The 72,089-nt window shown below is 35.3% G+C and overlaps 1 pseudogene; it reads right to left on the bottom strand.

Annotated features, from left to right (window-relative positions):
- Positions 1-52,993: 52,993 nt before the first annotated feature.
- LOC122476139 lies at positions 52,994-53,699 on the bottom strand (annotated as a pseudogene).
- Positions 53,700-72,089: the final 18,390 nt, after the last annotated feature.

A 72,089-nucleotide genomic window follows, 5' to 3' on the forward strand; every position in this document is an offset into this window, starting at 1 on the left:
CTAGAAATTGAAGTTCAATCTATAAAAAGCTACCAAAATTATAATGTAATGGATTATAGAAATCTGTCTTTCTCCATATATATTATGAAATCTATCTATCTATATGTCTAGATAGATAGATTTCATAATATATAGATACATAGAGAGATATAGATATAGATATAAATATAGATAGATAGATTTCATAATATATATGGAGCATTTCCTAGTTTTATATTACCTTTAAATAACAAAAATATATTTATTTCATGAAATATGCCATGATTGACACCTTATGTTTTAAATTACTTTTTTATTTATGTTTCACACAGAGTAGTGATTAGCTCCATTTGACCATTTTACAAGACTCCAATATTCATTACATATACATGATGCATGCATTTGTGTTTGTGCATATATTGTGTGTGTGTGTATATATGCATATATATATACACATACATGTATATATATATGTATATATATATATATGTATACATACACACACATATAGCCATATATATGGCTGTTCCTACAGCTTAACAGATTTTTATGAGTGTGTATATATGTGAGTCTAAACTGGTTTAGGGAGATTTGGACATAAAGTAGAGTCATTGATATTCATTCTCTGCTTCCAGTCCAGTCTAACTCAATGAAGACATCTGGTGTTTAACATTTGGCAGCTGCTCAAGAGGCTACAACATCTGAAATAGTTTGGCGGTCTGACTTCACTTTTCATTGAATCATTGACAGGTCATGATTAGCAGCCTATGTGGAACTTGGCAAACAGTAAGGGATGTTCCATGTTGGAATTCTTTTCTATCCACACACACTCTGTTTTTAATATCAGCAGTAAAGTATATTGGCAGGAAATTCTGTCTATGTCACCCTTTCCCGCTGTTCAAAAAATAGAAGATTTTAACTGCCAGTGCAGATTATACATTTCAAGATATTCAAGTACTTGACGTATAAAAACTAATTATATAGTGCTAAGAATATATAAAATCACAAGAGACATTTTAGAAATGATTAATAACATCATTTCTCTATTTTCATAAAAAAGAAAAAATATTTTCCTAGACTAAACACCTACAATCTTAAGGCACTTAGTAAATATTTACTGCTGGTTGACTGGTTGTTAACGGTTAACTGGATTCAAATATTTTTCTATTTTCATAAAAGTAATTATACCCATTGTGCATGCAGTCAAAGCTTTAGTGGTGTAGTGGAACACTTCAAATGCTTTCCCTCCAGCTTTAAGATACAGCTGACATATAACAGTGTGCAGCTTAAAGGTGTGCAACATGATGAGTTGATACACTTACCTATTGCAAAATGATTACCACAGTAAGGTTAGTTGATATCTTTATCATCTCACCTAATTACCATTTTTCGTCTCTATGGTGAGACCATTTAGCATCTATGATCTCAGAGCAACTTTCAAATATGTAAGGCTGTAGGGGCGCCTGGGTGGCGCAGTCGGTTAAGCGTCCGACTTCAGCCAGGTCACGATCTCGCGCTCCGTGAGTTCGAGCCCCGCGTCAGGCTCTGGGCTGATGGCTCGGAGCCTGGAGCCTGTTTCCGATTCTGTGTCTACCTCTCTCTCTGCCCCTCCCCCGTTCATGCTCTGTCTCTCTCTGTCCCAAAAATAAATAAACGTTGAAAAAAAATTTTAAAAAAAAATATGTAAGGCTGTATTACTGACTATAGTGGCCTTACGTTACACTAGATCTCCGCAACTTACTCATCTCACAACTGGAAGTTTGTCCCTTTTAACCAATATCTTCCTATTTCCCCTACCGCCCCCCGGCCCCCCAACCACCAGCAACCACCATTCTACTCTCTATTTCTAGGAGTTCAGCTTTTTAAAGATTCCACTTCTAGTGAGGTCATGCAAATTTCACTTAGCATAATGCCCTCAAGGTCCATCCATGTTTCTGTGAATGGCAGGATTTCCTTCCTTTATGGAAGAATAATATTCCAGTGTGTGTGTGTGTGTGTGTGTGTGTGTGCATGCGTGTGTGTGTATGACATTTTCTTTATCTATTTTTTCTGTTGATGGACACTTAAATTGTTTTCATATCTTGGATATTGTGGCAAATGCTACAGTGAACACGAGGATGCAGGATCAAAATAATTGCGAATATACATATATACATGCTGGAAAGTGTACTCAATACATATGGAAATCTAAGTTCAAAGCATATTTTTGTAAACTAGTGTCTGATCTAAAGCAAGCTAACTATAGTGTTTTTGAGTTTTCTTTTTTTCAGCAACAATATCATAAATATTTCTGTGAAATAATATTGCATTACACCTGGTACATAAATGTTTAGACGTACTTCTTGATCAAATAATTATTAACTTTATTAATAAATTAAATTAAATTAAGTTAAATTAATGTTAAATTTTTATTGACTTTATGCTTTATGCTTTAAACTGCTGTTTTTTGCAGTTGATCCAAGAAATGGGGTACTGGGCACTTTCCCTCAGGAAGCTAAAGTCAAAATCAGTGGTCCCTGTGGTGGAAAATATTCTTTGCCAAGTAGTTTGAAAGACTGTCTCTTGGGGCGCCCAGGCAGGGGCACCTGGGTGGCTTTGTTGGTTAAGCACCCTACTCTTGATTTCAGCTCAGGTCATGATCACATGGTCGTAGGTTGGTCATAACGTTTAGCCCTGTGTCTGGCTCCACACAGGGCATGGAGCCTCCTTGAAATTCTCTGTCTCCCTCTCCCTCTGTCCCTCACCCACCCCTGCTTTCTCTCATTTTCAAAAATAAAAAATAAAAACACCATTAATCCCAATGAGCTTGAGATAATAGATAATGGTAGCATTAAGCCATCATTAGCAAGACACTTAAAAATTGTGTCCAACATTATGAAGAACAAATGTCACAATCACTTTTCAACAAATCAGTGTATGTTAACACAGTATTCTGTAAAAATACCTTTACTGGTAAAGATCTAGATAGTTCTTTTGAATTTTCTTATTTAAAAGTGAAATCCTAATACTCCATACCATCAAAGTAACACTTGTTCTTCTTGCCATGGTAAAATAGCTTGAATAAAACATACAAAACAATGTGAAGTTGAAATAAAGTGCATTCTGTTGTCAGAAATACTGTCAGAGGATGCTTGGAAAACATTGCTGAAGATCTGAAAACAAACATGCTTTATGACATTTCAAAGTAGGGGAAGATTGCTACAGAACTGAATGAAAATACAGAAGTCTCTACTGTGACTTATATTGTGGTTTTCCCAACATTCTCTTTCAAAAAAGAAATGTATGAAAAAGTTCTACTTTTGAACCAGTGAAGAAAGATATACTGGCCAGATTTAATCTTTAATTAATATCTTTTTAAAACCATATTTTATTTTTAAAAGTATATAATTTTAACCACTAATGGAGTAGCCAGTTTGCTTAAAACTTCTGAGAAAAGTTTATGGAATTAGCAGAACACTTAAATTAATTGATTCTTCATGCAATAATTGACTTTCTGCCTTCTATGTATCACCTTTCAAGGAACCATAAGCCTGGAGATACAGCAAAAACCAAGGGAGACAGAATGTCCTACCTTCACGGGACTTACTTTTGGTAATGGGAGATAGAGGATATGCCAAGTACAGAGTATGTCAAAGATTACATCAAGTATGTCGTATGTCAGAGATTACTGAACGCCATGGAGAAAACCAAGTAGTAACAAGGGACAGGGAGCACCAGTGGGGATGAGGACGGATATATATGATTTTTTTAACAGTCGTTTTTAAATCTACTTTGAGAACGTGACACTTGTGCAAAGACCAAAAAGACGTGAGGAGACGAATCTGGCATACATGTCTCTTTTCCTGGAAAAAGGAACAGCAAGCTGTAGCCCTGAGGCTGTCCTGTGCGGAGCATGTTTGAATCACAGCAAAGAGACCAGTACAGCTTTAGAAAAACTGCTGGATAAAAGAGACACCATGGGAGGGGTTGTAGGGATCCAGAATACGCAATGCCTTCAGACCCTTCAACAAGCTTTGATTTTATCTAACGCAGTCATTTGAAGGGTTCTTTTGAGCAGAAGAATTATCAGATTCAATATTTCAAAGGATCTTTATGGTGGTAAGAACAGATTTGGGATTTGGGGGTGGGGAAGATGGGAATAAAGAGACTGTTACAAATAATCCACTTGAGACATAAAGTTAGTTGGCCCACAGAAACAGTGGCTAAAACAGTAAAATTTTAGAGTACAAATATGTTTTTGCAGAATTTTCTTGCTGATTGCAGCTTATAAAACAATAAAAGGAGTCAAGAATGAATCTATGCAAGTTTCTTTTTTTGAAGAAGAATCTAGGCAAGCTACTGTAAGAAAGAAGCACCCAGACCATTAATAAGTATAAGGTGGTTAATTTTATAAAAGGAAAATTTTCAACAGTAAAATATTATCTACTTTTTTATAGAAATATGGAGTTTGTGCCTATATATATTTTTATTTTTTTAATGTTTATTTAATTCTGAGACAGAGACAGAGCATGAGTGGGGGAGGGGCAGAGAGAGAGAGGGAGACACAGAATCTGAAGCAGGATCCAGGCTCTGAGCAATCAGCACAGAGCCCGAAGCGGGGCTTGAACTCACAAACTGTGAGATCATGACCTGAGCCGAAGTCAGTCGCTCAACCGACTGAGCCACCCAGGCACCCCTGTGCACATATTTTTTAACATTAAGTTTACTGGCTATATTACGGAAAACAAGAGAGGGGATCAAATGAAAATTAATTATGCATGTGTTGCATGTGTCTTTTAGAAAATGTCTTTTAGACAACAGATCCAAACATTTCTGAAAATATGTCCGTGATTTGTATACTACACAATTACTTCTGGAAAAAAAATCATACATTTAGTCTGCCCCCTTCAAAGTTAAATGCTTTCAGAATTAATGAAAACACAACTGCCTTTGTCAAGGACATTTTAAAACTAGTGTTTCAAATAGTTCCACCATTATGTAACTTTGCTGTTGGAATCAATATTTCTGTATCACTTATTAAAACTCTTCCTACATTAAGAAAAAAAATGAAGGGGTGCCTGGTTGGCTCAGTCGGTTTTGCTTCCGACTTCAGTCCAGGTCATGATTCCCCGCTTCGTGGGTGCAAGCCCCATGTCAGGCTCTATGCTGACAGCCCAGAGCCCGGAGCCTGCTTTGGATTTCGTGTCCCCCTCTCTCTCTGCACCACCATTGCTTGTGCTCTGTCTCTCTCTGTTTTTCAAAAATGAATAAACATTAATTTTTTTTAAATTTTTTAAAAGAAAAGAATGAAAATATATATGTATGTATATAAATGTGCACATATGTGTACCTATGAAACACATTTTCATTGATGTACGAGAACAAATGATTAGTATCACAGAATATAAAAATTCACTTGTGTAATTAGAAGAAAATTTTCACCTGTTTGATACAACTGGAAAATAAGATTCATGTGTTGTTTTTTTTTTTTTAAACAGAACCAAGGATGCACCTTTTTAACTTAGAGGAGTACCTTTTTTTTTTATGTGTGATAGACACTAAAATCAAAAACCAAATACCAAAATACAATGTTCAGCTCTCACTCTGCATGAAGATAGTATAAAAATCTGATGTGCCCCGGGGCCTGCACACTTCAAGGTGGCTACCTAGTCAGCACGTCTAATTGGTCCTGTGTCCAACTTTGAACTTAGGGAATTCCCACTGTCTACATGATGCTTCTAGAATATTGTCATGTTTGCCTTAAGGTCAAGTTCAAATAAGTTGCAGTCAGAACACCTGAAAGAACAAAGAGTTCAAATTTTTGTAAGCTTTCTGTGACTTCTTCCTAATAAATATTGTGATGTGTCAGAAAAAAAATGCAGTGCTCTGTAACCAGACATTCATAAGGTGGAATATCACATGATGTGAAATCAAGATTTAAAAAAGCAATAAATTACAGAGTTATTTGCTAATGTTGATAAATCAGACAAAAATCCAAATAGTGTATATGTGTGTGTTGTGTGTGTGTGTGTTTTGTTTCTGTTTATCATGATTATAAAGTATTATTACAGTAGCACATGTATATATATTTTGTTTACCATAAATGGACATATTGGAAATACACGAAGAATTTTTAATGGTGGGATACATAATCAGTTTGAAGAGCACTAATCTAGAGGCCCATGAAAATGAGTAAATATATTAGGGACACTGGCACAGGTGAGTTTGTGTGAGTGTTTGGTGCGACAATGTGTTGAGATGTTCAAAAGATGTTTTCTAAAATTACTTGTTAGATGTGCAAAGGAAACAAAACAAAAATTGTGGTTAGCAAAATTTAATTCTACAACCCCCAATTCCATGTGTATCAAGATTCTACTTTATGATTGGCATTGGCTTAAATGTTGTTTTGCCTCATAACCAAATGTTCTTAATCAGGGAGTAAACACTAATGTAATCTGTCTTTGCCTATGTGATTGCCCAGATTTCCACATCAGTCTTATTGTTAAATTCTAAGGTCTTTTCAATTTTGCTCACATTCCTTAAGTCTCATTCACGTAACGGATTGTAATGCAGGGAAGAGGCAGTGACTATGGTATTAGTAATAGTAATAACAAAAGAAATAAGAAAGCATGCTTCTGTGTGCTGCTATGTGCCTATCACTGTTTCAATGGTGCATATATTGACTTGTTTCTTTCCACAACTCTTAAGTGAAGTGTAATTGTTATCCTATTTTAGAGGAAACTGAAGCACAGAGAAATCAATTTACTTGCCTAAAGTCACACTGCACAAAGGAGGAAGAGCCAATATTTGAACTCGGGAATGCTGTTAAGTGTACATTTCTGTGTATATTTCACTTTGCAAAAATCCGTATTTCCCCTGTGAGTTTTTATGCCTCCTACAATACCTTAAATATCTCGGATACAAATATTTCTTTTCAATGTGTCTAGGTTAGGTTTTCATAATTCTCTTTAATTTTGTTTTGCTTTAATACTTTAAATTCTCAAGATGTATTCAATTTCCACTTGCAATTTTGATGAGGTGTAACCGTAGCCTTGAGGTATTCCTTCTTTCCCCCCCTGTTGTTTCCAAGTTTAACTACTCTAGAAGTACCGATGTTGGCTTTGAGCTGTGCTTCCATGGTGTTAATGACTGGTATAATTGCTTTTTAAAGAAACATCGCTACTGGAATAATTGCAAAGAGTACCTTAGAGATAGAATTTGCAGAATGAGAAGGTTGGTGAATGGCTATTATGCACAAACTCATTTCCCAAAACCTCAAGCTTTGATCTAATATTAATCCCTAAAGCTAATTGTCCTGATGGATATTTTTAGTAGAGGTTAAGGATTCCTTCAGTAACTTTTATTGAAAAGTAGATACTATGCTTTTAGTCAGTTAGCTACACCAAGCCATTCAATTAAAATAATGGCATTCTGTGTTTTATCTATATCGACTATACTCAACAAAAAGGCATATACAAATTATTAAATTTTATTTCTTAAAAGAATCAAAGTCCATCCACATCCAAAAGTAATTTCCTAAATCATTGACAGCAGAAATGTAGGTGTTTTCTCCATGACTCCAAAGAAAGGCATTGCATAATGATAAGATTAATTTATATTACTAAATTTCTACTTATTTATATAAGTATAAATTTCTATTCAGAAACAAAAATGACTTTGTATTTCCAAAAGTACCCCACCTTGTATTTTCTGGGCTATATAAATTTGTCTGAGAGGGCCAGATTCATTAACAATATATATTGATTATGTTATAACACATCTTGTTCATGCAGGACCAGGTGTATTTTGCAAAAAGTAATGTGCTAGGAATTATGTCCAGATGCCAACCAGACACTTTATTATTCTAACACAACATGATTAACTTATTAATATAATTTTCCCAAAATTCTAACACAAGTGTGGCCAGCTCCATTCTAGCACTATTTTCACAGATTCTTAAATTTGAATACAGTGAGAATATTTTTTTTCCCATGAGCTAGGCAATAGCAGTAATGACTTCTGACATCACAATACTGCTGTATGGATTAATGTTTTCAAGTATATTTGTTTCTGTCAGATTGCTAATGAATTCAAGGTTGCGGGACCCTCTTTTGAACTGTATTCTGTACTTCTTTTTGGTTCTATAACTTCTTTAATACTATGAAAATAACATATGTTTACTGAACATACAAATAGTTAAAATGTATCTTCTGTGTCTACTGTGGGGAAAAAATAACTCTACCAATATAACTGTTTCTTTAAGATAAATACACAGGCTTCCAAATATTAAGTTACAATATATTTGAATAATTTCTTATCCTCTGTTTCCTATTAAATACCATTATGTAACAAATCTTATTTCTATACCTTTATACACTTCAGTAAGTATATTTATACAATAAAATGTTAGAAAGCAAGTTTCTAAAATCAAAAATTTTGGAAATTTTATTTGCACCTCTGGCCAAATTGCCCTCCAAATCTTTGACCAATTCATAACCATATAGGTGAGAATATTACATTTTTTGATATTTTGATTTTCTCTATAATGAGTGCATAAGCCCATTTTCATATATTTCTAAGCAATTTGTATTTCTGAAAGTTCATACATTTTGCTATTTTTTTTTCTATTTGGCTTTTAGTATTTCCATCTAGTTCTTACAACATGTGGAAGACAATTAGCCTTGTGTGTAATAACATAATATATCTTTAAATTGTATGACTTTCTTTTTAACTGTAGGTGACTTACAACAAAATTTTTACTGCTGTGTGTTATGTTTTATATTATGTTTTCTGAGGTTGTGCCTGCCTAGTAATGGTTTCCTCACTCTTTTAATTAAAATCTCACACCTTCTTATAATGAGGTTATTTTCTTTTAATATTTAAATTTTCAGAAAAATCAACTATCCATGTGTTAACAAAATGGCTAGTCTCTTATAATTACAAAATATACTGAATGTTTTATCTCATATTAAATCATTATAATGTTAGCATTTATTTAACATGTTCTATAATATTACATTGATCTGTTAATGAATTATTATGTCTAAATCCATAGTATATTTCAGTATCTTGTAATATGACTAATTCATCTAGCATCATCATTTCAGAAATTCCTGCCAACTGTTGAATGCTTAACTTCCATATGAATATTCATACTATATAACTACCTTTTCTTTACCATAAATATATATTCTGTAAAATAAATAAATAAAAGCCTACAATCACATACTTTTTTTTCTGATTGGGATAACCTTCCATTTAACATTGTATATTTAGTGAGAGAAAAAGAGAGAGGAAGAAATGATATAGGCAAATTCACTATTTTGATTTTCTCTGTAAGTAAGATATGTTTTTGTTTTTGTTTTTGTTTTTTCATTTCTTCAACATTACTTTTAGGCATCTCAGAAGATGTATTGCATATTTATACATATAAGACCACTTCTTGATATATTTTGCTTTTTCTTCATATTTTGTTTTTTAAGTGGCCAAAGGAACCAGAGCCTCCATCACTGGTCCCAGGTAATTAGGGCAAATTTACTAAGCTCAGCCTTAGAATTTGAAACTTGGTGCAATAAGAACAATACTGCAAAGATGTCTGTGAAGGAATGACTAAGATATCTGTGAAGGAATGACTTTACTAAGCTCAGCCTTAGAATTTGAAACTTGGTGCAATAAGAACAATACTGCTAAGATGTCTGTGAAGGAATGACTTCAGAGTTAATGCCCAGCATGTTGTTGGTATCTTGTAGCAGTGGGCGCGTCGTATGGCAGGCTATCTACTTCCTGGCTCTCCAAAGTCACTGGCACTGCTTCTTGGTCCTCCAAAATAGCTTAGTTCCTTCCTGTTATCCAAGCTTGGCAGTTCAGTCTCCTGTCAAGACACGAGCACTTCCTGTAACCTCTCCTTTTTTGGCTGGTGATGGTCAATGGCAGTTCCTGCAACCATCTATCTGCCTTTGTGCCAGAAATTCTAGGCCTCAGGGATAGATAAGGGAAAGAGAATAGTGAATGGTGTCCTCTGAATGGTGACCAGTCAGAAAAGTATGCTCCAAGGGGCTATATATCATCAGGGACCTGAGAGTATGTGAGAGATCTAGGCATGAAATATGGAAGAGAGCCACCTGGCCAGCTGAGAGGCAAGCTCTTTGCAGGATGAGATTTAGGCCTTCAGGTTATAATGTGGAATTTGAGCCAGAAACAACTATATGGAGCTGTTCCTCCATGGAAAAAAGTACTGTTGCATATTAACCAAGATCTAGAAATAGAATGGCACCTTTCAAGATGGATACTCGGGCTGTTGGGGAAAAAATGTTTTTATGAGTGCGGTTCTAGGCCCTGCACATTTAGTATCTTTTCAACCTAAGAAAACGAATTGTTCCATAAGATTATAAGCTGAATCTACTACCAGACCACTCGAGGTTCTTTATTTTAATCGGTAAACAGGCAAAATGGGATGATATTTTGGTGGAAATGAGAGTTCCTGAGAATCAAGTAGATAAACCTGGGTACTGTGGAGGGAGCCCTCCTACTATCAATATGTCCACTGATAACTATTAAGGTGACACAAGGATACTCCAAAGACGCATTACCATCAACAACACACATCCTCAGAAATAAAAGTGTGGCTCAGTCTAATGGATGAAGAGCTTTTACCAGTCATTACAAGGTTGCACACTAAATGGATGGGAAGTAGAAGAAGATAATCATAAAGATAAATTTGCCATTTACCAATTGCAGAATAAGATTTTATTTAGTGTGATTTCAACTTTTATTTCTCTTTATTCCCTCTCTCTGACAACTGTATATTGAAAGTGGCTGTAGTGGTTAACTTTGACATTGGACCATTTGGGGAACACGGAGAGGAACATAACAAAATTAGAAGTGCAGTAGATTGACCCCAGAGATGATGGTCCTGGGCCACATGTAACAATGAAGGGATTTAGGGTTTTACTCCTTTGGGAAAGTGGGGACTCCCTTGTATTTTGTTTGCTTGCTTTTTCCTTTTTTATGTTTCATTGAAAAAGGAACACTGCATTTTGTAAGAAGAAAAAATTTTGCCAGTGTTACTATAGAAAGAATGAGTGTCTTTGTTAGGAAACCAACAGCGTTCTCAGTATGTTTTGGCTCTTCATCATGCAACTTCTACTTTCTAATTTGTGGAGGTGACCAGTTGCATATAGCCTGGTGTGAGGCATTGCTCTACCTTTCGTTATGGAAGAAGAGTATGCTGGATATTTCTCTTTCAGCTTCCCAGCAAAGGGAGCACCTGCACCTTGTCCAGACATAAACTGTTGCCTTATATTTTACACTTGTGTTAGCAATGCAGCTGGAAAAAGTGAAAATTTGCTTTTGCAATTGTTGCAGTAAAGGTATCCAGTGGCAGCAACCACCTTATCCAACCGAAGCAGCTGTGATGTCTAGTGCTGGCCTCGATGCCCTTTCCTGAGGATTTATACTAAAGATCCCATGTGCATTTTATTCTTTGTTCCAACAGGACTGTCTTCAATTCTAAATTTTTTCCTAGGCAAAAACTTCCAACCTTAAATAAAATCTATAAGACCCTGGCATCGGTCCAATGAATTTCCTTTCTATTTAACTTTGACAGAATACATTTATCTCCCTTGAAACCGAGATCCCTGAGTACTCTGGTATTTAAGAAAAAAAAAACCCTAAAGTTATTCTCATGTGGTACTATGTATTATGTTGGAGTTTCTTCTCTTTTTCTTTTTGAACCTTTAGGTTGCCCTTTTAAAAGAGGTATATTTTTTCCATTCAAAGATCTAATTGCTGATTTTATATGTAGAATCTAATTATTTATTTATTCCTTTTGTCTATTTTGTCTACTTCTTTTTGTAACAACTCACCACAAAAAAATCATCTTATTATTTTAAATTTTCAAGCATATTTTCTGAAGGGTTTTAGGTATACGATAATATTGTCTAAAACAATGATAATTAGGGGGTGCCTGGGCAGTTCAGTCAGTTAAGCATCCAACTTTTGATTTTCGTTTTGGTCATGACCCCAGGGTCCTGGGATTAAGCCCTGCGTGGAGCCCTGTGTGGAGCTCTGCACTGAGGGTGGATCCCACTTGAGATTCTCTCTCTCTCTCTCTCTCTCTCTCTCCCTCTGTCTCTCTCCCCCACTCGTGATGTCTCTCTCTCTCTAAAATAAACAAACACAATAATAATTTTGCTTTTTTCTTTGATGTTAATTAACTAGTTAGCACTTTTCAGTTAGTACCTTTTTTTTCTTTGACTAATTGACTAGTTAGTACTTTTTAGTACTTTTTTTTCTTTGACTAGATAGTACTTCTAGAATATTGTGAATGTTAATGTTTGTAATAGACACCCTTATATTCTTAAAATTTATGCTTATGATGATTCAACATTATGCATGATACTGGCTTTTACCTTATGATATATATTTTAATTTACATTGAGAAATAATATTTCCTTCCTATTTTATTAAGGGTTTTTATCAGAAATGCACGTTGTATTTTATCAAATGACTTTTTGGCACTTGTTGAGGTGATCATATTTTTTTTTATCTCCATTGACTTTCTAACATGGTGAATTATACTAAACATGTTCTGACTATGAGCTACTATTCAATTCCTGGAATGAATTTCATTTGATTCTATTAATTATTAGTCATAATATGTAACTGTAACTTATTTGATTATATTTTATTTCAAAGTATTTTGCAATCTTAATATATGAGACTGAACAGTGATTTATATTTTATTGTGTGATTTTGTTGTGAGTTTCTATTAAACTGGCTCTCTATGTTCCTGAAAAATAGAAGTATAAATGCTCTTAAATCCCTTGAGGGTTTACTATAATATATTTGTGAGTTATTTTGGAGTGGTTGTGTGTGTTGTGTGTATGTGTACATGTATGAGTAGAGGGCAAGAAATAGTTGATCAAAAGCATGTAACAGCTTGAGGTCACTTTCTTGATTCCTCCAAATGCTATTTCTATGGCGTCTGGTTTGAATAATTGAAATTATATATTTTTTATAAAACATCATTTTAACTAGATTTCCAAATCAGCTTGAACAAAACAGCCAAATATTCTCTTATATATTTTTTTTAAATTTCACATATGTATGCAATTAATTTTTCCATTTTCATTCTTATTTTTACAAAGTAGTTTCATATTAATGTGTCTTGATTAATTTATCTGACAGCTCCTGTTTTGTTGATATTCTTCTAAAAACACACTCAAATTTAATTATTTTTTGGATGCTTTACTTAATTCTGCTTCTTTGACATTTTTCCTGCTTTTTTATTTATCTATCTGATTTTTCTAATTTTTGCATAACATGATTAAAAGTATTCATTTTATTTCTCCTTCTTCTGTATTATGTATTAAAAGTAGGCTTTTTTGAGGGGCACCTGGGTGGCTCAGTCGGTTAAGCATCCAACTCTTGGTTTGGGCTCAGATCTTGATCTCACAGTTTGTGAGTTTGAGCCCCATATCAGCCTCCATGCTTAATAAGCTTGGGATTCTCTCTCCCTCTTTCTCTGGCCTCTCCCACTTGTAATCTCTTTCCCTCTCAAAATAAATAAACATATTTTTTTAAATTAGGTGTTTTTTGTTAGTCATTGTTTTAGAGCTCTTCAGAGAAAGAGAACCAATATATAATATATATTATATAAAATAATGTATATAATATATAATAATTACATATATCATGTATATAAAATAAGGAATTGGCTCACACAATTATGGGCACTGGCAGGTCCAAATCTGAAGGATAGAGAATGGCTGGCAGGCTGCAAACCTTCATAAATGGCTGAAATTCTTGTTGTATAATGTGAGAAACAAAGTCAGAAATACTTCCATATTAATATCCTATCACATGCATTTTATATATGTATTATATTAAATATGACTGAATACATAATGAAATTTAAGTGTTATTTTATAGTTACATTTATAAATATATATTATACTTACACCTGTATGTTTTACCTTATGATTTTCTAATATTATTACACCTCATGAGGGGGTAAGGAAATTAGCACATTTATAATGCTTGCTATATATTTTTCTCTGAATAATCATTTCTATTAATAACTTTATAAACTACACAGCTAGTAATGGTTGAATAATTGATTTGTCAGCATTAAGTATTGGTATTTGAAATTATGCTAAAGATGATGAGTAAAACTGAAATTTCACTTCCTCATACCTTCTCTCCTCAGTGGTTTATTAATCTTAGTCATTTTTGTTATCTCTACTCTGTTGAGGTTCATTTTACTTAAAATATATTTCATGGAATGATTTTCAAATAACAGTGAATGCTCAGCACTGTTACTTTCCTAAGTATCTCATTTTTTTTCTCTTGGTTGCTGGACTTGGTCACCATTTTTTTTTCTTTAAAAAACAAAAACAAAGAAGATTTTAATATATTTACCAACATATTAAATATATTTACCAATACAATTACCACAATTTTCCTAGTAATTTCTTTCTTTGTGGTTTTGAAGAATTTCAATGCCACTGAGTCTTCTAACAGTGACTTCTCATCCTAATTCCTTCTTATTATAACACACACACACACATACACACACACACGCACAATCATACACATATCATCATAAGTGACTTGATTTTTTTCTTATAGCTCCATGAATAGTCATTTGTGTAAGTCACAATGCCTCACATGTACAAGTCTTCCTGCCAGTTGTTCTATTATTTTTTTGCTTATCTTCATAAATACAAATTACACGTGTTTGTGGCTTTCCTTTGTCTTATAGATCTAATATTTTATTTTATAACTATAAGCTTGGTGCACTTTCCTATACCATTTTACTTTTATTTATTTTTTTAACGTTTTATTTATTTTTGAGAGAGAGAGAGACAGAGCATGAACGGGGGAGGGGCAGAGAGAGGGAGATACAGAATCGGAAGCAGGCTCCAGGCTCTGGGCCATCAGCCCAGAGCCTGACGCGGGGCTCGAACTCACGGACCACGAGATTGTGACCTGAGCTGAAGTTGGACGCTTAACCAACTGAGCCATCCAGGAGCCCCACCATTTTACTTTTAAAAAGCTTACTCTCGGGATGCCTGGAACTCTCAGTCAGTTAAGCATCTGACTTAGGCTCAGGTCATGATCTCATGGTTCAGTTCGCGAGTCCTAACCCCACATTGGGGTCTGTGCTGACAGCTCAGAGCCTGAAGCTTGCTTCGGATTCTATGTCTCCCTCTCTCTCTCTCTCTCTCTTTGTCTCTCCGCTGCTTGTGCTGTCTCTCTCTCTTTCTCAAAAATAAATAAAGATTAAAAAAAATTAAAGCTTATTCTCTATGTTCTTGCTCCATCTTTTTAATAAGAAGATATTCTCCTTTCTGGTGCTTCAAATATTGCTTTTATTGATGCACCCAAGTTTTGTTTTTTGTTTTTTTTGTTTTTGCTTTTGTTTTTGTGTTTATTTATTTTTTTGTTACCATCCTGTGCTATATTGGCTTACAGTTCTTTTCATATTTTATCATTTATTTTAGCTTTTGAACTGTTATTTGAGCTCTTGTTTCTACCTTTAAGTTTTTATATCATTTTACACTGTGCATTTTCTGTGCCGTTTGCTTCTTACTGTATGTTCTCATATTATGTAGGCATAGGTTCTTATATGCTTTATTCACTCATCTTTAGGAGTTACCTGAAGACTTGATTTGGGGCTTGGAGTGGGAGTACAGTAAAGGAGCAAACTTGTGATCTGAGATGCTAGGAACACTGAATATAACTAATATTCTCAGAACTTTTATTTATTTACTTTTTCAAAACTCTGTTTCTTGCTATGCAATCTGTCCCGGTAGTATATCTGTGATCATAGCTCTCAGTGTTTGATATATGCTCTATCAGAAAAATCGACAGAGCTCTGCAGGTCCCGTGTTTTCTGTCTCATTTCTGTTTTTGCTGTTGAGTGGCAATTTAGCTTTATTTATTTCTTCTTCTTCAGCTGGCTATAATTGGAAGCTGCTGTTCTCTTCTCCACACTGTCACCTGCCACACTGAGAGCTTGCATCGTTGTCAAGAGGCTGTGCTGTATGCGTCTTCACTGAGTTCAACCAACTCTTTCCCAAACTTCACCTTCAAAAATGAAGGCCGGCAGCATGAAGTTATGGAAAATTCTGCATCTGTCCGAGACCTTTAGATGCTTGCTTCTCTGCTCAGCATCATCTCTGACTGGATCCGTGTATCCTCAAATTAACTTTGTATAATGATTCAGGGCTGCTGTAGATCCTTATTTTGTTCATAGATATTTTTCTCTGCTTTTCGTTCTGTCTGTTTTTAAAAAATACGCCATATAATATGCCAATGGGTGCAATTTTTTTCATACAGTAAACATTATAATTAGACCTCATTTTATTGAGATGATTTTTGTGACAGAGCGTAGACAAGTTTAGAATGGGAGAAAATAAAAAAGAAAATTTAATGCTCAAAATTTAAAGCTCATTAATAAAATATGAGTCACAGTTTTGGAAGAGAGAGATTATGATCTGTAAACACAGGTTTCATAAGGGCAAAGGTTTTATCTTTCCTACTTACTGTTTTAGACCAAACACCAAAAAATAGAAAGACTCCAGTAAAGTTATTCTAAATGATTGAATGAATTTATTTTCTTTTTTTCAAATATAAGTTAGAACTCTTTCACATTTTCAGAAATTAATCAATACAAAGTATGCAATTAATTAGGTAACAACGTCATAATTTCATATGACCCTCAAAGACTTTCTAGAAAAGCTATACATAGTAAATAATCAGTTTCTAATGGAGACAATACACTTGCCCAATATCCATTAAGCTCTGGAGTTTTGAGTCCTTTTAGCACTGTCCTTAATGCTTTCTTGGAAATAACCAGAGTTTTGTTTTGGGAAGGGTGCTGTATCCTTGATTTGTGGTCACTTTTTAAAAATGTTTATTTATTTTGAGGGAGTGTTGCAGAGAGAAATGAAGAGAGGAAATCTCAAGGAGACTCCATGCTCAACACGGAGCCTGACTCAGGGCTTGATCTCATGACGGCGGGATCACAACATGAGTCGATATCAAGAATTGGACACTTATGGGGTGCCTGGGTGGCTCAGTCAGTTAAGCGTCTGACTTCGGCTCAGGTCATGATCTCACAGTTGGTGGGTGCAAGCCCTGCATTGCGCTCTGTGCTGACAGCTCAGAGAGAGCTGTCTCTCTCTCAAAAATAAACAAACATTAAAAAAAAAAAAAAAAGAATTGGACACTTAAATGACTGAGCCCCCCAGGTTCCCCTATGGACAGTTATTTTTTAATCTGCTATCCCAAGCCACCATCTGTAATTTTAATTAGCTTCTTAAAGTCAGCTTTAGTTTCCCTTAAAAAAAAAAAGATTTGGGGTATACAAAGTCACAGCTTCCAATAGTATTAGAGTCTGAATTAAGTTTTTGTTTTCTGTTGACCATTCATCATACATCTTGCACCAGTGATACATCAAAATATACTTTAAAACTCAGGTTCAAGTATCTCCACTCACCACTGTAATAATTTGGGAAGAATATATATTAGATACTTTTTACAAATACGTAGAGATATAGGTGTTCAAACAAATAAAAATATATATATTTTTTAAATTGATGAAGAAATTCCTTAGATTTCTGACCTTACATACAAACTTACCTACAGGACTGGTTTCCTCTGAGGCTTTTTTCCTTGGCCTGCAGATGGCCACACTTTTGCTACCTCTTCATGTGGTTGTCCTTCTGCGCATATGCGCTCCTGATGTCTCGCCGCATGTCTTCATCTCCTCTCTTTAGGAGCACCAAGCATACTGAATTAGCATCCCCCCCCCCCCATGGCCTTGCTTTAACCTACTACATCTTTGAAGGCCTTATTCCCAAATACAATCACATCTGAAGTACTGGGTGTTGGAGCTTCAACATATGAATTTGGCAGATGGGGAAAAGCAACAGTACGTGACAGTGTGTAAGATGTTATTCTAAGAGATGTCCTGAAAATCAGCATCTGTGGAAGAGAGGAGAAGGCGCAGGACTGGGCAGAGAAAGAATGTTAGTTGCTGCATTGCCTGAATGGTAGCCTTGGACTAGCCAGGAGGAGCTTTAAAGCATTTATGTTTCACCCATCAGAGCTGTTGTGTGTTGGGTCAAAGCGTCCAGGCTTTATAATCTGATTTGATCAATCTTGAGTTGTGTGGACCTCAAGAATCATGTTTTTTATTTGTAGTTGAGACATTTTCTCATGGGTCTGAGAGCAGGAGGCTGTCTGCTGACACCGCCTCCAGCAACTGAGGCACCAGGTCTTACCTGAAAGCAAAATGTGGCGTGTCACCATGTTCATAACAGTACTTTTTTCTGCTAGCCTCCTTCCTGTTCAAGTTTAAGCAGATTCCATACAAGTGCAGTTTCCCAGAGAGAATCCAATGTATCAAAACCTTGATTTTAAAGTTTCAAAAATACTTAAGTTTCTTGTTTTTAACAGGTGAAGAGGAAAGCAAAAATATTTCAGGTTGTTAATAACATAATGGAGATGTAATTTATTGCAAGAATTAGTCTAAAAAGTGCATTAATATTATTTACAAAGACATTTCTAGAATATCAGTAGTTTTTGTACTAGAGAGAATCAAAATCAAGATTTGATTAAAAACAGTTATTTCATTAGGTAATCAGCATAGCTAGAGGTAAAGAATTTCCTGCCATTACGTATTACTCACAAATTCTGAAATAAAGCCTCAAATAGCATGAAGAATTTGTTTTCATATCGCCTTAAATCATTTCTTATTATCTCTTGGCAATTTTTATAAGACCAATCAGCTCTGAGTTCTCAATTCTGAAAACAGCAGGGACTTTGCTTGGAATTCCCAGCACATAATTAATGGGTCAGTTACAAACACAAAGCAGGCTCAGTTTGTATTATCTACAGACAGTTTGGAATGGCAGGTGTTTTACTACTTCCTTACATCTCTAATCATTCTTGGCTTGATGCTTTAATGCCTGAAACTACGTATAATGACAATTCCTGTTGTGAAAATGCCATAGAAACATTAGAAGGCGAAGGCATATTTGCAGAGACAACAGAAAATAGTGGGGAAAAGTCAGTCTATTTCTAACTAATTTGCCTAGACTGTGATTTTGTAGTAGGATGAACACAATGGGAAGTTCCGAGAAGAAATGTATTTTCTTATCCTATAATTAATAGAGAAAAGAGTTAAATTGCCTTTTTCAATGTCAGATTTCCAATGATGTATATTTAGAATAAAGAAGGATAAGGCAACATGTTCAGTTTCATTACAATAAAATCAAATACTCAATAGTGGTGAATTTGATCCGTGTGCTCATGAGTAGATGTGCTGTGTCCTGTCATGCATTCAGCCTCCTCAAGCTATTTGTCCCTTCATATGATTTACTCAGTTTCTTTCTTTTTAAGCTTAGTCTGTCAATTATTAAATGACATCTCTTCACTTTTTAACCTCCTTTTCCTTTTTTTTTTTAATTTTTTTTTCAATGTTTATTTATTTTTGGGACAGAGAGAGACAGAGCATGAACGGGGGAGGGGCAGAGAGAGAGGGAGACACAGAATCCAAAACAGGCTCCAGGCTCTGAGCCATCAGCCCAGAGCCTGACGCGGGGCTCGAACTCCCGGACCGCGAGATCGTGACCTGGCTGAAGTCGGACGCTTAACCGACTGCGCCACCCAGGCGCCCCATTAACCTCCTTTTTCGAAATATATTGTTGGAAAGATTGCTCTATTATCTCCCCCCAAATAAATGCTAATTAGAGAAGATGATCATAAGGTTATAGATATATGCATGCATATAAGGAGTTAGTAAAATTTAACATTTATTGTCACATAATTTTTATAATGCTTAGCTGTAATACAACATAGCAGATATACAACATAGCAGTACATGACCCGTTGTTTCTGTTCATTGTGGGCCAGTTAAGATACAAAAGTTAATACACAAATTATAATTTGACAGAGTTCATAAGTAGCACTAAGACATCCTTCCACTTTAAATCAGAGGTAGTAAAATGCACCATTTATATAAAAGTGAAAAGTGTTCTCAATACCAAGAAGAAACTGAGCATAGAAATTTGATCCCGATTAAGTAAATTATCCTCTACCAACAGAACTTTCAAATAAAAACACAAACTCTGTGTAAATGTGTTCTTACTGGTTCCATTATAATATTTTTCTATGCTCTATGCTCTATTTTCTGTGCTCTATTTCCTCAATGGCATTTTGTCCGGAAATGTGAAAAAAATCCAAATCCAGTTCGTTTCTACTGTATGTACTCCAGAAGCTTAATACAAAATCATCTCATTTGCTTAATCTTTCCATGAAATTACAAATTTTGAAAACTATACTATTTTGATTAAATGTTCTACATATTGTCTTGGGAATTTACATTTTACTAGCTGAGCAAAGAGAAGTGAGAGAGAGAAAAATAGAACATGTAACCAAATGATCAAAACTATAGATTTGAGCAATAATAAAGAGCTATAGCTTCAGGTGTATCTTAGATGTTAAACTTGACTGAAGGAATAACTCCCCTTTGCTTTCCCACTTGGTTGCCTGAGACACTAATTCTCAGCTCCGAAGATTATCTCACACTCCAGTGGCTTTGGTGCCTTAGTATAATCATCTGCTGTGAACTTTTCTGCACTTCACAGATACGCTGTAGGGAACAGAGCAGTCGTAAAAGATAAAAAGCTATAAAAGGCTAGAGCTGGCTTCATCATAATAGCTACTATTTAGATTTCAAACAAACTCCCACAAATTTTCCTTTAAGCAGAATTCAAAAAGAATGAAAATTTGCAGTCTAAGGATTCCCCATCCCTGCCCCAACTCTGTTCTCTCAAGATAAGTTCACTAGTTCTTGGGTGGGTAAAGGTGTCGAATGGCTTCTTGCTTCTTCAATGTTGGCAAATGTGGTTTAATCAAAATGCGATAAAGCATCTTGAAATTTATATTTAAAAAGAACATGCACTAATTCCCCAAAAAACATTCTAAATTAAACTCGGTGAAGAATTTCAAACAAATATATCACTATTATTCCCACATAACTTTATAGTTCACCAATAATCAGATTCTTAAATGGATTTTATTTTAACTCATTATTTATTTAGTATTTATTTATTTATTTTATTTATTTATAATGGTGGGGGAGACAGATCATGAATGGGGAAGGTGCAGAGAAAGAGGGAGGGAGTGGGGCGCCTGGGTGGCGCAGTCGGTTAAGCGTCCGACTTCAGCCAGGTCACGATCTCGCAGTCCGTGAGTTCGAGCCCCGCGTCAGGCTCTGGGCTGATGGCTCAGAGCCTGGAGCCTGTTTCCAATTCTGTGTCTCCCTCTCTCTCTGCCCCTCCCCCGTTCATGCTCTGTCTCTTTCTGTCCCAAAAATAAATAAACGTTGAAAAAAAAAAATTAAAAAAAAAAAAAAAAAGAAAGAGGGAGGGAGAGAAAGAATCCCAATCCCTTGGGGCTTGATCTCGTGACCATGACATCATGAACGGAGCCACAATCAAGAGTCAGATTCTTAACTGACTGAGTCATCCAGGCATTCCAAATTCTTCAATGCATTTTAAGCAAAACCATGTTCTTAAGTATTTATGTAAAACATCATAGGTTTCAAAGATTAGTTCATACCTGCTGGTAATGACAATAAATGTGTTGGTTTTCACTCTTTCTTGAGCACTTTAATGACTTTAAGATAAACACCAACTATTCATATTAATAAGCATGCAAAACAAAAGATTTATACTATTAAATTATGCAATTAGAGACATTTCAGGAGAATCACCTGCAGAATTATTAAGAGTGACTAAAAGTGCAGTAAGCGGTGCCTGGGTGGCTCAGTTGGTTAAGCATCTGACTTTAGCTCGGGTCATGAACTCATGTTCATGGGTTGGAGCCCCACATTGGGGTCTGTGCTGACAGCTCAGATCCAGGAGCCTGCTTCGGATTCTGTGTCTCCCTCTCTCTCTGCCCCTCCCCAGCTCACGTTCTCTTTCTCTCTCTCAAAATTAAATAAAAACATTAAAAAAATTTTTTAAGTGCAGTAATGTGTTCTATCAGAGCTTCCATGTGTATGCAATACATAATTAATGCAAAGAGTAAACCATTATAAGAAACAAGAATCCATTGCTCCCTTTTTTAAAAAAAGGAAAAGAAAAAAGAATCCCTTTTATCAATAATATATTTTTATATCTAAGAAATGTATTAACCTATTTGAAGTAAAGTTTAAAATTTGACCAAAAGGAATAATAGAATGCCGAAATAAATGGATATCTACTGCTTTGCTGAAAACAAGTATTTAATATTATGTGTTCCCCCAAATTATATATCATCATAATTAAAACTCCCAAATTGTTTCCATAAAACTTTAAAAGTTGATTCTAAATGGTTTTTAGAACATCTTGGATTTTAGAATCATCTTAACAATATCCACAAACATATTTAAAATTCACTTCTGTGTGTATAATAAAAAGATGGGACCTAATTTATGAATAACAAATTGATGCATTATTTTCCACTAAATGGCAAGGCAAACCTGTTTTTGCACCTTTTCTTTTTTTCCCAAAGGTCTATTTGTGCATGCATTAAACAATTTCGTCATGTTTTAATGCTTATGATTTCACGCTATACAATTTTTGCCTTGTCAATTAAGTCCCTTTTCATTGTATTATTTTTCAATATGTTTGTGACAGTTTTGAGAAACACTTGTCAGACATTTTGTGGAATGTCCTTGGTTGAGGTTTGTCTCATGTGTTTTGTGATTAGGCTAAGGTATGGGTTTTGGAGAGGACCGCAGAGGTAAAGGGCCATTCTCATCACATTATCTTTAAGGTAAATGCCAACAGCAGGATTATTACTGTTTATGTTGACCTTGATCATTATTTTTGTCAAGTTTCTCCTGCTGTAAAGTTAGTCCCTTTCATCTTTTGGAGAAAGCCACTGTGCACAGCCTACATTTCATAGATGGAAAGTATTGCTCCTTCGTTTTGAGAGCGCACTGTCTATATAAATCATTAGGATATTTTCTTCTGTATGAGAGATTTGGCCATTCTATTATTTTTTTCAATGATTTACTTATACCAATAAGATATTATTTATGTCTTTTCTCAAATTCTTTCGACATTGAGAAAATGTTTCATTTGGTTCCTGCGTCCTTTGATGTACTCCCATTATTGTAAGTTTGATGTGTTTGGGGCACTTTCTCACTATCTGACTCAACTTATATGTTCCTTTTCCCATCCCTAGAATCAGACATTTCTCCAAGAAATTCTGGTTTTGTTTTTGTTTTTTGGTTTTGTTTTTTGTTTTTTTTTTTTGAAAATAGTATTAGAAATCAAGACCTGGACTCAAGAACTAGTTGCTTTGACGGTGTTCTGTTTGTAGGTCTTCTCGGCTCAGAAAGCAAACAACCATACTAGTTCATGTATGTATATATACCCATAAATATTTCTATACCTGTAAATGTTAAGTCACTAGAAGTTTGTACTAATGCCTTCATCTGTAAGCTAGTACCACATGGATTACTCTAGCTTTCCTGAATCTTGTCAATAGCATCCCACTTCAGCAGTGAGCACCTCTAGTCCCATTCATATGTCACTGTTTTCTTAATTGTTCAACTCCAGAATATATGTTTTCAGAATTGTTACATTCATGGGAAACAACTTTAGCAACAACAGGACAATATTTATGTACCTGTTTCCTTTAATCATACAATACCCACTCATTTCCAGATTCTTAATTCAGCACCTTTTCTCCCACCCATTTAAATTAGGCTATTTTATATATATGCAACACAATCAGATCATTTTGTCACAGTTTTTATTCCATCCCAGAATATCCTGGCTTCTTAAAAAATTTTACAAAGATTTGCATAATTTAAAGTGCCCTCTTGGTGCTGTACAGTTCAATGGGTTTGATAGACTTTAGAATTATGTACAATAATCACACAGAATTCCTTAACTACCATAAACTATTCCCTGTGCTTCACCTTCTGACTCCCTGGAAATTACAGATCAATTTATCATCTATATAAATTTGCCTTTCAAACTGTCGTATCAAGGGAATTATATAGAGTATGTAGCCTTTTTCAGACTGTCTTCTTTAAATTGTCAATATGCAATTAAAACTCATCCATTTCTTTTTATGGCTTCAAAGTTCATGTCTTTTTATTGTTAGTTAATATGTCATTGAAAAGATATACCACAGTCTGTTAATCAATTTTCTTGTGTTTGAGTTGAAGTGTTTGTACATTTCGGTATACAAGTTCTTTATCAGATATATTATTTTAAATATTGAACCAGTGGAAACACAGAGGTATCCACATGGCCTTGAGAAGAGAGTGTCTTGCAACTCTTGTTACTGTGGGGCAGATTCTTCCCTGTACCCAGATAAAATTTAGGGTGCAGTCGCCCACCCACCCAGGTGGAAGCCGTGACCAAAGTTGTGTGCCACACAACCACTGGCTTCCATTTGGACTACCCAATATATATCTGGGTGGTGTGACCAGTCAGCACCAAACCACTTGCTACACCTTAATATGATAGCATGACTACACAGTTGCAGTGATATTTCTGGTGCACCCAGTTTGGTTTTGTTTAGATTGATTTTTCTGTTCCAAACTTGGGGGCCCTGGGTGTCCAAATGTCCATAACCCATGGTGAGCCAAATAAACCCATCCCAAATCTGAGGTTAGCCACCCATGACTCTCATGGTGATATTTCTTGGACCTTTCTGATCAACAATTTGGTGGGCTACCTGTGTAGTTTGACACAAAAACAATTCCGATGCCGAATGTTATTAACATTGCATGTCACAGGTCAGGTTTCTGGACCAATTTTGGTAACAGCAGGTGAATTTTATGAGTGTTAGTCATAGCTTGACCCTCCTTAATGTATTCTTTGGGGGCCTTCCAGTCCTTTCCCTGGAGTGCTGACACCCACCTTGGCCATCCTGATGAGCTACCGAGTGGCGGCTGCCTATTTGCCCAACAGTTGGATTGATTCCTTTGTCGGGCATATTAGTGAGACTACTGCAGGAATGTATTTCCATCAGGTGTACATCTCATGACCCTACCCTAGAGGAGCAGCAGAAATCTAAAGTCAAAAGACAGATATTTAGTAGGACTTGTATGGGTAGGTCTTCCCCTTCAATGAAAACTACACTTAATGGTCTGATATTAAGACCATCCATGGTTCGATATTAATGTGGCTGCAGCTTTAGGAATCTGAACAAGTTGTGCATAATGTACATGTTTGCCGGGGGAGGCAGCATCGGCATCACTGCCAGACCAGGACTCCCGCCTTCCCTCTTTCATGTGTTTGGGTTCCATTTCAAGTATAAGGCATGACAACCAGGCCACCCTGCAGTAAGACAATGGGATCCCAGTGGAGATTGTGTGCTTCCTCCTCACCTAGGGGTGCAGAATAATTCACCCGTCACAGCAGGATGTCCCTTTGCAAATTCCGATAGACAGCTCCTTTCCCAGGCAGGATGGAGCTTGGTACTCTCAGCAGAATAGCATGTTGATCCAGTGAGTGTCGAGGCAATGACTGTTTCCTGTGACTTTCATACTTTCACAGTATGGGGTGACTTTGCAGGAGTCCCCAGTCTGGCACGCAGGGCAACAATCCCTACGGGTTGGTCATTTAAATATATTAAAGCCGGGGACAGTCCACCTAGGCAAGGTGATTTTTTCTGTTAGTAATTTAATGTGTTTTAATATTCTGATTCCTTTCTACCAACTCTGCTGCTCAGGTTATAGGAGAGATGGAAATTCCACTCACGTCATTTTCTTTTGCTCCATCTTGCACATCATGACTTTTTCACTGTGACTCCTGATTACTGTGCAGTTGATGAAATGATTGTTATTCAGCTTCTCTAATTCCTCAGTGGTGGCAGGCTGGTTTGTACAGTGATGGGAAAGTTTGAGTTAGGCCAATTGCAGTGCCCACATAAACCAAAGCATATTTAGAACACTCACTTGGACGGAGGGGCCAATATATTCAATTTGTTAATCCCTTACTGGTGGAGAACTTTGGTGGATGGCCCAGACTCATTTGGCAGCTGCCTTGGATGTTGTTTTAAACACACAGGACATGTTACTGCATTAAACATGCCACTGTATTTCAAGAGCAATCAGCATCCTTGGCAATACACCATCTCACCTGGGCGCTGCAAGGACCACTCTGTCTATGCACCAATCGGCTGTATCTGCTGAAGGATCACTTGTAGGGGCTCATTCCCAAGCTAAGACATTGATTTCTTGATTTTCAGGGGGTATCAATGCCCTATATGTTGGGCATGAAAACAGTGAGGGATGCCTTGACTTCTGAATTGATATATGATTGATATCCAGAACGTTTGACTGAACGAAGAATTGAGTATAGTGCTCTTAAAAGCTAGAGAGATTACTTCCACAAAATGCTTTAAAATGGAATTGTTAAATATGATTCTGTTTTTTTAACAATTTCAAAAGAGATACTAATTGTGATTTTACATGTCAATTATTATAGGATGAAGAATGAAAACTGGTATATTGAATACTTAGCATATGCGCACAAATAAAAAAAAAGTGCTGCTAGGAATCAATCCTACTTTCAAAACTCTGCAACACTCTTTTCTGGAGCATAAAATCTAAAATTGGACAAGAGGTCTCTATGCAAATAATAATAATAAAGAGCAGAGTATGAGCAATTATATGAGAAGCATACAGTATAGGGAATTCAGTCTATGAACAGGTAACATCTAAGCAGAGAGTTAAGGAGAAGCCTTTGAGGTTACTGAGACTAAAAAATTAGAATTGATTGATGAGAGGATATTGTATTTCATGAAAGTAAAACACAGGAAGATACAGTCAAGCATCTTGTGAGATAAGATAGACTTGATTTTGATAATTTCAAAATGCAAAAGTAAAAAACACAAGCAGACTGAACCAAAGAGTTTTAAAGTATGTTTTAACTGAGAGAATCAAAGTTCACAATTTTCATGAAAAATAAATAACAAAAAAAATCATAAAAGTTTCAAAACAGCCCACAATGATATCTTCTGCACTTGAAAAGGATTATAAAAGTGATTTTTTTTATTTATCATAAACACCCCAAGAGCCCACACTTCATTTTATGTCTGATTACAATAATATCTGCATGTATAATTCTCCATTGGCAGTAACAGATTGGTTTCAGAGAGCAAGAAATTAACAGCAAACAAAGAAAACACATTCAAATCCCTTGCTACTGAAATCAATAAACTGACCAATTTTAAAGCTGAGCTGTTTTATTATGTAGTAATGAAGTTTATTTAGATTTTTGGCAACCACATGATAGCTCAGGGATTTATCAACCACTCTAAAACAAGAACATTTACATACTTCTTTAACTAACGCAATTAGTCTTCAGACAGAAATATCCATTTTTTTCCTTTGAATATTTAGTTTTTAAATCTTAAGTCTGTTCACTCTTCTCAGCCTTACTGAGTAATTAGAACTTTTATTTTAGTGTTCAATAGGAGAAAAAATTATTAGCAACTTTTTTCTTCTAGTATACATTTTCTTAAAAAAATAACATCATTAGATGTCTGGATTCATTTCTAATAAATCAACTAAACTGAATTTTAATTTATTAGCATCACAAGCACACATTATTGCCAAGAGCTAGAAATCAGAGAAATAATGATTGTACAGGTTAAAACATAAGCGAGAGTCCCTATCCCTGCTGATACTGTAAGACTGTCATATATTTGTTATTCCATTCTATCATGATTTTATAGTGGATAATTAGGGATTTATGAAGATACAAAGTCTAAAATTATTTTTAAAGTAATATTATCAAAAAGAAAATTTAATCATTCAAGTTGGACCACTAAATATGTATGTATTGCATAGTACTAAGTACATAATTATGTAGCTACTGCCTGGGGGATCTGATTTCTATCACTGAAGTTTTATTGACGCTTCTTATCGTGTATCTGGAAAGATGAAAAGTTATTCCTACCTAGTCAGCCATGCCAATAGACCATAATTATTCCGTTTTCTCTCCTTTTCCAGCGTCATTGTCCTGGTTTAACATTTTGCAACACTTAGCTTTGCTGTTGTCATGTATTTTAATTTTTTGTCATGTATTTTAATTTTTTGTCATGTATTGTACTTTTCAACTGTTTCTTATCTAGTCTTCCACCTGGTGGCCAGGCAGAGAATTTTGTGTTAACGCCTAAATTGAAGACGAGCCAATCATCTACCAGTTTGGGTCAAACAAGTATCTTTGTTACCAAGCCTTCAAGGTATCTATAATGATCCTGACATTTGTTGGAACTTATTGATTTTTAATGATAATCCTGTGATATAAAATCCATTTTATCTTCATTATCTCAATGAAGAAGTGAAGGGTCACAAATATTGTGTGTCCAGTCCCAGGGTAACTTGCAACCTATCAGAAGATACAACGTATAAACATATAAAAAGACAATTATAAAAGAACTATAACAATATATGGTGATGGAGGTTAACTAGACTTATCATGGTGATCATTTTACATTATGCACAAATTTCAAATCTATATGTTGTACCTCTGAAACTAATATGATGTTATATGTACATTCTACCTTAATACAAAAATTAAAAGATAATCAATTTCAATATGAATCAAAAAATAAAATTACAAATAATCAAATAGGGTTTTTTTTCATTATTAGATTTATAGGAGTAAAAGTTTTGAAAAATCTGGGTTTGGTGACCATGTGGTAAAATCAGAATTCTCATTTATTAAGTTATGGAAATAGTCATCGATACAACTTTTTGGAAGTTTTTGGAAGTCTTTGGAAGGAGAATTTGAAAATTCTCATAAAAATAGAAAAAAAATACTTATATCCTTTCACCCAGTAGTTTCACTTCTAGACATATTTCTTGTACTATCTTCACAAAATCATATTATGTATATTTATGACCAATTGAAAATTATGTAATTTTATTAAAAAATAAAATAATGATATATTTGAAGCTATGACTTATATGAAATTGTATTTAAATTTTTTAAAAAGAGAGCAATAGACATACAATGTGTTTTTATAATTCAAAAAACAAATGGTTATATTTAAGACATGAAGTGAAAAAAAGTTTAAGTTTCCAATGAAAGAAACTTTCTATTTTTATTCAATAACAAATATTTCCTATGATTTGGATTTTATAAGAAGTACATATCCTGTATTATTTGTAAATAGTTATAGAAATAAACATATCTCAAGATAATACATACAAACAAATGTATGATCTTAAATTACTAATTTATGTATTGTTAACTATAATATTACACTGGGTTCTTATACAGCGATAAAATAAAGAGCCTAGAAGAAAGAATCAAGCTCTAATGTACATGTATATATTATAATACACACACATATATATTTTCATATGCATATCTTATATGTACATTTTATGTGTATATGTATGAGTATATATACATTCTTATACATATGTGTATGCATGTACTTTTAATGCTGGAATATCTAAGATATAAGAGTGCCAAAACCACAATGAATTGAGTAATTCAATAAATGACACATAACTGCCTAAAAGAATGACATACATGATGGTTTATCTGTAGTATCAATTAATATAAAACTAATTATAAATATATATAGCTCTGTTCAAAGAATTAGAACTATTTATAAAAATTAAGTTATGTGACTTTTTTTGTTTTCTTAAGTTTATTTCTTTTGAGAGAGAGAGAGAGAAAGAGAGTGTGAGCAGGGGAGAAGAAGAGAGATGATCCCAAGCAGGCTCTGTGCCATCAGTGCAGAGCCTGACGTGGGGCTCAATCTCACCAACCCAACTGTGAGATCATGACCTGAACCTAAATCAAGAGTCCGGTGCTTAACTGACTGAGACATCCAGGCAGGTGCCCCATGTTATGTGACTTTTTAAATGTGAACTTTCTTTTCCCCTAAAAGATGGGTTCAATTTTTTCATATTAGAAAGTAATAAACATTGCTGTCAAAATTACAAGTCATATTACTTACTCATATCTGTGTAAGTATCATCATTTTAATATATTCTCACAACTATTTTAGTCTTTATTAAATCTTCAATCTTTATCAAACAGCAGATCTTATTTTGATTCTCTTTTTACAGAAAACATTTTTTAAAAATGGATGAAGGGGCGCCCGGGTGGCGCAGTCGGTTAAGTGTCCGACTTCAGCCAGGTCACGATCTCGCGGTCCGGGAGTTCGAGCCCCGCGTCGGGCTCTGGGCTGATGGCTCAGAGCCTGGAGCCTGTTTCCGATTCTGTGTCTCCCTCTCTCTCTGCCCCTCCCCCGTTCATGCTCAGTCTCTCTCTGTCCCAAAAATAAATAAAAAAGGTGAAAAAAATTTTTAAAAAAAATTAAATTAAAATAAATAAATAAAAATAAAAACGGATGAACTTTAATAAATTTATACAAGAGAATATTAATTTTAAAAAATGTATCTAATTACAAATATAAATCTGTTTTTTATTTAACATTTCTTATTATCTTCAATTTTTCCTGTGGATTCAAGTTGCCATAGAGTGTCATGTCCTTTATCCAATTCATTGGATAATCCATTTCCCTTCCTCCTTCCTTGTACAATTTTTCACATTATATTTGTATTTTGTAGGCTCAACAATACAACTTTATGGATACCGTTTCTTGCAATATTTTGTTGTTTTAAATTGGTTAAGGGAAGCAATGAGAAGAAAAACTTTATTATACTGTCTTTTACAACTATAGATATCAACATACTTTTATAACTATTTTAGAAAATCATCTTCTCTAATTTAAAATTTTAAATAAAAATATTGAAACAAAATTGTATCTCTCCAGTATATTAGAGAATAATTTAAATATTCATTTGATAGGTAAGCTTACTTTTTGGTTATTATATAAAAATTTATGTATTTATACTCAATTATTCAGAAAATCACTATTTCTTGTTACTAATCAGCATAGATAAAGCTCACTAACTTAAGCTAAATGTACTTTTTAAAGTGTTATAGGTACAAATTTATGTGTTGACTGTGAATTCTAAAGGTCTTTACCAGCTTTATCATTCAGTGTAGGTAAATGTAAATGTAAAATTAAAGCTTCGATTTTCTAACTCCACCTAAAAATTGAGTATCCTGCTTACATTTTATAATAACTTTCACTCTACCAATGCCAACACTGACTTTTAAGTTAGTTCGATTCTGAGAATTTTGAGAAATATGTGACTCTTTATTTCTCTGGATTCAAATAAGTACCACTTTAAATGGAGCATGAGTTCAAAATTTCGCTACAAGGCTCACAGCTTCAGAAATGTTTGGGAAGTTTGACAGCAACCTGTTTAAGTGCTGGTGGAGTTTGCAAAACTCAAGGAGCTGTGAAAGTCTGAGATTGAAAGCATTTCCTATGAACTGCTGGAGGAAGATTGGGCAGTTTCACACACTTCAAATACACATATGAATTGTAAGGTTCGGTCACGGGCAGCACTATTCAGGTGCAAAATTTCTTTTATTTTTTTAGCCAAGAGACCCGGTTTTTCTAATTGTTTGTGTTTTCACATTGCTATTATGAACTAATAAATTCTTTGGGTATGAAATTGTATACTGCGATTAATAAATGTTAATATAAAGAATAACACTTTTAAAGTTGTATGTAAATATGTGAATGGTGTTTATTTTACTGATGTGTAAGAAAATATTGTTTTTCTTTCCATTTTCAATTTTTGGCAAAGCACTGAGATTCAGTTCTGAAATAAGCAGTATGTATTGTCACTTATCTCTTCAAATCGGCTCTGCGGCATGCCTGCACATGCAAAATGTATTTTCCGGGGTGCCCTTTGATGCATGAAGCACATGGGAAAGTGCTATTTAGCCATTAGAAAGCTTAATTTTTTTCTTTAAAGAAAGCAACTTATAGCATTTCAATTTTAAATGTCTGATAGTGGCTTAATCGTGTTTTCCCTAATAAAGTAAAATCTATTAACACATAAGTTCTCCTTTAAAAAAGGAAAGCTGACAAGAAGCCATTTATTTTACTAGAGTTTGAGGATTATTTCCTGTACTCCCCAGAGATACAAATATGCTTATTTTGTAGTTTTAATACAAAATTTTGCTCTCCTGCCATTCAGAATCTATATTATGAAGATGCTTGCATTTTAAAGCACTGTCTATATACCTAGAAGCTAAAATAAGTTCTTTATAATTCAATCTGAAATAAAATGTCTGTCTTTGAATGACTTCAAAATTCCTTTTGTATAAAGATAATTAAAAATAGTGAGGGTTATAAACTGAACACCCAGCCTGGAAGGACAGTGCTTTGTATTCCATGAAAGCTTTCTTAAAATTTCTAAAGGATTTTAAAAATATATTGAACCAATGTATAATTGTGTGAACACTGATGAAATATACAGGGAATTATTGATAATTTATGTATTATTAGATCCCAAGTTTAGTGAACGTCATCTAAAGACACAAACAATAATTTTCAGCCACAATGAATGCAGTGGTAGTTGTTTGTCACATCTTCAGTGACTAGTATTAGTGGAAGAGGAGCTATTGACAAGGAATGTGAGTTCCATTACTCCGCCATTTTGTTGGAAGACTTTTACCAATTCACAACACAGAGGAATGACATCAAAGCAAAAATAGAGTCTCATGGGGTTGGAAATTTAGTAAATAGAATTAGTGCTGGCAGCTGCCCATATGGCTGGTCCTCAAGTAGTAAAATCCTAGAAAAAAAGTGCAACAGATAAGTGAGCCTCAAAATCTACAAGCCATTTTCCCCTTTAATTTTTTCCCCCTGAATTCTAACCTGCGTGTATGGAAAGGGGCAAGTCTCCAAGGTTAGCATGAGACAGAAGTAACAAAGATCCTACATATTTGAGCAGGTATTTCAGCAACTAGAATGCACAGGGAGACAAGGTTTGGAATTCTGGACCATCCAAGGTGGAAGAGCTCTGGTAAATACTCCATGGTTTTATTTACTCTGATCTTAGAATATGAACATCTGCATTACAAAAAAAGCTACAAGAAGTTCTTCAGAATGAACGAAAATGATACTAGATGAAAGCTCAGATTTGCATGCAGAAATAAAACACACACACACACACACACACACACACACACACTAGAAAGAGTACATATATCCAGAGTCATCTAATAAATGAACACTTTTCACACCACTTGAATCTCTGTACTTGGAGCTCCTAGCATGGTACTATTTAACATAAAATAGCTAGAAATAACCCAATGCAAAATCTTTGTACCCTGACAGTTTGTAAAAGCACTCAATAGGGCTATGGATGGTTAGTGGTGGACATTTAGTGACAGGAGAGGTTATTGCAGCGTAAAGGAGGTAAAGTGAGTTATGTCTGGTGGGATACATAGGGTGTACGTGAGGAAGGACAAGCAGGCAAGCACCAATTTATAAAACGGTGACACTTGTGGGTGTGTCCAGGGTTTACAGGACAGTCTAAATAGAGAACATACTTACTCAGGGAAAAAGAAGGATGGACGATTGAAAAAAGTAGAAGCCTCACTGATGATTCTCCCTGTGTACTTGAGTTCTGAAGTTTGCAACATGTCCAGCAGACACTGTGGGCACCAGAGGCTTATCTCAAGGGATACCTGAAAGCACATACTTATCAAGAACTATCTACAGTTTAGATACACTTTGTGTTTCACCCACATAGGCTGCTATTTTCATCGGTATGTACATATTGCAGTGATTTATTTAAAATTACTTATTTAATTTAAAATGACTTTTAATTATGAGAAAAACTCAAATGTTGAAGAAAATATCAGAACTTTATTGTTATATTGTCCTTCTAAATTTTCTACCTGATGTTTATTTTAATGTTTATGATAGTAAACAACATATGTATATGAAATTTTGTAAATGAAATTTTAAATTTACTACAATACAGCAAATAACTGATACATATAATAAATTAAGATTTAAAAATTCAATTCATATGTTTCAGATGACAAGATTTCATTCTTTTTTATGGCTGAGTAATATTCTATTATTTATACATATAAATCATATATATATGTAAATATATATATATGTATGTATATATATCATATCTTATTTATCTATTCACCTAGACCTAGAGAGTATAATGCTAAGTGAAATAAGGTAGTCAAAGAAGGACAAATACCATATGATTTCACTCAGATGTGGAATTTAAGACACATAGGAAATGAAAAAAAGAAAAAAAAAAGAGACAAACCACAAAACAGACTATTTTTTGTTGGTAGGTGGTGGTTATTTGGAGTCAGTCATGGGATTGAGTCTTAGATACAGAGAACAAACTGGTGGTTGTCAGAGGGGAGGTGGGTGGAGGATGGGTGAACTAGATAAAAGGGATCAAGAGTACACTTATCTTGTTGAGCACTGAAAAATGTATAGAACTTTTGAATCATTATATTGTGCAGCTAAAACTAATATAACACTGTATGTTAATTATACTTGAATAGAAAAAATTCAACACATATGCTTATTAACAGATCAGAGGAAGAGTAAAAAAGAAGAGATTTCAACAGAAGGTGTCCACATAGAACCACAGAAAGAAAATTTGTGTGGAAAATACAGTAAAGAACCTAAGGGTCATGCAGGATCCCAAGAGCTACTTGGTATGTAATTAGAGACACAGAGGGGAGGATGAAGAAGGTAAGACAGAAGCATCATTTGAAGAAAAACGGGCTAAGAATTTTCTAAAATAAAACAAAATACATCAAATTGCTGTTACAAGCAGCCCTACAAGCTTCAAACAGCATTAACATTAAGAAAATAACACTTTGGGACGCCTGGGTGGCGCAGTCGGTTAGGCGTCCGACTTCAGCCAGGTCACGATCTCGTGGTCCGTGAGTTCGAGCCCCGCATCAGGCTCTGGGCTGATGGCTCAGAGCCTGGAGCCTGTTTTCGATTCTGTGTCTCCCTCTCTCTCTGCCCCTCCCCCGTTCATGCTCTGTCTCTCTCTGTCCCAAAAATAAAAAAAAAAAAAACCTTGAAAAAAAAAAAAGAACTCTCTAAAACAAAATAACACTTTAAAAAAAACAGGAAAAAAAAGAAAAAGGAAATAACACCTAGACAAATCATAATCAAACCACTAAAAACTAAATAAAGAATAACCTTAAGGCAGCGATAGAAAATGAAAACTACCCATAAATTCACAAGGATAAGATTGACAGCACACTTTTCAAAATAAGGGAAACCAGAATGAAATGGAATGGGATATTTCTTTTTTTTTTTTTTTTTTTTTTTTAATTTTTTTTCAACGTTTATTTATTTTTGGGACAGAGAGAGACAGAACATGAACAGGGGAGGGGCAGAGAGAGAGGGAGACACAGAATCGGAAACAGGCTCCAGGCTCTGAGCCATCAGCCCAGAGCCTGACGCGGGGCTCGAACTCACGGACTGTGAGATCATGACCTGGCTGAAGTCAGCCGCTTAACCCACTGCGCCACCCAGGTGCCCCGGAATGGGATATTTCTAAGACGAAGAAAGAGACTTCAACACAGAACGCTATCCCAATAGAAAGTAAAATAAAGCTACATTATGGTAGCAAAGAGAAGAGAGCTGGGTGAATTAATTACCAGTATATCTGCACTGAAAGAGGGGAAGTCTTCAGACAGACAGAAATGGTCCAAGATGGAATGTGAAATTTCAGGTGTCAAGGCACAAGAAAGAGCACAAGCACAAGAAAGAGTAAATATGTAAGAAATATAAGGGAATATGATTCTTATAAACAAAATATAATAATGCCTTCAAATATGAAATATGAGTGAGTTAAAATATATAACTTATAAAGGCTCAAAAATAAAAGTTAAATAGAATTAAATGCAGTATAGTTTTATACTGTTTGGGAAATAGTCAAATTAGTAATAGAAGTTGTATAGATGACGTGGTGCAATCTCCAGGGCACCCAGGACAAGTATAGTGGAAGATTTCACAAATGTTATGCCACTAGAGAGGAAAAGGTGTATAAATGGTATTTGTATAGTCTAAGAGAAGTCAAGAAAAGAGAAATAAAGAAACCAAAAGTGGTGAGGCATAAAGGAGGAATAAAGTGGTACATGTAATCCAAATATACACATAATATAATTATATTACATAGAAATTAACTTTTCCTTCTTAAGAAAAAGAGAGAGAGAAAAGATAGATTGCGATGATAAACTGAATGAACAATATCCAGGTTTTAATCTTTGGATCTGTTGATATTAGTGAATATGTCCAAAGAACTTTCCAAGTGTTAAAGACTTTGAGATGGGAGATTATCCTGTATTATCTCGGTGGCCTTTTTCTCAATAGGCTCAATACCCAACATGGGGCTTGAACTCAACACCCCAAGATAAAGAGAGGCCTGCTCTGTGGATTGAGCCAGGCATGCGTTCCTCTGGTGGTCTTTTATTGTGATCGCAATTGCTCTTTTAAGGAGGCAGAAGGAGTTTTAACAACAGGAGAGAATAAGGCCATGTGGTGATGCAATATCATGTAAGGCCATGGGCAATGGAATGAGGACACCCTCTAGAAGTTGGAAAAGCAGAATAGATTCTCCCTTAAAGCTTCCAGACACACCAGTCCTTCTAGCATCTTCACTTTAGCCCCAGATAACTGATTTGGACTTCTGCCCCCATAACTGTAATAGAATAAATTTATGTTGGCCTAAGCCATCAGTTTGTGATACTGTGTTTATATTTATAAGATCATAGGAAACTAAGGTAACTAAGACATTTGCATGAAAAAAATAAAGCCCACTGTATTCTGTTAAAAGGAAAGAATTTTGAATATAAGAATATAGTTTTATTTTAAATATAATACAAATATGAAGTCACTAAACGAAAAAAAGTAGAGTTCAAGTTAAAGGATATTCCCAGAAATTAAAAGGGTTATTATAGTGGAAACAGGGTCAATTCATGAAGAAGAAAAATCAGTTTAAATATATCTTCTAGCAGATTTGAAATACATAAAACTGGAATTGACACAGCAAAGAAAATTTTGTGTTAGGCAAAGATTTACTTAACATGGCAGAAAAGCACTAAACAGAATGAAGTTCTGATGTATTGAAATTCACTAAAGTTAAGAATTTATGTTCATTAAAAGACACTGAGTGGAAAATAGAATCCACAGTGTGGAGAAAAGTGCTTCTCTGTAGAATACTCATTTAAAAAAGTGCTCCTACAAATTAACAATAAAAAGAAAACATTAACCTACTCATCCCAAATGGTCAAAAGCATGGCAAAAATGTATCTAGATAGGCAAATGACGTATGCAAAGATGAGCAAACATCCATCTTTCACGTGAATTTAGCACAGGCACCTTATATTGGTGATTTACATCCTTGTTATATTTCTTCCTAAGTTTCCTAAACTGTAAACTCCTTCAAAGAAAGAACTCCTTTATGCCTTTTTCTCTTGTGTTTAGCACACAGCTTTTTTTATTTTTTTTATTTATTTTTTTTTAATTTTTTTTTTCAACGTTTTTATTTTATTTTTGGGACAGAGAGAGACAGAGCATGAACGGGGGAGGGACAGAGAGAGAGGGAGACACAGAATCGGAAACAGGGTCCAGGCTCTGAGCCATCAGCCCAGAGCCTGACGCGGGGCTCGAACTCACGGACCGCGAGATCGTGACCTGGCTGAAGTCGGACACTTAACCGACTGCGCCACCCAGGCGCCCCTAGCACACAGCTTTTGACATGGAAGGTGTACTGGAAATGTTTATGAGAGCTGACCAGAATCGAGTTCCTCCCACTCATTCCCTGTGACATTAGCTCTGTCTAGTTACTCTCACAGGTTTCATTCATCTCACTGGTAAAATGGGAATATTAGCTGAATATACTTCTTCATAGAATTGTTGTAAGAATAAAATAATTCCTGGAATGTATTTTGCAGTGTCTGGTGCAGAGCTAAGTGCTTAAAAATGGTAGTTATAACAATAATTTATTATTAAGGAGCAAAGCCCTATACAGTGGCTTGTGTGCCACTAGCTCAGATCAGAGGAACAGGAAGTGAGGATGGAAGTTCCTGACTTGGACAAGGTGGCATTATGGGATGGGAAGATTAAGATTATTTTTGCATACCTGTGGCAGTTTAAGTGAGTCAGTGGGGACCATGCGAGGCAAAGCCATTGTGTGAGGTACTTTCTGCACAATACCTGTCCAAAGACTGATTAGGGTCTGAAACCAACAGATGATCTCCTCCCAAGTCCTTTGCCCTCTGCTAGGGATGCAGTATCTGAGGAAAGGAAAACACAGAAGGAGCCCTATTCCTCACTGATGCATGAATTGTGCATGTGCTGTCAAGGCCCTGTTATCAGATCCCCTGCAGAATGTTGAAGAAGGCATACAGTACCTCTCATCTGCTATGTTCTTTCAAAAATTAAGTCATTTAATCCACCTACCAACATTACGAAGTGGGTAAGACCAATATTCATTCTATTTTACATATGGTAAAATGGAGGCACAGGAAGGTTAGGCAATGTGTATGAGATCAGATGCCTCTGAAGCAGCAAAGCCAGGATTTAAATGCTATGTTTTTGTGGTCCATGGTCTTAACAACTGCATGCTTTCCCTTTCTCATTCTCCGCTTCTCTTACTCTAGGCCCATTTATTATCATTCTAGTTTCCTAAAGGAGACTGTTCATGTTTTTCTTTAATCTTCATCATTTTTAGTGGTTATATGTTTAGGTGTTATATGTTAGTGATAAATCATTAAATTCTACTCCTGAAATCATTATTATAATGTATTTTAACTAACTTGGACTTAAATAAAATTTAAAAAGTTAAAATTAAATAAATTTAAGTAAAAATAAAAGACTATATGGTCTATACATATTTTGTCTATACATATTTTCTATACTATTTTGTCTTAAAATATTATAGCTAAAGTTACTAAACATTTTTGGGCACTCCTTCTCTATTTTTGTTGGCATGAGTTATGCCTCTCAACTATAGTGACTCACAGATTTTTTTTATGATGTCTGTATAATCTAATGTACATGAAAGCAATCTGAAGATCACGATTGTGGTATGGAATATATCTACTTGTTAGTAATACTATTATATTAAAGGCAAAAAATTATAGTTATCCTGATTGTGAGTAGAGAGAATACTGTCTTTTTATTTTATTTTATTTTTTTAAGTCTCCTTCATGCCCAGTGCATAGCTCAACCCAGGGCTTGAACTCACGACTCTAAAATCAAGACCTGAGCTGAGAGCAACAGTCAAATGCTTAACCAACTAAGCCACTCAGGCACCCCAGAATATTGTCTTTTTAAATCACCATTTCTCTTCCACCATCATCTCAAAACCACTTATAGGAGTTTGGACCACATCTGACCAATCCTGCTACGGCTGACGGTGCAAAACTTTAACTTGTCACAGCTAGGGTTCAAAATGAGAGGGCATCTGTTAAGGGCTGGGACCATGATGTATTGTCAGATGTTATGCTTTTAACTATAAAATCCTACTGAGTCATAAAACTTAAATATTTTACAAGTTTTTCTGTCTCAGTCACAAATACACAATTTTTCTAAAGAAGGGCTATCTTGGTTTGGGAGACTCATGTTCAGAGAAACATTTTTTTAATTATTTATGTAAAATTAATTAGTGGGAAGTTTATATAAATAAGAAGTTGACAAATTCCTTAGGGGTGGAGGTCGGCAGAGGAGAGGAAGTGAAGAACTCAAAACTTCCCTCAATTGTGCATATACTAAGTTTTTATTAGTCATATATTCTGATAGCTATCCAGGAGGTTCAAATGCCTAACCACTGGAGACAATTGTAAATATGCAATACAGCAAAAATTTTCACATAATGAGCATAAATATCCTTTCAAAGAGAAAATCATAATCTAGCCTGCTCTAATCAAGTCTGCATTGTTGCATAAAGAATGCTAAGCAGCTGAGTATGAGGAAATGTCTTTGAAAGAAAACCAGAAAGAAATTATTGTGAAATGTTTTTTAAAAAACATGTTAATCCCTTGTTATTCAGCTAAAAGTAATTATAAGTTATAATTTATCATTAGGACAGAGTCTGTATTCTTCCTAATGAAGTTCTGAAATGAGTGAAAGTAACTACAAATGTATCTTTTTTTATAAACAGTCAAATCTGAAAAAGAGTTTTGTTTGTCATGAGTGAATTTATAACTCTGCACTTCCAAACGTATTAAGTCTGGGTATTTTTAAAATTTAGAATTTGTAATATTAAGTTCTCATTTACACAAAATTAAATATGGGTATTTAATCTGAAGTATACATTTTTTTCCAAAACAAAGTTGGCACTGTAATAATATTTCTTACAGTTGCATATATTTAAAGAAATAGTGTAAATGATCTGAATACCATTTTAAAAAGTGGAAAAACATTATCTGATTCCAGGAGACACTTGGTAAAACTTTATTTGTAAACCTGGCTATTAGAAGAAAAACATTCCTGCCTGTAGGAAAATCATCTTCTACTTATTTTCTTTAATGTAAATCAAAATTTGAATTCTGCAGTAGTTGAAGATATATTAGCCTAGACCTTTTTTTCAAATAAGGTTGATACCCATCTTTCCAAAAGAAGTATAATAGAAAGTCTCATGGTTTGTTTGTGCCTTGGTTACACTCATATCCTTGTTAAGCATTTTTCAAGGAAATAGATATTGCTAACATTTATTCTGCTTAGTTGATAAGTGAGACACAGGGGTATTTTTTTTTACATAAAAATAAGGAATCTCTGAATTTGGGTCTGCATCTATTTTCAACAAACTGAATAGAAACAGGGGCAGCTGTGTGGCTCAGTTGGTTAAGCATCCAACTTCAGTTCAGGTTATTATCTCATGATTTGTGAGTTTGAGCCCTGAATCTCAGAGCCCACTTTGACCCTGTCTCTCCCTCTCTCTGTCCCTAACCCCGCTCTCATGCATTCTCTCTCTCTCTCTCTCACACACCCACAAATAAATAAAAAATAAACATTTTAAAATAAATAAATAAGAACAAATGTAAGGACAGAAGACAGAATCAAATGTTAGCAAAATCTACTGTTTTTCTGTGACCTTGGTAATGATCACTCAAATATTCAGTAATATAGCTTCTTTTTAGTGAAATGACTATAAGAATACTAAGTTTTAAAAGTCGTGCTTTATATAATATTGCATTGTCTTTCATAGTGTATTTTTCTAATTTGGCTAACAATATCATATTTCTTAAGATTATTTGCAGAAAAAAATTAAATTAAAGGTGAGATATGCTTGCTATCACTTTGTAAGACTCCATTGTACAATCACCCACAAAGAAACTATTATTTGTTCCTAGACATTATGGTCAGCTAAATAAAGTTGTGTGCCAAATGAAATGCATTCTTGAAGGTAGTGTGAAGGTTGAATAATATGCTGGTTTTTTTCTCCAGATATAAAGAAGTGAAAAAGTCAGTCAATCACTTTTTAAACATTTCCTGTAGAACCAAAGCCTGAAGTAAAATAATGTTATAATCAATTACAGCTACACACACTTTATTTATATATAAAACAATCCATGTAATAGAATAACGCTTAAAGAAGTATCAGTGTGTTGTCAGAAGTGAAGTGCCTGCCTCATGCTGACTGGCTACTGGCTTTCCTTACACACATTTTGAGAAGACTTCCCTCTTGCTCTTCCTTCTCTCTTGGTCTTTCTCAGATGGAGGGAGAACGTGGGGATTGAGGAGGCTCTACAACTTTGTTCATCAATCCTGATTATGATTTATGTTGATTCTTCTCAAAATGTATCACAGAGTCATGACCACAAACTTTAGGAGATTTTCATAGTGACGGTATTATTTAAACATGCTTTTATGTTCATCTACCTCTCAGTGCTTTTCTTGTAAAATGTTTTACCGTTTTTATTCCAAGTTATATAAAGGTGTTTTTTTTTCCCCCACGTAGTGTCCATGGCTTTGAGGAGCACATATAAAATTCATTTATGAGAATCTTTGTCATTTATATTTTGTATAAAGCTTGATTGTGTTCTTCAAGACCAAGAATGTGATTGTGAAAGTAATATTCAATATCCTGAGTAAAGCTGTAAGTGTTACTGAATAAATGAACATATATTTATCTGCCTTAAGGCTCTTCAGTGTTTATTTAACAAACATGCATGTAGATATCATACAGTATATGTTAGAGGTAGTACTGGGGACAAGGCAAACACAGACTGTTTTGAAGATGTCCATAAAACACTTTATTCTTCTACATAAATATATATATATATATATATATATATATATATATATATATATATACATTTACATGTATGTCCTCAAAGGGGGTTGGTGTGCTTCTCCTAATAAGTCAGAAAGATTTTCCCTCTGGGTAACTGAGTTTGAAAGGTGACAATCAGCAGGTAATCATGCAGGTGGTGGAGGAGGAAGTGCATCCTGAGAACGAAAGGAAATAAGAAACAGAGCAGCGTGGCAGCCACAGGTCAGCTTTGGCAAAAGTAAAGGAATGTTAAGCCGTGAAGGAAATTCAAGAGAATAAGAACAGTTTGGAGTTAGTATCCAAGTATATTGTGGGAAGAAATAAAGTCATAAGCTGTGACCAGATAGCCTACCATGCTGTCCTGGAGTGTGTGAATTTTATTATGTAAACTCTACAAAAAATTAAATTTTTCTCAAGAGTTCAGGACAACTGATTATTATATTTTAGGGGAAAATAGATATATAGTTTTACTTGAATGCAGATATATTTTAGTAGCCATATAGGAGACAGAGTGGAAAGTTTAGGGAGACCTCTTTGGAGAATAATACCATTGTTTATGTGAGAAATTATAGCAGATTTAACTAAGACAGTAGTAGTAGAAATACAGAGGGAAGGATAGAATCAAATCATATTTAGTAACTAAAATTGAGAAGATATATTAGTTGATTACACACAAGGAATAAAGGAATGTAATAATTTATGGCATTTGGAATTGAGATATGAGCAATTGGTGTCATTACCAAGGGAAGAAATAGAGGGTGGAAAGCATTTTTTTTTTTCATGAATTCAAAGAGTGAGCGAAGACAGAGTGCTACATGTCTGTGTGGATGCTTCGATGAATTTTAGTACTGTGGGAGCATTAGGGAACAAGATTATGCCCACATGTGGCATTGCCTTTGCACGAATTAGCATCCATAGGGGTTAGGAATTGAAGGATTAGGAGTCTGAGGATGAATTAATTATGAAAATGTTGACTTTGAGATGTTAGTGGAACTTCCAGTTAAGGATCACCAGTTAGTATTTGCTTAAGGGAAGCAATTTACAGTACTGAGTTATGTCAAGAGAATAGGCTTTGTCGTCACCCAAACCTATCCTTGAAGGTAAATTGCTCTTGATGTGACCTAGTTATTTAACCTCTTTGAGCCTCAATTTGCTCATCGCTGAAGAGAAACCAAAGTAGTACCTAGCTCAAAAGGTAATGTAAGGGCCAAATAAGAAAATGAGTTGGAAGTGCTCAGTTGGTATATAGACTTCTAGATCATAGATTTAGACCACAGACGGTTACTAATTCATGAATGGTCATCATCATAACTGTGTTCTGAAGTCAGGAAAGGATATGAAATTATTCAAAGAGAATATGGGTTTACATACCTGCCAAAGGAAACTTAAAAGGACAAAATAAATAGAGTTAGAAGAAATGTAGTTAAGACATAAGGAACAACAAAAAGAGAGAGAGAGAGAGAGAGAGAGAGAGAGCAAAGAAAGAAGGAACTAGTAAGGAAACTGTTTCACAGAAAGAAATTTTATAACTGTTCAAATTGCCTGATTCCACAATTCCACACAGCAGGCAAACGATAAGAGTACTGAAAAAAAAGGAATTCAGTAAAAGGAATTAAGGGAACACTAGAGTCATTTGCCAGTGGATTGCTTTGAATGGAAATCAGTTTGGTGTGTATTAGAGACAGAATGGATAAAACAGAATGGGTGACGAGTGGAGTCTCTTTTGTGAAAGGACTAGGTTATAAAAGAGAGAAAAGAGATAGGTGATGACTATAGAGTCACAGAACTGAGATGTGTTTCCACAAGGATTACATAAAGCAAAGGTTGAAAATACAAGAACGTAGGATGATGGTACTAAGGGAAAAAGAAGGGTAGATTAGATAAAGATCACAAGTGGGAGCAATAAACATGAGACTAGCAGGAAGAAGAACTGCTAGGTTGACCTATGATATCTTTATAATTTTGGGAAGTTCACTAGCATTGACCTCACTTTTTTCCCTCTGAGGCAAATCACCTGCTGAGTTGTGGGTTAGAAGGACAAGAGGCTGAATAAAGTCATTGTTGCTCTGCCAGTCTCAGCTTATATAAATGTACTTTCATATATTCAAACTACCTTATTTTGCTCTTAAAAATCTACAGAATAACCAGGATATCTGAGAATTTCTTATTTTGCAGATTAGCTCTCTTTTCGGATCTTTTTGGATCTTATCCCTGAGAAGAGGAAGCCAATGATATGAATCATTTACCGTAATTTTGAATTAGCCATTTAAGATTTTTCCCCCAGTTTCATAGACTAAAAGACTTTATTTTTGTTTTCTTTTTTAATGTTTATTTATTTTTGAGAAAGATAGAGTGCAAGTGGGGAAGGAGAAGAGAGAGAGAGAGAGAGGGAGACACAGAATCTGAAGCAGGCTGCAGGCTCTGAGGTGTCAACACAGAGCCCGACACGGGGCTGGAACTCATGAACAGTGAGATCATGACCTGAGCTGAAGTCCAGTGCTTAACTGACTGAGCCACCCAGGTGCCCCTAAAAGACTATTTTTTTTTATTTTCAGTTGGTATTAAATTATATGGTGAACTGAATACATTCAGGAAGCCTAAATTCAACTTTTAATAAAATAGTAATACTCATTTTACAAAAATAAGATAACTGATTAATGAATGTCAATGTTTTCCTTGGTACGTATTCTGTAATTGTGAACATATGTTGTGTTTATTCACCTGGAATTTTAAATAACATTTTTCAATGCTTATTTATTTTTTGGAGAAAGAGATAGAGCAAGTAGGGGAGGGACAGAGAGAGAGGGAGACACAGACTCTGAAGCAGGCTCCAGGCTCTGAGCTGTCAACACAGAGCCCGACGCAGGGTTCAAACCCACAAACTGCGAGATCATGACCTGATCCAAAGTCGGCCGCTTAACCTACTGTGCCACCCAAGTGCCTCAATAACATATTTTAATAAGATCATGTTGAATGAGTTAATAGCTGATCTTATAAACAAAAGTAGAAGAAAGGAGGTATCTTATGTTGAACATCATGTGTTCATTAATATTTCCAAATTTATGTAGGCTAAAGATGAGCATTGAATTATTGGGACATACAGATTGGAGACTTCTCCCCACTGCACTCTAAATAAGTAAAATTATAAAATATGTTGAGCTAAGTAAGCAAAAATGAAACATGGTATCCAGAAAGACTTAGGAGAGAGCATAAAATAAGTTAGAACGGTTACTAGTGTGAAAGGAAGCCTTTTGAACTTCTAATTATAACCTTTTATTTCTATGCAATCTGAATTCTGCCAACAAATCCATTAGATGCTTCCCCAATTTATCCTAGGACATGCCCCCAGACTAGAGCATGGCTGTAATCTTCTCTAGCAATTGTAGTACATGTGTTTTTGGAAAGAGTTGTAAATGTCAGCCTAAACTCCTCCATTAAACCAACACTTTCAAAAGCAAATTTGAATTGAAATACTTATTGGACTTGTCAGTTTTTGGCTTTAAGAAAATAAAAAAACTCTGTTTATAGCTACTTGTCTAGTTCTCCAGGTATTTTCCATATATCATTTTTTGTGTGTCACACCCAGAGATTTATTTTTGTTTGCTATACCTATATATGTTTTGGAAATACATTTCAATGTTAATTGATAATAATAAATAAGATAATTATTTAAAAAATCACTTGAAATGCATCCTTTCTTTGAGGAGTTTAGAATTTATTATAAATTAATAGGATCCTATAAATCCTATAAATAGGATGTTATAATTAACATCCTAGAAAGCCAATGATACAACATACACAAACACATACAACTACAATAATAGACATTTTTTCAAAAAATTAGTTTATTTTTGAGAGAGAGAGAGAATATGAGTGAGAGAGTGGCAGAGAGAGAGAGGGAGACACAGAATCCAAAGCAGGCTCCAGCACAGAGCTGTCAGCACAGAGCCTGATGTGGGGCTCGAACTCATGGACCATGAGATCATGACCTGAGCCAAAGTCCATGCTTAACTGACTAAGCCACCTAGATGCGCCTACAATAATAGACCTTTTAAACAAATAAATAATAGCTTCCATAGCCTAAGTAAGTAGTAAAGTATAAATTTAAAACGACAAAACTTTACTGTAAATATTAACCCATTGTGCACAATGAAATAGTTTGTGATAAAGTTGGATACTTAATTCTCTTGATAAGGGCAATGAGATATGATTTGAAAATTCAGGAATTATCAGGTAGATTGTATTCGTGATGTCCTTGGCTTTGCTCATTCCAGCAATGACTAAGACACATGGAATGGATATTTAGAACGTAGTAAATATATTTGATTTCCAGGAACAAAGTCGTGGTGGTTTTTCTTCTGCAGTGGTACTACAGCTCACTGTGGATAGATTCGTGTTAAATGGAGATGTAAACACATTTGCTTTCAGCTTTGTATTATTGCTCATTCATGCCCCAATTAAAAAAATATATATAACATCAATCCATGTGGGTTGTTTTTATAGACTCTCTACCTCATAATATATTAAAAAGCAAATAATTTTTTAGGTCACAAGAAACAATCTTAGTAGTTATACCTTATTTGCTTTGAGCTGAAAGATTTGGGGGCTGGTGCAGGCCAAAAAGCTTTAACCACCAATGAAAATATTCCTGGTCTGGAAATCCAAACTCCAAGTCATCAGGATGTGAGTTTGATCTGACTCACTTCACTGCACCCACCCACAATGCCATTAACTCACCGCCTAAATGACCGAATTAGAAATATATACCAGTAAAACCTTGGATTGCGAGTAACTTGTTCTGTGAGTGTTCTTCAAGATGAGCAAACATTTCTAATAAATTTTAACTTGATAAATGAGTGATGTCTTGCTGTACAAGTAGTAAATGACGCTAAATGTCACATGATCACAACTGACCCAATGGTTCTTGAAATTCGCATTGATACTCAAGTGCTTTGGATTACAAACATGTTTCCAGAATGAATTGGGCTCTCAAAGCAAGGTTTTACTGTATCTAAACTCTGTGTTTAAAAAGTCTCTTTCCAGACAATCATTTCAATAGATGATACTTGTATTCTCATTTAGAGCTTTAATTTCCCTAACATGTTATGTGACTTCATTAAATCAATAGTCTTTATAAAATTTTCATATGACAAATAGAAATAATTTGGTTTATTTAATTTATTTTTTGAATTATATTGAGGCCTATGAAACTTTAAAACTGTGCTTATATTCACTATAGCTGTCACTATATGGCTTTTCTGAAGCTCAGTTCCTGCTCTGCTAAGCTTTTTTTCGGTCCACAAGTGAAAAATATCTCCAAATTCTGGGTTCACATCTGAATTTTCTTCTTTGCAGAATTTTGACCCCTCAATTCCTCACTACATTGGATATCCTCTGTATGCCTTCCAAAATATATTTCTAATCCATTTTCCAGCTCTCCTGGTTATGCTCTCATTGAGCTGTTTTTAATGTGATACTGATGAACAGTCAGCATACAACTAGCTTCCACCAATCCAGACATACAGTCAACAAAATGTAGGTTGTGGCTCTATTTTATACAATGTCGAAAATTCGGTGACAATAAAGCTACACCAATCAGTCAGAAAAATAATCATGGTATCTAGGGATATTAAATAAGTTATAAATATTTAAGATTGTAGCAGAAGCCATTATCATACACTCTAAAAAATATAATAATTAAAGTTTAGAATCATTGACTATTTTTACAATGAGGAAACTGATGTCTATAGGGGTTAATTGTTTACAAGAACTCACAGACTTAATGTCAATTACTGAACTGAAATCTAAGTTTTTATTTCATTTATTATTTTTATTATATAAGAGCACGGCCAAACAAAAATCCACAATATCATGGAGCCTAAAAACCTTTTGGAATAACTCTTTAATTTTACAGATAAGGAAAACAAGACTCTGAGCAGTTCATTTGAGCAAACAAAACTGGAATTTACATTCCCAGTTTCCCATATCAGAGCTTGTTTTTCTGCATCCATAGTACTGAAGAGCAAATATAAATTGGGTTCTCAAGATTTTTTTTTCAATAATAACTTCATGAAAAAAATGTGTTAATCCTAATACAAGTGTCATTTAAAATAATTAAGGAAATTTTATGTGGACCAATTGTAATAAATAAATAACTTGAAAGAGTGAAAAAAAAAGAACAAAAAGACAACTTGATAATGAGATAATAGTACACACTGCATGAAAGCCAGTTAATTGAGGGTTTGTCATGACCAGTGAATGCTACTTGTAAATCCTCTTGAGAAAATAATAGCCTGCTAAAAGAAGAAAAATAATTAAGAGGAAGAGATCTCAGAGAAGTACAAATTAGCATATTTTCGATCTATGCATTGTCAAAATATAATGGTCACTCTTAGCTCATAACAGAAGAGAACATATATAAGTGGACTTATTAATTTAATCAAATTTACTACTCCAAAATGTTCTAGCTGTCTCAATCTACCTTTTCCTATGTATATTAGGTCATCTTTTTTTCTAGACAGCTCATCAAGAGTTTCTTTTCAAAATTATACCCCTGTAGAGAATGCCATATCTTCACTTTTCTTGAGAATCCCCCGGAGTTAGAGTTTTTCTGTAACAGTATTCAGTATGTTAGAAAATTTGTTGGAATTCAGGAATATTTACTTAAGTCAGTTTATTTTGTTTTTAGTTTATGTTGAGCACACTTCTTAACATATCATTTTCACTGCATATTAGAGTTTTGCTAGTCATGTCCAATACTGCAGAGGGTTGGATTAGGTAACACTTACTTTGTATTGGACAAAGTAAAGCAAGCATTTATTTTCAAACTTTTATATTTACAACCTTTTATATTTTATATTTCTAATCAAGACTCTAATACTATTATGCAGAAAAGAATTTGTAATTGTTGTTAGTGACATGTCTGGTTCCTACAAATGTCCTCATTTCCTATTTGGATTTATATAGAAATTTTGTGCCCGATTGGATATGGTAGGTTAGAAGAATCTATTTTGGATCTATTTAGGGTCACATTGCAGAGCATTTTGTGGGGTAACTTGGATTCAATGAGGAGCTTGTTGCTCTGGGCCACACCTACAGTGGGGATGCTTTGGGTACTGAAATACGTATGCCACGTACAAATGTAGTAATTAGAGCAATGAATAGCTCCTGCTTTCAGAGTTCCATGGAGCTGAGTATGAGATGTACTTTGGTCAAACTCAATTTATTGCCTTTCTCACTGGTGTTGCACAGTGGACTCTGGCAGCTTCAGAAATTAGAGTTAGCTCAGAATCATATCCAAACCTCTAAAAAAGTCAGTATCCATTTTTTGAAGTCTGGATTTTTTATTTCTTTTTGGTTCAAAAATACCCTTTAGAGGGGGACCTGAGTGGCTCAGTTAGTTAAGCATCTGACTCTTGATTTCGGTTCAGGTCATGATGTCATGGTTTGTGAGATGGAACTCTGAATCAGGCTCTGTCTGCACTGACAGTGGAGTCGGCTTGGGATTTTCTCTCTACCTCTCTCTCTGCCCCTCCCCTACTCTCTCTCTCTCTTTCAAAATAAATAAACTTTTTTTTAATTTTTTTAATTTTTTGATTGTATTTTTATTTTTAAAATTTATATCCAAATTAGTTAGCATATAGTGCAACAATGATTTCAGGAACAGATTCCTTAATGCCCCTTATCCATTTAGCCCATCCTTCCTCCCACAACCCCTCCAGCAACCCTCAGTTTGTCCTCCATATTCATGAGTCTCTTCTGTTTTGTCCCCCTCCCTGTTTTTATATTATTTTTGTTTCCCTCCCCTTATGTTCATCTGTTTTGTCTCTTAAAGTCCTCATCTGAGTGAAGTCATATGATTTTTGTCTTTCTATGACTAATTTCACTTAGCATAATACCCTCCAGTTCCATCCACATAGTTGCAAATGGCAAGATTTCATTCTTTTTGATTGCTGAGTAATACTCCATGGTATATATATATACCACATCTTCTTTATCCATTCATCCATTGATGGACATTTGGGCTCTTTCCATACTTTGACTATTGTTGATAGTGCTGCTATAAACATCAAAATGAATACATTTAATAAAATACCCTTTTGAATGTCTTCAGGTCACTCAGAGGAAAACAAAAGGCAGGTTATTGCGCACATTTGTGGTTTTATGTCAGTATACCGGTGTCTTTCCTCAAGCTTATTAAAGTATTGTTTATTTAACGATCCTAAATCTAAGAGTTGAATCAGATCTGAGAAATGAATGGATCAGAAATTCTGATTTGGTGATTCTATCTTGCCCCACAAAGGCTTTACATTTCTTCACCTATTTATGCTAAATGATACTTGGCCTTTCAGTGTTTTTATTGAATCTTAAATTTGAATTTTCACACACACACACTCACATGCATGCACACACACATACATTATTAAAAACAAAAAAAAAAACATGGTCCCTCAAGTTAGCATGTTGAAGGCAAAATTTCTGCTAAGTGCCTTCATTTGAATACTGAATAAGTTAAAGTTATGGTAATAAAACACACACACATACACACAATCTCATTCCTAATAATATTCTTTAGCACTTTTAAATAATGTAAGTTACCATTTTCCTGAAATTCTATTTAGTTAAAACCTTTACTACATTAGTTGATAAGCTGTTGGAACAAAATAGGGCATCTACCTGGAGTCTAGGTAGCATAAAATGCTTCATTTTATTCAACACTCTGTTAAGAATGAATGCAAACTCTTTTTTTTTTCTGTCTTTATTACCAAGACTCAAAATCTTAGTAATGTCTAATTAGTTTAGCTTCAGCCCAAACTCATGATTCAGATAGGAAAAGCCAAGTTCCTTGATTCATAGTCTACATATATTCATGAATAAAAAATGGGAAAGGAGTAATTCCCCAAAAGTCTCTTTTTGTCTAAGAACATTCACTGGATGCAAGATGCTAAAGTTAAGAAAATTAATTCAGTCCCATATAATTAAATTAAAGAAAACTCCCATTCCCAATTGAACAAAGCTACTTGAATTCATATTAATCCCTTCCTTTAGTCTTCTGATTACCGTAGTAGAGCTTTCTCTCTTCTTACTGAAGGCTAGGCCCTCCTCTTTAGGTCATGGTCACAATCACCTCACTTCCTGTCTCTCAAAATTTACATCATCAACTCTTCTTTTCCTTTTTTATATATTCAAGCTGTTTCTCAACTTGATTTTTCCCACGCTACTTAAAACACTCAAATTTCACTCCCTTAAAAAATTCTTTTTCTTAATAAAACCTCCTATGAAAGCTACCTACAAAATTCTCACCTCTTACACAAGCAGCTACACTTGCTGCTTCATTTCTTCACCTCCACTTGTCCTCAATCTAGTTGATAAAACAAAAGTAATCAAGGGGAGCAGGACAAGAAGAAAACAGAGGCTCCTATTCTATTTAGTACCTCAGTGGAGGTCTGTTGAGCCTTCTGAACTGTTGATTTAAGCAATTAGGATTTACTTAAGTAACAGGATTTTGGTACCCTAGAGTTATTCCTTGTAGACATTGGTATATAGAAACAGGGAAATTAAGAATATTTTAACTGCACCCAAAAGTTGTCCCAACTGTCCCCATAATAACTAAAAAAAAAAAAAAAAAAGTGATGAAGCTCAGTGAGAAGAGAAGCCGACAAAAGTGAGAAGGAAATCTGGCAAGGGCAGATAAAACAAGGGGGCCAGCCAGATGTCGGAGACCAGATACTCCCCTTGCATACTTTTGGCTTCTGCAATCTTATTTGCCTTCCACATGCACCAACTGCCTGAGTAGCGCCACTGATAAGTGCCCCCTCCCATTTTTCTTTTTTTCCTGTCTAGCCCCTACAATCCCAGCCATAAAAGGAGACCGATGCCAAGATTGAGGGCTCAGCCTTTGGATGTGACTCCACCGGACCGGCAGCAGTACAGAGTAAACAGTCTTTTCTGATTACCCGAGTGTGTGTGTCGCGTGTCTCTTCCTGGGAGTCGAGTATTTGCTGTGACAATAGCACCTGCTGATGTAAGAAAAATTCTGCTTTTAACAAAAACCCTTATGGGCTTACTATGTTACTAACCACGTAATTGAAAAGATAATAATTAAGTGAGTCTTATACTGCTTATAATTGGCAAAGTTAAAATTATAAATCAACAATCTAGTTTCAGAGCATTTGTCTTTATCACAATACAAGTTTACTAGTATGGGATTTAAATAAATTTTACAGGGAAATTTTTATGGAAAGATAGGTAACAATGCCAATACAGATAGTTAGGCCAATATTTCAGCAAGGTAGTTTGGCTATATCTATAAAAATTTAAAAGTTTATTTCATTCAAACCATAAATCCTTGTTAATGAATTTATCCTAGTGATACATGGCAAAGGTACACAAAGATACTTATGTACAGTGATAGCCACAAAATAGCACTTTTATAATAGCACAAAGGAAAGAAAAGAAAAAAAAATTACATGACCATCTTGTAAATGATGGGGCTGGTGAATCTGCATGTGGAATATTAGGCAGTTATTTAAAAAGTAAACAATGTTAAAAGAACCACAAAGTGTTGGATATCTTCAAATATAGCAGTTATATATTCTTGACTTTATATTTAATAGATTATATAGACTATGAAATATATAGATACATAGGACACATTAATACTATTAACTATATTTGAAGGTAATAATATTAGGAATTGAGGGTTTCAAGGACAAAGATGATGTCTATTTTTATTTTTGTCAAATTCGACACCCAATCGACTGAGCCACCAAGGTGCCCCTCACCATAATTGCTTCAATAATTACTAGTTTACATAAAATATTTTTTTTTGACAGATAAAGATTTGTTTTATTGAAGAACTGATCTGTGTTGCTGCCAAAACCACTATGTACAGACAACAGAGAGGAGATTTTATTTCTTGTTCTCTTCCTCCTTGGACAGAGTCTTGATGATTTCCTCCTTCTTGGCCTGGAGCCTCTCTTCACGGCGCTTGCGTACTTCCTTGGTCTTAGATCTGCGGGCCTCAGCCTGGTCAGCCAGAAGCTTCTTGCGAGCCTTGTCTGCCTTCAGCTTGTGGATGTGTTCCATGAGAATCCGCTTGTTTTTGAACACATTACCCTTCACTTTCAGGTACAAGCTGTGATACATGTGGCGGTCAATCTTCTTAGATTCACGGTATCTTCTAAGCAGCCGGCGCAGAATTCTCATCCTCCTCATCCAGGTTACCTTCTCAGGCATTCAGGCATTGGCAGTACCCTTTCTCTTACCCATGCCCATATGTCTGCCCTTCGGCGGGCCAAAGTGTTTTTCCAGCATCGAGCCCGGGAATGGATAGTCACAGGTTTCCGGATGATCAGCCCATCTTTGATCAGTTTCCGGATCTGCTGACGGGAGTTGGCATTGGCGATTTCACCTGTCTCACTGGAATCCAACCAGACCTTCTTTTTGCCACAGCGGAGGACACTGGAGGCAAGCCTCTTCTGAAGCCTGAGCATACTCATTGCTGCAGCCGCAGCGCCAAAAGGAAAGAACTCTAAAATAATTTTTCTAATTCAAGTTTAAATTTATATTGGAAATGTTTATACCAAGTTTGAACTATATGCATAATGAACTATGAAAAATTTATTTAAACAAAAGCATCTTGAATTACCATAGAAAGCACTTTCTCCAAAAGAAACTGAACCTGGCATAAAGCCCTTAGAAATATTCATATAAGTTTTTGCGTTGGACACCTGTACCACAGATAGCTAAGATACTTTCTTCAAAAGAACCTTGTCGTTTTTATTCTGACATGTAAAGATTTAGGAAGTCATTACTCCACCTTCACAACAAGAAACAAAGCTGAAGAAAATGAAAATCAACAATTCTTCTTAGATTCATCAGAGAACAGTGGTCAAAGGGGAAAATCACTGTCCAGAAAACTGGAGAAACAGATGAATACAGCAGCTTACGAGGTACAGAGCCCATTGGAACCAGTAACTGGTAAGAGAATACTTAAACTGATGAATGGCTGGAGACTGAGTCTGCACTGGCCCGAGAGTTAACAACACTGGGGGACTCGGTCTGGAGGGGGGCCCTACACTCCAGGAGCCTATGTTTCCTGGTAAAAGTTGGTAAAACTCTCCTTTTTGTTTGGGCAGCTAGACAGATAACCATTTAAAAAATGTGTCCAGGAGAAAAAGATATATGCTTTTGGAAATAATGTCAGGCTACAGGGTTTTGTTCTGAATATCGAAGTCCCTCCTCAAAAATCTGCTTTACTTTTCCTGGAGCCTTATCTACCTGCAGTGGGGGCTGGGATCGGGGGCTGGTTGAGGATGGCAGTAGAGGTGGTGGTTAAATGTTAGCGTGCCCTCTAGCCTTTCTGTTACACACAAGGGTTCAAAAAGGCTTAAAAATTCTTTGGAAGGTCACAAGTAAGGGACGTAGACTGAGTTGAAAAGCTCAGATTTAATCACAAGATAATGAAACGCCTCCCCTCCTCATTATCTTACCTCCACGTCGAAACACTGCACTACAATCACAGTGAATTACCACTAGACAACTGCAACACACTTAACTCTATTTAAGTTGGAGTGTCTAGAGAACTCCAAAGACAACGGGGTAGACAAAAATTAGGACGCTACATGAAGCCTAAGCCTCTGACACTTAACAACTACACCAAATGCTTAGTAGAGCCTAACTCCTGAAAAGAGAAAGGGGAAACCCCATATTAAAGGCCACTTCACCTAGGTTTCTATGCAATATATGATGTCCCCGTTTCGATGAAAGTTTACCAGCGCTGCTAAAAGGCAAGATAAAACACGGACTGAAAAGAAAAAGTAAACATGGGGGACACCTGGGTGGCTCAGTAGATTAAGCACCAGACTCATTATTTGTTATCTTAGATATCACAAGACAGAGACATTCTTAAAATCAAAGCATATGATTAGGAACACCTTAAATTCCCCAATTAATTGTAGGATACATAGTTAACTAGACACTTGAGTCGACTTCATGGCAATTTTGAAATTATAATTTATTTGTAATTTTTTTGTTTAATGTTTATCTTGCTCTGTAGTGTGCACATGTCATAAGGTTAGGGAGTATTAAAATTCGTTAATAATTCACCAAATAAATATTCATTAATGAATAAATGAATTTTTCTGTCTATTTTCATGAATTCTATAATATGGAAAGGTGTTGCTACTATATAGACATAAGTTCAGACTCATAGATAAAGCATTTTCACTAAACAATCAAACACACTGTAAAATGAGGTTAGTCAGTTAACAGGTCTTCTTAACCTGGGATATTATCCTTAATTCTTGAGCTGTTCACTACAGTTTATTAAATATAAAATTTTTTTCTTTAATGTTTATTTTTCAGACGGAGAGAGAGTGTGAGTGAGGGAGGGGTAGAGAGAGAGGCAGACACACAATGTAAAGCAGGCTCCAGGCTCTGAGCTGTCAGCACAGAGCCCAACCTGGGGCCCAAACCCAGGAACCATGAGATCATAACCTGAGCTGAAGTCTGATGTTTAACCGACTGAGCCACCTAGGCGCCCCTAGTTTATTAACTGTAAGATATCTACAGTATCAAATAGCAACCCTGGATAAACTGGTAAGATTCTAGAATTCCTGAGGATTCTCTTTATCTTTAGTAGCAGTTTGGGTGTTCTAAGCACATGAATTTAAAAGCGAATGACTCCTTAAAAAAATAAGAATTTAAATTATTTGGGATGAACTAATGATGGGGTATTAGATTTATTCTCCCTACTTTCTAGATTTTGTATATGAGCACATTTGGTTGAGTTTAAATAGAAAAACATTAAAAATAAAATCATTTCCCACCTCTCTTCTTTGTTTCTTGACAAGGAAAGGACTTATTATCTTTTGTTTTCATAATAATGGGCTAGACCTTTCATCTTTTACCATCACAATGAGTTAACTAAAAGGATGGTTAAAACAAAGGTTCATAAAAGGGACAAATGCATTCATTAAACATTAAACCAAATATATTCGGCACTTGTACATACCAGATTGACTAATTTCAAAATTCACATCCATTTGGAACCTGTGAATGTGATTATTTGGAAAAAGGGTCCTTTCAGATGTAATGAAGTTAATACAGGGGTGCCTGGGTGGCTCAGTTGGTTAAGCCTCCAACTTCAGCTCACTCGAGATCTGGCTGTTCATGAGTTCAAAAACTGCCTCCAGCTCTGTGCTGATATCTCAGAGCCTGGAGGCTACTTCAGATTCTGTGTCTCTCTCTTTGTCTCTCTGTCTCTCCCCCACTCACACTCTGTTTCTCTCTCTCTGTCTTAAAAATAAATAAACATTAAAAAAAAATTATAGTTGGCATGATTTCTAATAAAAGCAAATATTTTTTAACCAACTTGTGTTTTTAGTTTCTCAAAAGATTTAGTTTTTAAGTTAGTATTCTGAGAACCTACTTTTGAAACTATTTTTTGCACTTTTTTTTTTTAGCAATGAAAAACACACATTGGGTGTGACGGGCATAAATAAGAATTGTAATAAACATCACTGAGTCTAAACATACAAGTAAACTGGTGGGGGGTATATTGTAGAGTAACACATACAACATGGTCTGGGCATCAGTCAGTCTGTTGTACAAAGGAAACATAGAACTTTGATCTTCTTGGGATAAGGTTATGTGGAGGTCAGTTAAAACAGTGACTCCTGTTATCTTCTCGGTAAGTCTCCAAGACAATAACAGTTGTTCATATGTCTTTATATTTTGTTGGGTGGGAGAGAAAGGAAGAGATTTCTACACTATGAAAATATCATGCCTAGCACAGTGCCTGAAACACAGTACACATTCATTTAAATATTTGGTGAATGGATAAATCAATTATCAATGAATGAATGAACAAAGTGATTTACCTAGAGAAACAATACTAATGATAGTAGTTGCTACTTGAAGGCAGTTGGTCAGGACAGATTTTTAAATAGGAAGATGTTTTTGCCCTGTAGACATGATGAAGGACACCAGTGCCCATTACGAAACTTTTTTTTTTTTTTTTATCTGTATAAGTTACTCAAAATTAAAACTCTTTGTATGGGTGAGAATACATGTCAGAGAAAGACCTCCGTCATAGACTTAGTAAGTAAAACAGATTTCACGGAAATTGAGGGTTTTTTGTATTGGGAAATTAGTAATTAAAAGGTATGAAAAAAACAGAAATATTCCAGGAATCACTCTTCAAACTGATAAAGATTACTTCACTAATATTTAGTAAAGTTATGATATAATTTTGATTGCTCAGAATTACTAAACCTAATTATAGAGCTATTACCTTTCTGTTTGCCCTATGTGAGGGATGCTTTTTTATATCTCAAAGTGATAGCTCCAGGGCAGAAACCTTGTCTACTGAAACAAATCACTGTATCTCTTGTTTTTCTTCTCCTATGGTGTTAACACATTATATCTTTATGGCCAGTGTTTATATCTGTAGGAGTATTGTAGCCCTAGCAACCTCAACTTTAGAGGCAACTTGGGCCACCTGAATACAATTCAAACAGTCCATAAAGAACCTGATTTTCCTTAAGGAGTTACCTGATCCATGTATGATTTTATGGAAGAAATTTGAAAAGTTCAGCTTGCTTTCCTCCCTCTAAAGCAGATCCCCTGAAGTGTTGAAAACAGAGATTCCACTCTCACAAATTAAATCCTTGTCTTCTTAGAAAAGACAGATTGATGCTCAAGTATTTTTCAGTAATTTCTTGAAAAATTATTTAAAAGTGCCCTTCAGATTGAGAGGTTATTGATGATTTATTAAAAGTTCACATGCTGTATGTCAAACTAAAATTTCAAGGTCTCACAGTGAAGTGAGAGACTCATACATTAATGTGTCAACAGTGATATCTTTTCCTTCATCCCACAGACCTAACACCAAATTTATACACCTTTAAAAAAAAAATGAAAACTGGACCATAAAGTATTTATGGTTTACATATTTTTTCAGCTTCCTTTTTGGAAATAGGTAGCATCCGTGCAATGAAGTATTAAGGAAAATGCAATGAGAAAGCTTCACTGAGATTACCATTTTTAGCATGCTAATAGCTATACTCTTCAACTGTAAAGTAGTTCCCCACGACTCCTAAAGAGTTATGCTGCCATCTATTGACAATGCAGATGTCTTTTACTGGTTATATGGTACAAGAAAACAAATTTTTATTAGAAAATATGTCTTTGGAAAGTCAGTGTTTCTGAAAATACCTACTTTGGCTAATATATGACATTTGAAATTATTTGTAATACATTATTAACTTTTCTTTTTTAATATGTGTAGGGCTGATTAACAAATTATCTTGTACTAGCAACTTTACTGCATGTTGCAGATATTTAAGACTACCACAAATCAGCAATTTGCAGAAGTTAATGTATTAACTGAATCTGTGTTTATGCATCAGAATATTGTTATGCTATATTTACTACATTCAACTGAATGGGATTACTATGCACTGTTAGCAATGTAAAACAACATTTTAAAGAATTAAAAAAGACTTGATTCGGAAAAGAGGCTATTTAGAAAAAGAAAAAAGGTGATCAAGTAACATAGGTAAAAAGCATTTTACCAATTTTCTTTTTATTATCTCATGACATATTACATTAAGATAAAAAGCATCTGTATTTCATGCCTTTTGAAGCAGAAACTTCCCAAAGTGAGCAAGACAGACTGTGATTGGACAGTTAAAATGTAAATCGCTATCTATTTTGAATCTTGACCATGCAATGTTGAGGAAAGCCCTTGCGAGAAATTTTCTCTCCTCTTTTCCACGTCAGATATCCAATATGTCAAATATCTGGTACAACAGAATGCAAGATGGAGTGAAAATGCATAAATATACCAGCTGCTTCTACTTCCATAGTTGGAAAAAGCAGGTTATTTGCTTACAGTTCCCATCGCCTAGGAAAAGTGCTTAATAGAATATTGTGGCTTGAAGGTGTTCTCTGTTTGGGACCCTAAATGTATAGTGTGAGAAGTACCAATGCGAGTAAGGATTCTGGATATCCTTGGAGGAAATAATCAGTATTTCCCACCCTTTATCCGGAGTAAGTTTACTCAAACCAGGGAATTGAATGTGGAAGTCGGGAGTGGAGAACAGACTAGTGAATTAGTGTCAACACACAGGACCTAAGGACTGATGATAGACAGTTGGTAGCCAGACTTGAAGTCTTTCTGGCTTATGCCACTCTGAATTAGGGTCATATTCCGTTGAGTCACAGTTAAGCATGGAATGTGAATTGAAAGAGCTATGACCTTGCACTCCTGTGTTAATAAAGACATCATTTATAGCAGCAAAAACATCCAGTAGACTGGGGCAGACTGGGACTCCACAGTGCCGCCTCGTGACAGTAGCTAGACAATTGGAGCTCAAGCGCTAGAGGATTTGAGAGAATATTTCTGTTCCAGCTTTTCATCCTAGCATTTAGAAGTGACCCTGCCTCATCACCTCCCACAACATGACATGAGAAATCTCTCAAGACTATTCAAAAATTTGGTTAATGAAAACCTAAGGTGAGGAATATTGGACTTTCTAAAGATAAAGGTATTGTTGGGGCTTAGGTGGGAGTTTGAAGGAGATACGGAGGAAGAAGTGCCTGTATTTATATTTCCTACTGGTAAAGCAATTCATTTTATGTTCTGTAATGATGGAAAAATACAAATAACATATGATGAATAGCGTATGGTGTGTAAAATATAAATCAAGGGCAAATGAAACCCAAGATGTCTGCATACCACTGCTGCATGATGATGCTGAAATTATACAGCATCGCTGGAAAATTTTACCCAACATTAACTGGTGTTACAATGTAGAGGGGTTCTGGGACAAGTGCATCTGCTTTGAGGGCTCTGTCCCCTAAAATAGAAAATAAAATGTTTATTACTCTGTTCTTTGTTTTCTTCTCCTCACCGCCCCCCCCTCAGTATTTAGTTTCCTGCTTGTGACCTTTATCTTGACTTCTTCATAAATTCATTCTACCAAATAATTACACTTACACTCATTTTCTGTTGAGTTGACATTGTTTAACCATCATTTCTAACAAAGTACAGTAATATGTTCATGATTCCATTAATATTTACGTCTATATCAAAAGCAAGTCTCTGATATGACTTCCCAGGGAGTATTTGATTTTCTATTCTGTATAAACATTGAAGTCATCATGAGAAATGAGCTTATCTAATCCAACTAAATTTATTTATTTATTTATTTATTTATTTATTTATTTATTTAACAACCGCCATATACTTCACTCTAAAGTACTGGAAATAAAGCAATATACCTATTGTTAAAAATTTTTGGCTTGACTAATGGTAAATGTATATGTATCTGAAATGCAATGTTGATGTTTACACGATAACTTGGGGAGATAGATGGTAAATACGACAGATGGTTTTGGGCAAACTCTCAGTGCTCATACTTACAAAAACATTGGTGTTGTAATACTAGACTGCTTTTATTCTCATGGAGAATTTGGGGTGAAACTCTATACAATTTATCTCAAAGAGAAATAAAGCAGAAATCTTAAGATACTGATTCATGTGGTAAAACTTCTACTGTTTTTATTTGACCTATCATCAGCTTCTGTCTAGTGGAAAGAAAGTGACTGTGACCAGTGAAGTTGACAGCATTTTTAAAAATACTATGGCCTTCATGGTCTATGTTCTATTTTTGCAATTGCACATGCACACTAGAAGAATAAGTATATTCCATCTTTTGTATTGAATTTATTCTGAAAGAAAGATTTAAGTAAGACATGCCTGAACATTTCTTTGTTTCTACAAGATGATATGGTTATAAACTTAGAACTGAAAGATTTCAGTCAAAAATACCTTAATCTAATCCCCCAATAATTATCATTATAATCACTATGATTTAATAGTATTATGAAGTCAAATTTTCTAGGTTCTTGGCTATAATGTAGGTGAAATTAACACACTTTTGAAAGTTTTTGCCAGTTTAACAGGTTTCTATGATACTGTCAAAAGCAATTTGTCCTAGTAGAAAAATCGCGAACTTTGGCTTCAGTCCAAGATTGATCCAAATCCCAGCTCATCCATTTACTAGTTGAATGAGCTTCATCAAGTTCAAAAATCCCTGAACTTCAACTTTGTCATCTCTATAATTGTTCTGAGAGTTCAAGATAATATATATGATCTGATGTGTAGTAGAGGGTTAATAATTGGAAGCCGTGATTATTTGAATGCAGAGTGACTCAATTTTATTCCTTATCCAAAATCATTGTTTTGGAGTTCTAAATCCTGGCAATGACAATTATTTTCCTGAAAAATCTGAGCAATAAGCATGGCTGACTTGAAGGCTTCTGTTTGTACAGGATGAGAAAGAGAGTTCTGGTTCATATGAGACTCTTTAGTGCAGTTTTAAGAAAAAAAAATCACAATCAACTTGTATGTTCTCCAGGCTGGAACAAAACTTCTATTTTTTTTTTCTTAAAATGAATTTTTTTTAAGTTTATTTATTTATTTTGAGAGAGAAATAGAGACAGAGAAAGAGGTAGATTGAATGGGGGAGGGGCAGAGAGAGAGGGAGAGAGAGAGAATTCCATACAGGCTCTGGACTGTCAGCACAGAGCTTGACATGAGTCTTGAACCCACAAACCATGAGATCAAAACCAAGTGCCAGCTGCCTAACCAACTGAGCCCCACAAGTGCACCATGAAATGAAAATTTTAAATGCAAACAGTAACATTGCTTTTATAAAGCAATACTTTTTTGAGAATCTGCATAGCCTAAAGAATAAGTGCTCAGATGCTAGAACCTGGTTATCTGAGTTTGACCTTTGTATTATTCTGGATTCTCCAGAGACACAGGACCAGTAGGAAATTATCTATCTATCATCTATCTTTCTATCTATCTATCTATCTATCTAAAGACTTTGTTTATAAAGCATTGACTCATATGATTATATAGTCTGGGAAATCGGACAGTATGGCTTCTACAAGCTGTAGACCCAGGAAAGCCTGCTGTGTAGTTTGAAGGCTTTAGAACTGGTGAGCCAAAAATGTAGATTCCAGTCTAAGTTCGAAGGCCTGAGAATAGGAGCATCAGGGGCAGGAGACTATGATGTCCCAACTCAAATAGTCATGCAAAAAGAATGTAAATTCTTTCTTCCTCCAACTTTGTGTTCTATTCAGGACCTCAGTGGCTTAGGTGATGGCACCTGCATTGGGTAGGGCAATCTACTTTCATCAACCTATCCATCCAATGCTAATCTCTTCCAGAAACATCCTCACAGACACTCCCAGAAATAATGTTTAACCAAATATCTGGCCATCTCATAAGCCAGTCAAGTTGACACACAAAAGTAATTATCACAACTTCTAAACCTAACACTTCTTAGCTTTGTGCTCTGTAACTTCAGCCATTTACTTAAATATTCTGGGCTTCAGTTTTTTCATCTGTGAAACAGACAAAATTAAATAGTGTGAGGAATAAATCAGTTACTATTACAAATTGTTACAGTAATATTTATCCTATACTTGATAATAGTAAATGCTCAATAAATGCCAGCTACTATCAGATTTTATTTTTTTTTCTTCTATATTTCAGTCTGTTCCCTCCCAGTAGTCAGGGATATAGGAAATACAGAAAAAACTAGAATGTTAGTGACTATAGACACACAGTTTCTATGGGGATGCCTGGGTGGCTCAGTTGTTTCAGCATCCATCTCTCAATTTCGGCTCAGGTTATGATCCCAGGGTCATGAGATTGAACCCTGTATCAGGCTCCATGCCTGCTCCAGGAGCATGGAGTCTGCTTGAGATTTTTTCTGTCTCTCCCTCTTCCCCTCTCCCCTGCTCTCTCTCTCTCTAACATAAACACATAAATATTAAAAAGAACACAGCTTCCAGTGCATTGATTTGTACACAGAATTTATGATAGAAATGACCATTTATGAATTTATTCACTGTTTTTCCTTTATTAATGAAAATATGAAATTTAGAATCTTTTTAAAAACCAGAGTAACATTTTATTCCATTGTCACTGTAATCTTATAGGGAAGTCTTATGCTCATTTCTTAAATTTACCAAATTTGAGAATGACATGAAGACACAGAAGAAAGTTACCAAGAGAAGGGAAGATGGGTACTGGGTGCTGAGAGAGAGCCATCACTTCGTTCTTGGATGGTTCTGTTGCTGTTTTCCACGTATTTGTCCATGTATTGACAAATCACTGAGAGACCTCCTTCTAAGTCCCATTGCCGATTGACTAATGCTCCATTCTTATTAAAATGTAACTTGGTGTATATAATAACTTTAAGATCAGAATCATCTGATACTGCTTGGGATTCTCTCTCCCTCTCTCTCTACCTCTCCCCCACTTGTACCCACTCTTTCTCTCTCTCTCTCAAAATAAATAAACTTTAAAAAATCATACTTCATACTGAAGATAATGAGTGTAGTAAGCTTAATGGTATCCCCCATCCTTCCAAAGATAAATCATACTTATGATTTATGAAGATAAAATCATACTTCATATCTTCATACTGAAGATAATAAGTATAGTAAGCTTAATGGTATCCCCCCTCCTTACAAAGATAAATCCATGTCCTAATCTCTGGAAACTGTGAATACCACCTTGTATAGCAAAAGACATGATTAAATTGAAAGTTTTGCAAAGAAGAATGCTTCTTAGTTTATCCTGGTCAGCCCTAAATCTAATGAGAAATGTTCTTATAAGAGTGAGGCAGAGGGAGATTTGGGAGAAAGAAGAGGAGGAGGTAATGTGACCATGAAGTCAGAGATTGGAGATACACGGCTACAGCTCAAGGAATTCCAACAGCCACTGGAAGCTGGAGACAGAACAGCTTCTTCTCTAGATTCTTCAGAGAGTGGCCTTATTGACACCTTGACCCCAGACATCAGGCTTCCCCAGAAGTGTGAGAGAGTAAATTTTTATTGTTTTAAGTCAAGATTGTAAGGGATTAGTTATGTAGTCACAAGACACTAATATTCATGACAGGATGATCGAAGAACTTTGCTAAGACCATGAGAAAAGGTGAATTGATGAATCCATACACTTCTTTCACAAGAAGTCATTATTAAATGAACTTTTTTGATACAATAATATTGAACCCATTGATTGCATCTGTGGTATATTTACGAAACTAATAGACCAAAACATATACAAAAGTATTAGGCATCAGGGGATATTTGAAGGCAGAGTGTGTACCTGTGTGTGTGCATCAGTGTGTTTTAGGGAGAAAGGTGGATGGCATGGATGTAGGGATGTCTGTAATCCTGAATTCACACCAGTCCAAGAACCACTGTTTCACTTACCTAGCAAGCACAGTTGTGACAACAGTTTTCAAGTTTACTTTAACGGAAATGATGGTTACACTGCTTTGAACACTCGTACAATGTTGAGAATATAAACATAACTTAAATTGAAATTTGGGGAAAATTTCCATGACCGCAAGATTATTGATTTTTTATTACTTTCCAAACATTTTGGAACTATCATGAATAAACAAACACTTAGTATATAAACACCCACTTGCATTAGTGGCAAAAAGCCCCAGAGCTGTTAGGGATATGTGCAAAGCTAGGTAAATAGACAGAGTGCAATGCTTTTACATGTTTAGAATCTAAATAGAACATCTTTGGAGGAAAATATGTAACGGCGCATTTAAGAAATCCCAATTACAATAGAGTATATATACATCAGTGGAACATGGGTTTAATTGAAATATCCTGTGGCTTGCAGAGGAGCAATATGTTCAGGAAAAATCAAACAGGGCCAGAGCAATAGCCATCTTCCTATTATTTTAAAAAGCATTATGAGGAGTTTAGAAAGACTTAGAGGTTAAGAAGAGTGATCACGATGATCTTAGAATACTATTTTAAGGAAATGATCAAGGTAAAATATATACACATATCCATATATATGGACATATATGTCAAAAATAATTCCAATGATCACTTGAATGAATTCTATGAATAAGAATAATTATTCATGTATTCATATTTGATAATGAATAAGACTTCTCTCGCCACAACTCCACTGTGAAGTATATATTTTTTAAATTCACCAGTGGCCTCCATGGGACTAAATTCAACAGTATTTCTTTGAATGCATCTTACTTTAGACTTTTGAAAATATTCAACATGGGTGCTCGTTCCGTCTTCTTAAAAGATTCTCTATTCTTGGACTTGTCATGACACACACCTAGTTTTCCACTTCATTTATTTATTTTTATTTTTTTAATGTTTATTCATTTTTGAGAGAGAGAGAGCATGAGCAGGGGAGAGGCAGAGAGAGAGGAGGGGACACAGAATCTGAAGCAGGCTCCAGGCTCTGAGCTGTCAGCACAGAGCCCTACACAGGGCTTGAACTCACTAACTGTGAGATCATGACCAGAGCTGAAGGCGGATGGATGCTTAACAGACTCCAGGCGCCCCTCCACTTCATTCAAATGACTCCATCTTCCTTGTTAGCTTCTCCTCCATTGATTGATGTGTAAATTCACTCTGCAACTCCCCTCACATCATTTCTTTCATGGTTTTAAATAACATAAATAATGTTATGTAAAATTTATTAATATTTTCAATTCCAATCCATTCCCTGAATTCTAGACTATTTACATAGTATCTCAATCTAATATGTCCTAGTTAATGAGTATATCAAAATTAACATATACAAAATGAACTCAGGGTGCCTGGGTGGCTCAGTCAAGTAAGCGTCCCACTTTGGCTCAGGTCATGATCTCAAGGCTCCTAAGTTCAAGTCCCACATGGGGCTCTGTGCTGACAGCTCAGAGCCTGGAGCCTGCTTCAGATTCTGTGTCTCTGTCTCTCTCTCCCTTCCCCCACTTGCACTCCGTATCTCTCTCTCTCTTTGTCTCTCCATCTCTCTGTCTCTCTCAAAAATAAATAAACATTAAAAAAAATAAACTTTTGCTATATCTATCCATACCCTAGCACTGACCCATTTCTCAATAGAAGACACTGGATTTAGCCAGATGCTCCTGCCAAAAACCTTTCATTCAACCCCCAATTCCCAATATCATGCAAATATTTAAGAAGATTGGAGATATTTTGAAAATGCTCACAAGAATTCACAGAGCATTCTCAGGTAAGACTTTTAATGATGACAAAGAAAGTGCAAACATTGAAGGTCTGAGAGACATCCAGGCACAAATTCCCTGGGGTTCTCATTCCCACAAGGATACACTTTTTTCTCTGGATCGAAGGGTCAAGATTTATCTGACAAATTATAGTTTCCAGACAGTTCAAGGAGGGAGTTCTCAGCAGGGTTACTTATGCCTTTTTGGTCATAGTGCTGAACTAGGCTGTTTAACTGATCAGTCAGGTGAAAGCCACTAATAGAGAAAACTTGGCCTGGGTGCTCTTAGGGAATTCCAGACTATAAAAGGGACATCATAAATCATTTGTTAGTTATTTAGATAATTTCTTTTAAACTTGCCAGTGTTAAAGCCAGACATCAAGGTATCCCTGGAGATAAGCACAGACCTGCATATTTGAGCTGTAAAATAACTCTCAGACCTACCCAACCTACAGGGAATTCTGTGGACTCTCTATACAAGATATATCCCCATTTTTTCTTGCTAATATCTTGGCCCAAAACACCAACTTTTAAAATGTGGGCACCCTGAAATACCACGTAACTTATCCCATTGTACATCTTTTTTCTTCTATTCCTCACATGCATTCCTCAGAAAGCAGTGAATGTAAATATTTAAACATGAAATCATTTCTCTTCACCCATTAAAATATTCTAATGTCTCTTTACTTCACAAAGTGGACATTTCACTTAAGTTCTTTATACATTTTAAAATATTTTGCTATTATTACAATCTTGTAAGGAAACTACAGTAAAACCTTGGATTTCAAGTAACTTGTTCTGTGAGCGTTCCACAAGATGAGCAAAAATTTCTAATAAATTTTAACTTGATAAACGAGCGATATGTTGCAATACCAGTATTACGTGATGCCAAATGTCACAAGATCACAAATGATACTCTCTCTCTCTCTTTCTCTCTCTCCCCCTCCCTGTGTGATTGTGGGTGATCATCTCCTATGTTCCTATGCTCAGTCTCAGGCACTAGTGTATTTTTTGGTCACTTCAAAGCACCTATGGACAGTCCTTTGCTTTCTCATACAAGAGTAAGCTTGGGAATGCTTTGCTTCACTCTAAGTCAGGCTGCCTGCAGATATAGACCTTTTCCTCTGTTGCTTTATTGCCAATTACAATAAATACAGTGCATGACAAGAGTTTATTAATACTGTGCTGCAGTCAACATCCGTTAGTGAGTGAAAGTCGTCATACACAGTAACCTTCCTCTCTTTTCCTTCACACCAGCCACGAAGCTTTTCAAAGAAAATTCAGATTAATTTGTTTATTTTTCTTTATATTGTGCATTTTCCTTATTATTTGTGTTATATTACAGTATCGTAATCATTTTTATGTGAATATTTTTGGGTGGGGAACAAATCTTCTGAGTTTCCATTATTTCTTAAGAGGAAATTGGCTTTGACATACAAGTGCTTTGGATTACAAGCATGTTTCCGGAGTAAATTATGCTCACAAACCAAGGTGTAATGTATTCTTATCTTCCCTATTCAGTATCAAGAAAAGTAAGACACATAGAGGTTTAGGAATTTATGCAAAGTCACATAGATTGTAAGCATTGGAGCAAGAAGGTGAATTCTAGAAGTCTGTCTCAGAAGACCACACTAATAAGCATTAGACTATGTTTTCTCTTGATTATTTGATTGCATTAATATGAAGCAAAGCCTTTGTACATTCTTCATCTGCAGTAATGTGAAATACTAGTTTGAATTCTTAAAGGAAAGCTAAGGATACTGTGCCTTCTTTTCTCCCTACTTGACATTATCTAGTGAGATTTTATGTCTTAATCAAGTTGGGTCTCATAGGCAGAATAATGTCTGAATTTCACATTTATTAGATAAATTGGAGCCTCATTTTAAGTTCAATTCCCTTCAGAAGCAAATGATAGGCGATAGTTTTGTATTTTTAAAAGCTTATGCTATTTGAGTGCCACTACTGTTCATCACTATGGCTAAAGCATGGTTAAGCAGATACCTTGTTGCAGTTGAAATATACGATTGTCCTTTTTTTTTTTCCTTTATGTACTTCTGCATCTTAGTTTCATTGCATCCAATTTCCAGGTTATATCTTTCCATAGAATCATTCACCATTCTTGTCTTTGGTTCTTTAGGTGAGGTGACAACCAAGACCCTAATATTGTAAAAGTCAGTCATGGAAGAAAGTGTAGGAAAGTTCAATAAGACTTTTAAATAAAATGAGATATTCTTGAAACTAAGTGAGGCAAAGTTTTTTTTTAAAGCCATTTTTTTTTTTTTGCCCTTTAAAGTGTTCACATTGTGATTTAACCACATTATTACCAGGCGAGATAGGGGAATCTCATTTGATACACTTCATTGTATGTTATATTAAAATTCAGGGATTCTGAGGCTTTTAATGCATAGAAATGTAGCAAAATTTACATCTTCTACTTTAGTAATCAGCCATGTTATTGTCTGTTACCCTTTGCTGATTCCAATGTCAGAAACAATACTTCTATCTATGTCTCAAACTGAATTCATATATAAGTTAAGGTACAAGTGAAATTTTGCACAATCTTACTTTAGCAGGTATAAAATAAATAGAACTCAATCAGCAAAGCAATTAATTAAATATAATGTAATAGTACCAGCAACATATCTCCCTGAAATATTGACATATATTTCATTATGGCAAAAAAATCATATTGTTTGTAGATGTATATAACAAACAATTAGGATAAAGCTTTCTTCAAAAAAATCAGTGTATTTTATAGTTGAAAATATTCATTTATGGGAACAAGGTGGATACTTTTAGTACTAATTTTTATTGAATTTGAAAAATAAAAACAGTTTACGTCCAGAAATCTGTACTTACGAGTAAATTCTACTCTGATTTGTCAATATTAAAGAGTCTCACAGAATAAGATAAGGATTTTCAGATGGGATCATTGGGGAAAAGCAAATACACAGATTGTTAATCTTTATCTCTTTATTTGTTTTGGAAGAGTAAATAATTTGAACACTATGCTATGATTTTAATGTGGTTTAAAAAGTTGATTCAAAAAGACTGTTTAAAAACATAATTGGCCAACTACTTTGAAAAATAACAACGTTATTTTCCCTACGTGATATCAAAACACTATAAATCAGAAACAATTAAAACAGGATGGTATTGGCTTAGAGATATAGAGATATATCGATGAACAAAATAGATAATACAAAACTAAGGCTAAATAGTGAAGCTGGCATATGAATATTTGATATTCCAAATATAGAAAAAGATAGACAATTTAGTAAATATATGAAGGCTATTATTGTATCCATTTGGGGTAAAAATATTTCTCTCTGAGAGAGACTCAAACTGAGTTAAATGCACTTCTAAGGTAAATGTTTAAAGACACTTTCAAATAAGTATACAAAAATTAGGAGAAAATTTAAAAAATCATTTATGATGTTGCAGATTCTGTGAAAATTTTGCGAGACCAAGGGAAAATGCCAGTATTTATAAAGAAAAGATTACATATTTAAGTACGTAGAATATGAAACAGGTAAAACAAAAGATACTATAAATTTATTTGAAGCAACATTAGTTAATCACTAAGGCCCTTATATATGTTTGGAATTAGCCCTCAAATCTGTATCCATATTTCTTTTCTAGATATATATAAGTATTTGTTATCTCTTTAATTATTTTGGACTTAAAAATTACATTTTTCTCTATATCAGTGTTCTCTGCTTTTAGAAAATACCCAGCAGGTAATGACTAAAAGTTTTTATTTGCAATCTTTCTCTTCCTGTTCTTGTTCTTCTTGTTCGTGTTCTTATTCTTCCTCTTCCTCTTTCTCTGCTTCTTCTTCTCCTTCTCCTCCTCTTCCTTCTCATTCTTCTTCTTTCTCCTCTTTAGTTTTTCCTCCAAGTAAATCTCCCAAACACATTACCTGTCTTTTTGCTGCATCCATTTTTTTTGTTTAAATTTATGTATGTTCTCATGTGCCCCCCTTTTCATATGTCTCAATGCCAGAATACTTAATGTTTTGAGAAAGCACACATTTGATATGTCCCAATCAGTAGTTTAATGAGCATTAGAACTACCACTGTGTGATTCAATCTCACGTCTTTGGTGATTTCCTTGTACAGTGGAAGTGACCCTTACCTTCATTTTGTGTAACTAATATTCACTTCCATCCATTATGGTAGTTCTATGATGTATATTACCATTTCCTGATAGGATAAAAATGATGCATAGTGAGCATATTCTTAAACTGTTACCAGCATCTAGAAGTTTAAAATCATAGAATTTTAAAGTGTAGTTGAATTTATCATTGTGTCTGAATATAAATCTTCATTGTTTTGTAAAAATATCTGTATCTTTAGTGTGAGTAGTACTTTTTGTTAAGGAAAATGACATAATGAATAAGATTTTTAAAGAACTGGGGGAGGAGGGGCCGACATGGTGGAGAAGCAGGGGGATCCATACATCCCCGTGACTCTCAATCAAAAAAGTGCAGAAGCCAAAAGACTTTGAACACCAGAGTCTGGGAGGAAAAGAAACTGAATCTATTAGGAAGAAAATGGGGAAACTGGAAAGAAGATACGTGGGTAACTGCGAACTGGGGGAGATAAAAAAAAACAGCAGCGTGGGCACAGAGGGGAGGGACCTCCTTCTACAGAGAAAAAGGAAAGAAAAAAAGTGGCTAGGGAAGTGCAGGACCATATCTGACAGGAGAAAGACCTTGGACTGAGAATTAAAGGGATCCTATCTCTAACTGCAGGGCTTTCTTAGGACTGGAGCTGGCTCCCTGTTCGAGCGCCTGGGGAGGAGGGGATGTTGGGTGCAGTGGTAGGTCAGGGGCTCAGTCCACACTTGGAGGAAGTGTTTCCATCCCTGGAGGCCTGCGCGATAGTACAGAATCTGTCTGTGTCTTCCATCCCCAGGAGCAGTGGCTGGACCAAGGAGGAAGTCTGCAGGAGGAAAACAAGGCTGTTTCCCTGGAGTGCTGTGGGAAAAGACAAAGGCTGCCCGTGTCCTCCACCCCAGGGGCTCGCAGCACGGCAGCTCCTTACGTAGTAGCAGAAGTCAGTCCTCTCTGAATTGCAGCAGCACAAAGCCAGCCAGGACCACATATCAGGCTGGGCCACACAGAGAGACACTTCCCTAGCGCCAGAGCGCATGGAGCGGGACTCTGAATCCTAGCCAAGAGCAGGGTCAAGGGAGTTGGCAGAGCAAGAAGGACAGCCCTGCCTGCGCCTGCGGCACAGTGAGGATGACTCAAATGGAGCCCTCTGGGTCCGGCTCCATGGAGAAGGGACTGGGGGATCACCATTCCCCCACCACCACCACCACCAAGGTGGGGCCTCAGGGATCAGTCCCGGGGCCCATAGTGGAGGTGGGTCCAGATAACACCAAATCATGCCCCTTAGCACTAGGTAACTGCTTATCCACCTGAGCGCACAGACCCTGCAAACAGCTACTGCCAACAAGCAATGCAGCATTGCCTGGATTAACTCTAGGTCAATTCTGGATATATAGATATATTCTCCACCACCACCACCACCACCACCCCACCCCCACCCCCACCCCCTGCCATTTCTCCTCCTTATCTCTTCCCTCCCCTAGGCTGGTTACTCTGGTTATTGGTCTGTCTAAACAGGCATATTTAATCCATTGTCTTGATACATGTTCTACACCTCCTTCTATACACCCCTTTCTCTCTCTCTGGAATAATCAAGCCATAGAGTTTCTCTGTCTGGGTAATTTTATCTTCATTTCGTTTTCCCCACCTCCTTCTTTATTTTCCTTTCTCTCTCTCTCTGGATTAAGCCTTTTAGTCTCTCTGCC

The sequence above is a fragment of the Prionailurus bengalensis genome, chromosome B1, assembly GCF_016509475.1.
Source record: "Prionailurus bengalensis isolate Pbe53 chromosome B1, Fcat_Pben_1.1_paternal_pri, whole genome shotgun sequence".
NCBI lineage: Eukaryota > Metazoa > Chordata > Mammalia > Carnivora > Felidae > Prionailurus > Prionailurus bengalensis.